The following is a 72089-nucleotide window of genomic DNA, read 5'->3' on the forward strand; positions in this document are numbered from 1 at the left end:
TAGTATAATATTAAGACATTTACATAATATACATATTAGGAATAAATAACATCTAATAATATTAATAATAATATTAAAATAATAATGAAATATATGAAAACAAATATGATATATACAATAATATTAAAATAAAGTAATTAAAATAGTACTATATAAATGTATGAATATATACATATATAATATACATATATTAATATTGATAATAATGCTAAAACTAGAAATAACAACCATTAGTAATAATAATACTTTTGAAAGAAAAAAATATATTAATAAAAGTAATAGTAACAATATTAGTAATGTGTAAAAAGGAAAATAAACGAAAAAGGATTAAATCGAAATAAGAACAGAATTTCAGGGCGAATTTAAAAAGGAATAAAGAAATAAAGGACGAAAATGGACACGCGTGAAAAAAACGAGGACCAAAAGTGCAATATTCTTTATTACCCAAAACGCAGCATGAGACGGAGGACTAAATTGATGAACAGGCAAAACTCGGGGCCAAATTAAAATATTAAAAACCTGATTGTAAAATAGCAAAAATGCGGAAGGGCCGATCGCGCAATTAGCCCCTCCGCTTCAAAAACACGCGGACCCTGGCCGGACGGGTCGGGTCGACCCGACCCGAAGCCCTAAACGGCGTCGTTTAGCTTCAAAGGGGGGGTCCAAAACGGTGCGTTTTGGACCCCTATATAAACCAAAATTTTTGTTTTTCATTTGAAACAGAAGAAAGAAAAAAAAAAGAAAGGAGGGAGAGAAAAGGGGAACAGGGAAAGAAGAGAGGGAGGGGAGCTCGGCCATGGAGGCCGGTCATCGGACGGCACGGGAGGTCCGCCAGCGCCGGCCACACCACCACGCACGCGATGGTCGGAGAGGTAAAAAAAATTATTTTTTTCTTTTTTCTTTTGTTATTTTATTATATTTTTTATATATATGTGTATGAAATCAGCCAAAAAACGAAAATAAAAGGAAAAAACAATCACCTTAGATCGATTCTGATTTTAGCTCTTGATTTGTTAATCTTGATTTTTTGTCTGAATGCTACCTCTATCTTTAAATACTGATTGAAATCCCTATATTGACTCGAAATGAAGTGTTTTTCTTCTTGTTTTTGTATATTTTTTTTACCGAATAAAAATAAAATCCCCTTTCTTGCAAATACCTCCCCTCTCGTTTGATTTTCTTTTCGACTTTATAGTCGGTTACAAAAGAAATATTTTTGATCTCTGCTATTGCTTGTCGCTTCGCTTTGTTTTTTTCTCTTTGCGTGCTTTCGCTCTCTGTTTGTTTTGCGGTGTTATGGGCGTGGTGGCCGAGGTCAGGCGTGCTAGTGGGGTTCGTCGTGGGGTCGACGGCATGGGGCGTGGTAAGTGAGTGGGGTTCGGCAAGTGGGCAAGTGGGGAGGGGTAGGTGGCTGAGTGCTTGGTTTAGGTTGTTGGGTGGGGTAGTTGGGCTTCGGGTTTAGTTGTTTAGGCTTAGTGGGCTTATTGGGTTAGGGGTTTTTGATTAGGGTAGGTTAGTTTAGGGTATTGGGTATGGGTTTGGCATTTTGGTAATTGGGTTTTGGGTATTTGTAAAAGGCCCAAAATTGGCCTACAACAGCTGCCCCTCTTTGCTCATTGTCGTGTAACGAGAATAGGGCAAAGATACAAAGAAAGGCTAATTTTGCCCAATACTGTCAAGTATTGACTTCTTTGGTGCTCTTCTTGTTCAGGTAGTCTCCTTTCAGTCCGTCGCATCTTGTTCCTTTGGTTCAATCCACAGTATCTTCTGACATATGCCTTGCAGCTTCGATCTTCTCTAATGTAACTTCACTTGTATGAGATTTTGGGGCTTCGATCTGCTTCACTTGTAGCTTCAGAAGAATAAGATCTACAGCTTCAAACTGCTCTTCTACTGCTTCAGTTGAGATGAGATTTGTGGTCTTCTCTTCTGTAACTTTAGAGAGGCAAGATCTGATATCCTCGATTAGTTCCACTGCAACTTCAGGGAGTCAAGACTTGCAACTTGGACCCGCTCCATTGCAACTTCAGGGAGGCCACATTTGGTGTTTTCCATCAGCTTCAATCTTTAGTCTTTGCTTGGCGTGTGATCTTGAGTTCAACTCATTTCTCGCAATATGAATTGATTCGTAAAAACTAGACATTTAAAAACAACAATTGAAAATACCTCAGCAGGTGAACTGAGGCTCAACTCATTTCTCGCCATATGGGTTGATTTTTGAAACATAGAAATTAAAAGAAGAAATTAGAAGGCTCAACTCACCTCTCGCAACATGAGTTAATACTTTGAAAAGTAGATTTTGAAAAACGAAATTAAAGGCTCAACTCACCTCTCGCAATATGAGTTGATCTTTGAAAAATTAAAAAAAACAAAAATTGAAAATAGAAATTAAAAAGACTCAACTCATCTCTCGCAATATGAATTGACTTTTGAAAATAGAATTTGAAAATACCTTAGCGTGCCGTAAGGCTCAACTCACCTCTCGCAATAAACAGGAATTGAAAATAGAAACTAAAAAGACTCAACTCACCTCTCGCAATATGAGTCGATTTTAGATTTAATAGGAATTGAAATTACCTCAGCGTGTCCCGAGGTTCAACTCACTTCTCGCAACATAAATTGAAATTACCTCAACATGTCTTGAGGCTCAACTCACCTCTCGCAATATGAGTTGATTTTTGAAACATAAATTCAAATTACCTCAACGTGTCTTGAGGCTCAACTCACCTCTCGCAATATGAGCTGATTTTCTTGGAAAACATGAATTAAAAAGCAGAAATTGAAAATACCTCAGCGTGCCCTGATGACAGAAGTTGAAAATCAAAAATATCAAAACCTGTCATTTGGTAGAACTCAAATGTCTTTTCATTTGATTCAATGCGACTCTCGTTCCAGATTTCTTGCTTTGCTAGAGTACCTGTATATGCCATGCACGATGTTATCATGATATGCACATGTTTGTCTTAAATGCTTTTATGCCTACATGATTATGCAGTGTTCCTTAAGCATGTTTGTCGTATATCCTTTTCGTCTCGATTCTTGTGATGGTCCGCATTCATTACTTCGGCTCTTTACTTCCTCTTTACGCCATGTACATGTCTTCAAGCTTCACGAGTAATCGACGTTCCTCAGATGTCACTCTTTAGTCCCCATCTGAACTTTGTTCCTACTTTGAGACTCTTGCGCTTATTAAATTTTCATCCAGGTAATGCTTAACCTTTCTTTTGTTTAGGGCATATCATTTCACCATTTATCATGTAAATAAACACATAATGATATGCATGAAAATGGTCAGGTAGGGACAAAAATGATATCTCATATTCCTTTATTTCAAATGTGGCAAACAAAGAAAGTTAACTAATGATAGTACAAATGTGCAAAGAAGAGATCGTATTCAATGGATACAAATGCTTTAGATATTTGACACATGAACTCTTCACGTTCCTCAATCAAGAATCTTTTAGAGTCTGGCTCCTTGCGTAGAAAATTTCAAGCTTTGAGAGATGCTTCAAATCTGCAGCCTCACTGCTTTGTCGTCTGATTTAGAACGCCTTGCCTTGTAAACCGAATATTTGTTCCATTAGAATGCCCTCTTGGTTTTCACTCTAATCTTTTATGTTTAACCGAGCGCCTTTTCGGTTTTCGCCTCGATCCCTTCCTTTTTTTTTTTTTTTAGATGCCCTTTTCGGGTTTTCATCTCAAGCATAATATTTCTTCACTGCATCTGAGTTCACTGGATTCGACAATTCTTTCCCATCCATCTCGGTAAGGATCAAAGCTCCTCCTGAGAATGCCTTCTTTACGACGTACGGTCCCTCCCAATTTGGTGCCCATTTTCCTCGCAGGTCTTTTTGTATTGGGAGAATCTTTCTCAGCACGAGTTCTCCTTCATGGAATTCTCTTGGTCGTACCTTCTTGTTATGGGCTGCGATCATTCTCTTTTGGTACATTTGCCCGTGACAAATTGCCCTTAGACGTTTTTCTTCAATGAGGTTCAACTGATCATATCGAGCTCGAACCCATTCCGCTTCTTCTAACTTTGATTCCATCAATACTCGCAGAAAAGGGATCTCGACCTCGATAGGTAGCACAGCTTCCATTCCATAGACTAGAGAGAAAGGAGTTGCTCCCGTAGATGTTCGTACAGATGTGCGATATGCAAACAAAGCAAATGGAAGTTTCTCGTGCCAATCTTTATATGTCTCAGTCATTTTCCCAATGATCCTCTTAATGTTCTTGTTAGTCGCTTCAATGACCCGTTCATCTTTAGGCGATAGGCGAGGAATTATGATGCTTTATTTGGGCGCTCGCACACTTCTTTCATCATTTTATTGTTCGATTTGTGGCATTATCTGAAATGATTCTTTCGAGCAAACCATACCGCAAATGATTTCCTTTTTCAAAACTTGCAAACTGCAGATCCTCGTCACATTGGCAAATGAAGCGACTTCTATCCATTTTGTGAAGTAATCGATAACCACAAAATGAATCGATGTCCATTGGATGCTTTTGGAGAAATTGGCCCTATAACATCCATGCCCCACATAGAAAAAGGCCAAGGAGAAGTCATGACGTGAAGGGCGAAGGGCTACATGAATTTTGTCGCCATAGATTTGACATTTGTGACATTTTCGGCAAAACTAATACGATCGCTTTCCATCGTCAACCAAGAGTAACCGAGTCTCATAATCTTTTCGCCATACTTGAAGCCGTTGGCATGTGTCCCATGATTCCTTCATGGACATCTTCAAGTATCTTTCGCTTCGACATTATCCACGCATCTCAAGAGTATTTGATCCTTTCCCCTTTTATATAGGATATCCCCATCAAGAACGAATCCTGCTGCCATTCTTCTGATCGTTCTTTTGTCGTTCTCATGTACTTGTTCGGGATAGCTTTGATTCTTGATATATTTTAAGATATCATAGAACCATGGTTGTCTGTCTGCCTCTTTCTCAATGCTACAACAAGGTGCGGGGGACCTCGATATGCTCATTTTGAGGGCATTATTTCGCTTCTTTACTTGCTTTGAACATTGAAGCCAGAGTGGCCAAGGCATCCGCCAGCTTGGTTCTCTTCTCGTGGGAAGTAATGAAAAGTTATTTCTTTGAATTCCTTGATTAATCCACCACTAAATTGTCAGACTTAATCAATTTTGAGTCCCTCACTTCCCATTCTCCACGGATTTGGTAAATCACTAGGGCTGAGTCTCCGTATACCTCCAAGATCTTGATGTTTCGCTCGATAGCTGCATGAAGCCCCATGATACAGGCCTCATATTCTGCGATATTATTGGTACAGAAGAAGTTCAGTCTTGCGGTGAACGGATAATGATTCCCGTCTAGTGATACCAGGATTACTCCAATTCCATGCCCTAACGCATTCGACGCACCATCAAAGCACATCTTCCATGACCTCTCTTTTGATGACTCGGATTCTATTTCTGAGATGCCCATTAAGTCTTCATCTGGGAAATCGAATCTTAAAGGCTCATATTCTTCTGTTGTTCGAGTTGCTAGAAAATCAGCTATTGCGCTACCTTTTATCGACTTCTGACTTACATAAGCAATGTCATATTCTGAGAGGAGAATCGCCATCGCTACCATTCTTCCCGATAGTGCCATGATTCCATCATGTATTTTATCGGGTCCAACTTTGAAATCAACCATATCGTATGGTACAACATGTATTGTCTAAGTCTCCGAGCTACCCAAACCGTATGCGCAACAATATTTCTCAATGGATCTAATACTTTGCCTCATAATCGGTGAACTTTTGGTTGAGGTAGTAGATCGCTTTTTCTTTCTTTCCGACTCGTCGTGTTGCCCCAAGATGCAACCCATTGAACTTTCGAACACAATCAAATACAATATCAAAGGTCTTCGGGGGTTGGCGGTACTAGCACGGAGGACTAGACAAATATTATTTTATCTTATCAAAGGCCACCGGCATTCCTCGTTCCATTCTCCCAAGTTATGTTTTCGAAGAAGCGAAAGATTGGGTCGCATTGGTTGGTAAGTTGAGCGATAAATCGGGCAATGTAGTTTAATCTCCCTAAAATCCTCTAACTTCCTTTTGCGCGCGGAGGTGGTAATTCTTGGATGGCTTTTATTTTATCCGGATTAACCTCAATACCTCTTTTCTTGACAATGAAGCCTAGCAACTTTCCCGAGGTAGCCCGAATGTACATTTGGTCGGATTAAGCTTTAGCTGAAACTTTCTCGACCTCTCGAACAACTTCTTGAGGTTCACCACATGCTCTTCTTCCCTCGGATTTAGCAATCATGTCGCCGACGAGACCTCTATTTCTTTGTGCATCATGTCATGGAATAACGTTACCATAGCCTCCGATATGTTGCCCCAGCATTCTTTAACCCGAATGGCATCACCTTGTAGCAGAACGTTCCCCACATTGTTATGAAGGTAGTTTTCTCCATATCCTCAGGGGCCATTTTGATCTGATTATACCCCGAGAATCCGTCCATGAAAGAAAACAATGAATGTTTTACTGTGTTGTCCACCAACGTGTCAATATGTGGCAAGGGAAAATTATCTTTTGGGTTTGCTCGATTCAGGTCGCGGTAATCCACGCACATTCGTACTTTTCCATCTTTCTTTGGTACCGGGACTATGTTAGCCACCCATTCTGGATATTTGGAGGATTGTAGGAAGCCGTCAAACTGCTTTTTGACTTCCTCTTTTATCTTCAACAACATTTGGTCTCATCCGTCTTAATTTTTGGCCGGATGGGCTTGCATTCGGCTTTAATGGGAGCTTATGGACCACTAAATCTTCATCTAGCCTGGCATGTCCTGGTATGACCATGCGAAAACATCTTTGTATTCATGAGTAAAGTGATCAAACTATGTCCGGTACTCTCTCAAATAGAAGTCCCAATCTTCACTTCTTGTTTCCTCTCTTGATTGCCCAAATTTATCGTTTCCACGATTCTTCATGAGGCGAATCATTTATCCTCTTGCTCCACCATTCTTAACAATTCAGAGACGAGACATAATCTTGACATTTTCTTGACTTCAAATTCTCCTAAGCAAACAAATTTCTCAAAATCGATTTCAAGATTCAGAATTCGCTTATTCATGTCGTCAATATCCGAGCACCGAAAGTTGAAATGGAAAAGGAAGCTATAGGGGACATCCAAGTATTGGAAACAACAAAAAAATGTTATGTCATGGTAATGAGGCAAATGTAAAGATAGGCTATGAAATGAGAAAATGATCATGAAATTAGTGATAACGCGAAAAATCGTGACAAAATGCATCTTCATCGATATTCATTTAAATGATAAAGAGCGAATGAAAGCTCTTACAAAAGAATTCTATTATATCTAAGGACACAATAGAAGGTTAATGTTTAGCATTACTCAAGACTTATAAACTACAAGAAGCTCCTCAAGAGTCCAATTGTTCAACATAAAACCGGGAGGGCAAAGGCGTATCCTCGAGACATCTTTACTTGCACCAGCTTCTTTGTCGATGACACTTATACTGACATTCTGAAAACCCCTTTCAATTAACCCCAGCATGTTTCGTAGATCATCTTGTCTAGGGTACAACATTCCCACAGATGTAAATGTTTTTGACAAATGAGGGTACTCTATCGGTTCCCATTCTGGTTCTCGGCCTAAAGTTCTTGCAATTCTTCTCTCTTGATCCTTCTTCCACTGTCTTCTTCTTTGACGCATGTCAGGCTGGAACCCCAAACCGTATCGGGCCTTGTGGTACACTGGCTTTAAAGCCCTAACTATTCCTTGTAGATGTCTCCCTAAACCTCTTCTCGCACGAGCTCCTCTTCCTACAGTCAACTTGACACCCATTCTGGTATTTTTCGACAGTTTTGGCATTGGAATTTTGTTTCCTTCAGCGATGAAAGTGGCATTGACGAATTCGAGGGATCGAAAGGAACATTCCACTGCGTCCTTGCTTACTTCCAGGTATGGCGATCAGCAGAGATAGATGCGACAATGTCTTCTTCACCTCGATCGTGACCAAACACCATCCATGATAAATTTCAACTTTTGATGGAGGGATGATGGAACTGCTCCAGCAGAATGGATCCAAGGTCTTCCCAAAAGGCAGTTATAAGAGGGTGTAATGTCCATGACTTGGAACTCGATCTCATAGATGTAAGAGCCTACTTCCAAAGGGATTTCGATCTTTCCCATGACTTCGCGCCTCATCCCGTCGAATGCCCTTACCATGGAATGACACGGCCTTAAGTAGGACAAATCCATCGGTATTCGGGAAAGCGTGGCCAATGGCATAACATTTAATGCTGACCTATTATCGATGAGTACGTTCGGTATTATGTAGCCCTTGCAGCGAGTCGTGATATGCAGCGCTTTCACCGAGCCTCTACCATTTGGCGGTATCTCGTCATCACTAAAAGAGATGAAATTGTCCGCATTCAGATTGTTTACCCATCTATCAAGCTTTTCGACAGATATGTTGTTGGCCACATAACCTTGATTTAACACCTTCAATAAAGCATTCCGATGTGGCTCTGAATTTAACAATGAGATAGAAATTGAGATTCGTCTTTGTCGCTTGCTCAATTGTTCCACCACACTATACTCACCATGTGCTTAATAAATTTCAAGAATTCTTGAGCTTCTTCCTTATTCACAAGCTTTTAGTTTCTTGCACGGTGGAATTTCTTGCTCGACCTCGACTTCGTGCATCAACGCTTTCCCTTTTTGTTTCAAGTCGCTACTTTTCTTTATCGGTTCAACTTCTTTAGAATAGCACCGTCCCACTGCGGTAAAATGACCTACTTCCCCAATGTCTTCGCCAGTGGCTTCAAGCTTTTCACCTTCGTGTAACGATGTTGACATCGTACTTCCACTGATCTTGTTTTATTGTCCTTATAGGGAAAGGAGATGGTACTTCAATTATCATTTTGGTTTCACGGCTCCTTCTTCGCGTCATAATAGATTATTAACTACCGGTTTGCGCTATATAGGAAACCCGATGATTGATTGTCGAGGCACATATTTCTCCACCGTCGGCCTCTTTGGCTTTACAAAAATCCCAATCTCCTTATTGTCCATCATACTTTGCAAGAAACTTCAATTCCTTACAGATCGAATGTTATGCTCCCCAATACCATGGAGCTTGCAAAAATCTGTGACCTTTTGTATCTTCTCCTTTGGATACTCCGTTAAAACGACAGAGCAACCCTTTCTCACTTAGTATCTCCTGATTCTCTCGCAGAGATGTTCGTACTTGAAACCCATCTTCTATTTTGTTGTTTATCTTCCTCTCCCATCTGCGCTCACATTCCCTTGGTGTGGTTTGGGAATAGATTCCGGTCTTCTTGCCAGATACCATCGAATCGCAAAATGCCCGCATCGATGAGCCCTTGAACTCTCCTTTTGAAAGCAAGACAATTCTCGAGAATGCCTCGGTTCCCCGCATGGTATGCGCAACTAGCATTTGGATCGTACCATTTTGGGTATGGAGGTTTAAGGGGGCCATGTAATGGGGAGATATCAATTGTTTTTCCGAAGTTTTGGGTACAGCCCCCATATGATCTGTGAATAGGGGTGAATTGTTGTCTCTCGTGATTAGGCCTTGTTGGTCTTGGTTCATTTCGGGTTGGCTTTGAGTGGGCGAGTGTTTTGTGGAAATGTGGTGACGGCCTTTGGTTATTCATGGCATATCTGAGGTAGGACGGATGTGATGCTTGGTAGTAAGGTGTTTGAGGAGGGTAATGGAAATTGAGGGTGGATAATTTCGAGGTCGGGGTTGGTTAGAATACAAATTGGGAACGTAATGACTCTCGGTTCCCACCATGTGGGCTTCGCTCTTTCTTCCTTACGGTGTCGCTTGAGCCTTGATCCTTCCATTCTGCCGCTTCTTGACGGCATTCTCTATGAGTTCACCAGATATTACGATATCCGAAAAATCCTTCAGTAGCACTTCCCACCAACTTGTCATAGAACGGTGCTTTCAGAGTATTGATGAAAAGGACTGTTATCTCAGTCTTAGTCAGTGGAGGCTCCACTTGGGCCGAGATATCTCTCCATCTTTGCGCATATTGTCTAAAGGATTCTGCTGGTTTCTTCTCCATCATTTGCAAGGTCATACGGTCTGGCACCATCTTCGATACATGCTTGTACTGATCGCAAAATGCTAACGCCAAGTCTTTCCAGATCGAATCTTTTCTCTACTAAGTTGATTGTACCAACGAGAGTCGACCTCGTTAGACTATCTTGGAAGCAATGTATGAGTAGTTTATCCTCGTTCACATAACCACCATTTTTCAACAAAACATGACCAAATGCGCCTTTGGACATCTTGTCCCATCATACTTCTCAAAATCGTACTTTAAACTTTGGGGCAAAATCGGATCGGTACCAGATCGAGTTCTTTGGCACCTAGTGCGGAGAAGACTTCAGTGCCTTCTATCGCTTTGAGTCATGGTTATCCGATTTCAACTTGGCTACCTCTGCTGGGTCATCCAGGTCTGGAACTAGTGGATCAGCAGGACTATCCCCTGGGCTTGACGCGAATATTCCTTGCCCCAAATTAGTGGGTGGAGCAGGTGGCATGGGTCGATGTTCCAAGCCAGTGGGTTCCCCTTGAGTGCACCCTCTTTGTGTTGTATATGCAAATGGTGGAGTGAATCCTGGGGGATAGAGTGGATCCTGATCGTGGTGAATTCTTGATCGAGATTCTTCAATGTCGTGGCTCGCATGGGTCCTTTCCCTTTAACTAGAGTGACATCATCTCCATCATTTTGGCCATTTGATCTCTTTGCTCGAGTGATTCCTCTCGAGATCTCATCATTAGGTCTCTAGTCTCTTGTTGTGATTTGGCCATTGCTCTTGTAATTCTTTTGAGTCCTTTCCATCCTTTCAATTCTCTCATTGAATTCACTTCCATCACTCTAGCTTGTCGCGTTTTATACTTGATGACGTGGTTCCGATCTTGTGGTATTACAACTGCGAATTATATATTTTGTCTTCAATGACCGAGTATGGGATATGCAATGTATGGATGAATGCATGAATGAATGTACGAATGTCAAAATGTTTAATTATGCAAGGAATGCAAAAAATTGGTGTTAATTTCAAGGTAGCCCCATATTTAGGCATTTCATTTATCAACATAGCCTATTACACAAAGTTTCCATTTTCAACTGTTACACAAATTTCCTAGCCACATTGCCTTGTTTCTTTACTTGCTCTAAAAACTCGATATGTTCGATCTTTGGCTCGGAGGAATTGGTAATCGAGAACTTGACTTCATCGATAATTGAACAATTTGCATAGTCGCTTATGAATTTCATTGATCAAGAAGTCGAGTTGCATTTCTCTTTCTTTGAGAGATCCTTCATACGCGTGAATGTACCTATCGTCGCTTCACTCTTTTCTTCTAGAGCCTTCGTGAGGCTATCTAGTTGTTGTTGATGAGATTGCAAGATATTTTCTAGATCTCGTGTTTTCCTTTTTAATTCTTGATGTTCGATCGACTTTTTGCCAATTCTGCAATGCTATTTCATACTCGGCGTTCTTCCTTCTTAACTCTATCAAAGCGCAGCAGCCTTTTCCTCCTCTTTCTTTGCTTTTCCTTCCAAAACTCCATTCCTCCCTTGATATTGCTAATTTCTTCCTTCCATTCTCATTGTCGACTTGCCCAACCCGCTATTCTTTATAGTGTTTCTTAATTTCTTGTTTTCCAAATGAAGGTCCCTTAAGTCGTTTCTCACAATCTCGGCTTCTCTTTGTACCTTTTCAGTTCTGGATCTTTCAACCTGAATTTCAATCTTCGATTGATAGTTTTCTTCTTGAAGGGCACTAAGGTCTCGAGACATCTTGGCCTTTTCTCGCTCAATTTTTGTCTTGTCATTTCTAGCTCAGACGGCATTTCCTTCGAGAAAGGATTCTGGATGGGGTGGTTTGTTGTTGAGATTTGCTGACTATTTACCCGTTGCTTTCTCCATACGTTGTAATCTTGGGTAAGGGTATCAGCATACAAGGCTAATTCCATGAAATGAATTTCCTTCCAAGACTTTGCAGTGTCTCGGACTTTCTTCATATATCCTTCACCCGTGAAAGCGAACTCGAACTGTGCTAATCCTCCAGTTGCGGGGAGGAATTGTCACGAAGAAAATTGCCTTTGAACCAATAGCGGAGCATATCCAACTCCTCCCCATAACCCAAGTAAAGGTACCCAATCTTGGCTTCCACATTTGTACAGCAGAACTAAAGGACGGATCCAGGGTGCTCTCCATGTTATATCCTCTGCGCGAAGGTTCTGAAAGACTGATACCCAATGTTGCTCAGTGACTTCCTTCGGCCATTCTTTCTTGAGGAAAGCTTCTAGCGGGGAGAATGTTTTAGAAAACATATGGAATGGAGTGCGCTCTACCTTCCAGAAGTGACTCAAAATCCAAACATTGAGTAACTGCGCGCATCCGATAAATCGTCCCTCCCCTTTTCTTCGACAACTACTCAGGGACCTGAAGGTCTCGGCTAGGATGGTTGGGACAGGGTTGATTCCTTGTTTTAACCTTTCGAAGAAATCAACTACTGCCACTTCGAGATGTCCAAGAACCTTTGGGAAAATAACCGCACCATAAATGGCCAAAGCGAATAGATTTACCCTTTTCAAAGATGTCGGGATGGTTCGAGTCAAATCTCGTAGGAGGACCATGGAATGCAAATGGTTTCGTTCTTCTTCTTCATCTGCTTTTCAGCCCATGCATCGGTCATGTCCGTCGGCCTCACTAACTTTTTCTTGAAGGTCATCGGCTTAGGCTCCTTCACATATATTTTGCCGAATTGTACATTGTCGATGCGAGTAAAGCAAAGATACTCTTCTATGGTCGAGTCATGTCTTCTTGATTGAAGGTGAAACACCGATAAGTTGGGTCCCGAACCGAACCATGGCTTGAATCAACTGCTCGCTCACACGGATGGTGATCGGTGAGCTATATCTCCATACCTCTCGGTGAAAATGTCTCTAGTGTCTCAATCCCACCGATTCCAAATTTGAACCAAATCTTCTAGGTTATTTTGGCGAACGTTCACAGCTTATTTGTTCGGGCAAATTGGCAGACACCTTTCCACAAGACTATCCCCTTGTCCCTCTCGAGTTTTTAGAGACCAGTCCACACCACGGCATTCTTCTCGGTGATTTGTGTAATTGACTCCTCCATCGAAACCCGCTTTTGGCAACCAACCTTTAATCAACACCTTCCTAATATGATGCCTATGATGCATGATAAAAATAAAACAAACAAACTTGGTTAGTAAACACAACAAATATAATTTGAAAAATAAACTAAACTACCCGATCCAATTATTTTGCATAAATAGTGTAAATGAAAGGCATTTTCCCGTGTACTTATTTTGGTGACTATTAGCGGACAGAGGTTCAAGCATAGCTCTAATTGGGTAGCTCAGATGGTTCATTATATGTAGTCTCGGTTCTAGACAGTACTCGAATTGCTCGTACTATCATCTCGCTAAGATTAGCACGAAGCCTCGGTCATAACCCATCACAGCTCACGAGTTCAATTCGAGGATTACATTTACTTATGCCTATGCGAGGACAAGTTAACTTACGAAAGCATAAGCCATATGTAACCCGAAAGTATTCACTAGCCTGTGCGGAGGGACGAGTTAACTCACAAAGGCGTAGCGTTTACTTTCACCCAAACGGACGGAGCCCCGGGTAGAGAGCTCATGTTATGCGAAAATACAAGTGCACGGTATGTGGGGAAAAACTTCATAAACCGTTGCGTTTTACTTAAAAACTAAACCGAAATTAAAACCATAAAAATTGAAAGCTAAAAAACAACCAAATAAGTAAACATGATACAAATGCATGAATTTTGAAAATGAGATTTTCGGATCACGACCAAATATTTACTTTGAACAAGGAAATTTGAAAGTTTTGACAAAACGTGTTTAATTCCAGACACGACTCTCAAAAAAGGATCCCCAGTGGAGTCGCCAGCTGTAGCGACGTAAAAATTTTGGTTTGGGGTCGCTAATTGTGGCGATTAAAAACTTGGAAATTGAAATTTGATTTAAAATAAACTCGGAAGTCGCCACCGATCTTTTTTATAGGTGTGATCGGACACCTTATAAATTTAATTTTGAAATGAAAAGGAATGAATTTAAGTCCACGTTAAAATCCGGAAAAAAAATAGGGTTCGAGTCGATTCTGTGCGAGGAAGGTATTAGCACCCTCGCGACGCCCAAAATTGGTATCTCATAAACAAGTGTTGTCTTGATTTTCAAAATACGAGTTCAAAGTAATATTCAATTGTGATCCAATTCAAAAGACGAAAATTTTCAATATTTTATTTTGAGAAGGATATACCGTGTTAACACGGGTCGATTGATGTTCACCCAACATAGCGATGAAATCGATGACTTAGTGTTAATTCGATATATTATCTTGATTATTGAAGTAAATAAGAAAACATGGATAATTTTTCAAAATAATGTGAAGCAAGCTGATATGAGATAAACATAAATAAACGGAAGAACTATAAACATATTTGAAACAAATAACAAATATTACGATGATATTGAAGGAAAATACTGATAATGCATACAAGATTAAATGTAACTATAGCATCAAATACGAGAAAATAATGAATATACATACATAAAAACATTAAGAACATGTACGTCAAAACACATCTATATAAGCAATGATAACGTTAGAAAGATATCGTATATATTATTTGAACTATACATGAAGTGACAAAACGTATATCTATCGATGTTAAAGTATATACATAATAATAGGAATAAGAGTATTTACACGATAGTATTATCGATATGTATATGGAAATGTATAAAATATACATAACAAGTAATATTATTGAAAATAGGTATATAACTTATAATCGAACATATATACTACGTATATACCTTTAGAAATGATAATAATAATAGGAAAGCTATTTTGTACGCTATACGTATACTAGTACACACACACACATATATATATATATATATATATAAATGATGGTATTAGGAATATACGATATAATATTAGAAGTATACATGTAATAGTATATAAAAGTATAACTAATAATATTAAAAATATGTATAAAATATAATATTAAAAACTTATACAAATAACATATATAAAAAAAATACATATAGTATAATATTAAGACATTTACATAATATACATATTAGGAATAAATAACATCTAATAATATTAATAATAATATTAAAAATAATAATGAAATATATGAAAACAAATATGATATATACAATAATATTAAAATAAAGTAATTAAAATAGTACTATATAAATGTATGAATATATACATATATAATATACATATATTAATATTGATAATAATGCTAAAACTAGAAATAACAACCATTAGTAATAATAATACTTTTGAAAGAAAAAAAAAATATATTAATAAAAGTAATAGTAACAATATTAGTAATGTGTAAAAAGGAAAATAAACGAAAAAGGATTAAATCGGAATAAGAATGAATTTCGTATGAATTTAAAATGAATAAAGAAATAAAGGACGAAAATGGACACGCGTGAAAAAAACGAGGACCAAAAGTGCAATATTCTCTATTACCCAAAACGCAGCGCAGCACGGAGGGACTAAATTGATGAACGGGCAAAACTCTGGGGCCAAATTAAAATATTAAAAACCTGATTGTAAAATAGCAAAAATGCGGAAGGGCCGATCGCGCAATTAGCCCCTCCGCTTCAAAAACACGCGACCTGGCCGGACGGGTCGGGTCGACCGACCAAGCCCTAAACAGCGTCGTTTAGCTTAGAAGGGGTCCAAAGCAGTGCGTTTGGACCCCTATATAAACTAAAATTTTTGTTTTTCATTTGAAATGAAGAAAGAAAAAAAAAAAAGGAGGGAGAGAAAAGGGGGCACGGGAAAGAAGAGAGGGAGGGGAGCTCGGCCATGGAGGCTTTGGCCACCGGACGGCCACGGAGGTCCGCCTTGGCAACCACCATGCATGCATGATGGTAGGAGAGGTAAAAAAATTATTTTTTTCTTTTTTATTTTGTTATTTTATTATATTTTTTTATATGTATATGTGTATGAAATCAGCCAAAAAACGAAAATAAAAGGAAAAATAATCACCTTAGATCGGTTCTGATTTTAGCTCTTGATTTGTTAATCTTGATTTTTTGTCTGAATGCTACCTCTATCTTTAAATACTGATTGAAATCCCTATATTGACTCTGGAAATGAAGTGTTTTTCTTCTTGTTTTTGTATATTTTTTTTTACTGCCGAATAAAAATAAAAATCCCCCTTTCTTGCAAATACCCTCCCCCTCTCGTTTGATTTTCTTTTCGACTTTATAGTCGGTTACAAAAGAAATATTTTTTGATCTCTGCTATTGCTTGCTGCTTCTGCTTTGTTTTTTTCTCTTTTGCGTGCTTTCTGCTCTCTGTTTGTTTTGCAGGTTATGGGGCGTGGTGGCCGAGGTCGGGCGTGCTAGTGGGGTTCGTCGCCGGTCAGACGGCATGGGGCGTGGTAAGTGAGTGGGGTTCGGCGCAAGTGGGCAAGTGGGGGAGGGGTAGGTGGCTGAGTGCTGGGTTTAGGTTGTTGGGCTGGGGTAGTTGGGCTTCGGGTTTAGTTGTTTAGGCTTAGTGGGCTTATTGGGTTAGGGGTTTTTGATTAGGGTAGGTTAGTTTAGAGTATTGGGTATGGGTTTGGCATTTTGGTAATTGGGTTTTGGGTATTTGTAAAAGGCCCAAAATTGGCCTACAACAAAAATAAAAACTTAAAACAACTTAATTAATATTTACTTATTGTGATTTAATATAAATAAACTTTCACAATGAAACACTAATTTTTTTAATTTAAAATTAATTGGGTTCAAGTTTTTCCAGCTAATAAGGAAATTTATAAAAATCTGGTAGGTCAATTGTCAAAAATTAAACAATTGCACTTATGTAAAGTTCTTTATTTATGTTAAAATTTTGCACTAGAATATATATTATATAATTTTTATAATTGTTGTTAAAATTATTTTTTTGAAAAGGGTCGACTTGGTTTTGAAAACGAAACAATGGGAGTCGCCACTAATCCTTTTTTGTTTAGATGTGATCGGATCACCTCGTAATTTGATTATTTTAATAAAATATTTTGTTTTACTAAAACAACGATTTTGGTCTACGAAATTCGAGAAAACGAGTTTGGGAGTCGGTTACGTACGAGGAAGGATTAGCACCCTCGTAACGCCCAAAATTAGTACCTAATTGATTAATTAATGTCTTAACGTTGGAAGTTGAAAACCCGAAAAAAATTAAAAATACGATCCTCTTTTTTAATGTTGATTTTTACGAAGAATTTGCTTGAGTAAATCGAAACAGATGATAAAGACCTTATTGTCCCGAATAATAAAATATCACATCCAGTATATTAGGACACAACATTTTAAACCCTCAATAAAAACCTTGTCTTTTGATTTTCAAAACTCATGCGTTTTAATTTTAAAAGGTTATTCGATTATTTAGATCAAACGAGAAAAATTGAAACCTAGAACGTTAGGGCACGATCTCTCGAATTTCTAAAAACAGAATATTGCCTTTATTAAAGAATTCTTTTTTATGAATTTTGGTGAAAATTAATGCAATATTTTAAGTGATATACAACATGCGATAAAATATTACAATAACAATGATGATATTATAAAGATGAATATAATATTAGTGGATTGGTCTCGATGAATAAGTAAAGCAATAAAACAGAAATTCATGATATAAAACAAGCAATCATAGCATAGAAATGTTTAAAATGCATGGAATAATAAATGAATGAGTAAGTAAAATAGATATATATTGTCAAGTTTAGATTTTTATGTAAAAATAATAATAATAATAAAATGTGTGAGTAAAGGGATAAATAAATAAATACAATAAATAAATATTAAGGAAAATAATTAAGAAATATCAAGAATATAAAGACTAAATTACGATATGAATGAAATTAGAAGTACAATTTATAATAAAGTACATAAATAATGATGACAATGAATAATAATAGTAATAATAATAATAAGTACAATATATGTAGTAAAGAAACACAAATAATTTAAATTTTAAAATATACATATATATATATATAAAAGGATAATAAATAAATAATAATAATAATAATAAATGTGCAAATAAATAAAAATAAAATGTAAGCGATTTAATTTTAAAAGTGTATAAAATTAAAAAGTAATAAATAGTTAGATAAACAGATGATAAAATGGTAATAATAATAAAGGCACAAGGAAGAAAAAAAGAAATAAATACTTGGTAAAAGGAAATGAAGAAAAATTTAAGTATTAAAAATGAAGGAATAACATACAAATGAATAAAAGAATAAAAAAAATGAATAGCATATGAATAAATAAGTAAATACGCAAGTAGATGGGTAAAATAAAAGGAGTAAAAATAAATATGAAAATAAAAAGAAACAGCATACAAAAAGGGTGAAAAATAGGCCTAAATCATAAATTAAGCGAAATTAAAGGATAAAACAGAAAAAATAAATAAGTAAAAGACCAAAATGAAAAGAGCGAAAACAAATGAGGGCTAAACGCGAAATAATCCCAACCCTTAGGACACCTGTCCTTTCTCCAGGAGCTCAGAGAATAGAGGACTAATTTGAAAAGATGATAAAATTTAATGGCAAAATTTCTAAAAAGAAAGAATAACGAAAGTAGGATTAAATTAAAACAACTCGAAAGGCGGAAGGATTAAAGTTGAAATATTCCCTTTAAACAAAAACACGTGGATCCTGCTAGGTCGGGTCGGATCGATTTGGGTTAAAGGTAAAACGACGCCATTTTAGCGTCTGTGCGCATTGGCCCAAAACGGCGCCATTTCATGTGCTTATTTAAGTTAAAATTTTTATAAAAAAAAAAAATTCACTTCACCCCTTTAAACAAAAGAAAATCTGAAAAAATTCCCTCCCCCTTCTCTCAAATGCCTCCCCACGTTCGGCCTAGGGGGTCGCTGGACCACCGTGGCGGCCGCCTGTCATCGGCGACAGCGTCGCCGTCCACGATGGCCCGGAAGTTAAAAAGACCTTCTTCTTTTTTACTTTTGCGAGTAAAATACCGATTTGGGGTTAAAAATGGCCAAAAAGCCTTCAAAATTTAAAAAGGAGCAAAGGAAGTCTTCGTCTCCACTTATTTCTCTGGCGACCGTTCGAGAACCCCCAAGGGCCCATCGGTCTTCCAATATGGAGGTCGAAACATCGGCAAAAGGTAAAGATTTTGTTTTTGCACTTTTATTTTATACTTTATATTTTCTAAAATATAAAAAAAACGAAAGTAAAAGGTCACCTTTTAGTTTTTGATTTCTCTTTTTCAAAATCTCTATTTTTTTTTATTTCTCTGTCCCCAAAATACATTGATTGTTGTGGCCTTTATAGCCAACATTACATATTATATTTTACTATTTTTTCTACTGTTGCTTGCACATGGTCTCTGTTATTGCGTGTTGGTTATTCTTTGCAGGTGACAGAGGGTGACGGTGGTAGAGACGAAAGCCAGCAGTGGTGGCAGAGAAGCTTGCGGCTAGGGTTTCTTCCTTTCTTTTTTTTGGCTAAAACTTAATTTAGTTTTGGGCCATTTTGCACTGCTAGAATTTTAATTTATTTCGGCTGTAATTGGATTTGCAATTTTGGTTTAAGTTTGTTGTAAATGGACTGGGACTTTATTTGTTTGGTTTAAATTTGTTTTATTTTTGTATTCTGGGTCCGGGCCAAAATTGGCCTATTACAATTACCATAAGTTATGTTAAAATTTTGCTATAGAGTATTTACTATATGATTTAGTATAATTACTATAAGTAAAATTTATTAAATGTAGTCCAATATTAATTGTAATCTCTTGGTACTTATTCTAAAGAAATTTGATGTAGAGTTTATCCAACAATTCAGACCAATTACCTTATGCAATATCTTGTACAAGGTGATTACAAAAACAATTAGCATCCATATTCGACAAGTGATGCAAACTCTGGTAAAGCAAAATCAATCAAGCTTCATACATTTACGTAATATTTCTGACAATATTATTATCGCACAGGAATAAATTTGTACTATGAAAACCATTAAGAGTAAGAAGGGATGGTTGGCAATTATGGTGGATTTAGAGAAAGCATATGATAGGATTTGATAATATTTCTTAGAAGACATATTGCAAGACACAAGTCTACCTATTACTCTTATCCATACAATAATGCACTGCGTAACTTCCTCATCCATGAAGTTACTTTGGAATGGAACACTCACCATAGTTTCAAATCGTCAAGGGAACCCTTTATCACTATATCTCCTTGTTCTAAGAATGGAGCGCCTTGGTCACTTGATTGAAGTTGCAATTGGGGATGGGAGTTGGGAGCCATTGTTTCTATCACGTCGAGGGCTAGGCATATCACACTTGTTCTTCAGCGATGACCTCATCCTTTTTTGTAAAGCTGATAGGAAAAATGTAGAGTGTCTTCAACATGTGCTCAACATGTGCAAGGCTTTATAGCCCACTTGGCTGAAGCCATTTCATCTTAGCCTGTTGAAGCTTTGAGCTTGGGTGGTTTAACTTTAAAGAACGGGCAACAAGAAAAGGGAGAATTCCCTAAACAATAAGGTTTTGGTGGTTATTATTATTTTTTGTTTTATATAGATTTAAATCTGACCATTTTTTTGTGGAATTGCCAAGGCTACGTTAGTAGCAAATTTATTCGTGTTTTTCGCAAATACAATATCGAATATGGCCCTGATATTGTGTGCTTGTTCGAGTCGAAAGTAAGTGGTAAAAATGTTAATTTTATCATTGATAAATTAGGATTTTTTTAATTTTCACAGTGTTGAAGCTGTTGGAGTTTCAAGAGGAATTTGGGTAGGTTGGAAGGAATCTATTTGGATTAGAATTATCCAAAATCACCCACAGTTAATTTTTCTTTGTGTATCTAGTAATGTTCAATCTAATTCTATTTTTATATCTTTTGTTTATGGTAGCCCGGACATAAGGAAACGTAAGGCACTTTAGGAAGCTTTGAAATCTGTTTTGCCTCATGATTCTTTTTCATGTTTAATTTTGGGTGACTTTAATGTTATTCTCTCACCTAACAAAAAAAAGTATTTACGCCCTAGAGAAGAGATGTAATATTTTAGGCAATTTTGTAGATTCTTGTAATTTGCAGGATTTGGGATTCATCGATCCATCATTTACTTAGCAAAGAACTGGCACGTCTGAGCGATTAGATAGAGCATTGGCTAATTATTCATGGATTTAAGCTTTTCCACAATGCCTTATTTCCCACTTGCCGAGGACTAAGTCTGATTATAGGCCCATTCTCTTGAGAACCAAACCGAATATTAATGTGGTTATAGGGAGACCTTTTAGGTTCTTAACAAGGTGGATGAAGCATGTTAACTTTCCCTCATTTGTGAAAGATTAGTAGAAGTTTTTGAGTAATATGGCCAGTTCTCTTTCTAAATTTACTTTGCATGTCAAAGAATGGAACATGTCAGTTTATAACTTTATAGGTTCTTGAAAAAGACATCTTATGAGGTCGCTTTCTAATATTTAAAAGGCTCTGGATTATTCTGCCTCTAATCAGTTACTTTAGTTGGAAAACTTTCTGAATTATGAGGAACTTCTGTGGAAGTAAAAAGCTAAATGTGTCTGGCTCTATTTTGGGCACCATAACACCAAATTCTTTCATAGTCAAACAATCCAAAAAAGGAAATTTAACCGTATCACGGCCCTACGCATTAATAATGATGAATGGTGTTCTGATCAGAACATCCTTAAAACTGGGGTAGTTGGTTTTTTCGAGAAGCTTTATGAGGAAATGCCAAAGCCCATGAAGGATCTCTTTTCTAAAATTTTCCCTCACCACAAGACTCAGGACATTGTTTTTGGAAAAATCGGTGTCTGATGAAGAAATTAATAAAGCTTATTTGACATGGATCCCTTGAAATCTTTGAGAAGTGATGGCTTTCATGCGCATATTTTCCAAAATCAGTGGGATATTGTAGGGAATACAATTTGTAAATGGGTTCGAGGAGTCTTCACTGGTTACAGTATTAACCTGGAGTTGAATAACTCACTGATATTGTTTATCTCAAAGAATAACAACCCAAAAGACTTCAGCCAATTCCGACCTATTAGTTTGTGTTCGATAATGTATAAATTGGTGATGAAAGTTATTGCTAATATATTTAAATTAGTTTTTCTTAAATTTATCTCACAATAGCAAGTTGGTTTCATTGGATGGCGTAATATTTTGAATAATGTTATTATAATACAAAAAGTCATATATTGTATACAGAAAAAAATAAGATGGTGAAAAATAGATGGCGGTCAAGTTGGATTTAGAGAAGGCTTATGAGAGAGTGAGTTGAGAATTTATCGGTGTTTATTTACAGGTTGTAGGGATCCTAATTTTTCTCAGTTCAGTAATCATAATGGCCATCTCTTCTTCGATTATGGAAATTCAAACCATCTAGAGGGATCAGACAATGTTGTCCATTACCACATTACCTTTTTGTGTTATGTATGGAATGGTTAGGGCACATTTTTCAAGCAAAAATTGACGAAGGTAAATGTTGTCCAATTCGTATTTCAATATCTGGGCCTACTTTATCTCATATTTTTTTCGCGAATGATTTAGTCATTTTTTGTAAAGTAGAGTTGGATCAAGCTCAATTATTAGTGTACATTTTAAATCACTTTTGTGCTTTCTCTAGGTACAAGTTCAGTACTCGAAAGAGCAATAATTATTTCTCCAAATGAGTTGAATGTGGTATTTGTTATCAGATCAATCAATTATTTCGCTTTTAAGTTGTTTAAAACCTTGACATTTATCTAGGTGTGCCTCTTTTTCATGATAGGGTCACTAAGAGTACCTTAAGTTTTGTTGTGGAAAAGGTGATGCATAAATTACAAAATTGGGAATTTAGAAAATTGTCCATTGCTGGAAAAGTCACTCTGGCCCAATCTATTCTCCTTGCTATTCCGAAGAGATCGAGAGAATCGTAAGATAGTTTATTTAGGGGTGTGCCAGTAGTCATCCAAAACTTACTTTGGTTTGGTGGGATTCCATTTGTCAGCCTATATCTCGAGGTGGGCTAGGATTTTGACATTTACATAACAAGAACAATTCTTTTCTTATGAAATTAGTTTTAACTTAGTCACTAAGGATAATACCTTATGGGTACAAGTTCACCGCACGAAATACGTACTGAAGGATCATCTTCAGAAACTTATTTCCAGAAGCCAATGTTCGCACCTGTAGCTGTCTCTTTTTAAAATATGCCCTCTTTTATGTGAAAACTTAGCTTGGTCAGTGGGGAATGATACAAGTATTTGATGTTTGAAGGATTCATAGATTCTGATAGTTGGCTGTTTACTTTCGCATATTCCTGCACATGCCAATTTAGACTTGGACTATATCTTTAGTGATTTAGTTACTTCCGATGGAACTTGGAATCTTAATCTATTCTATATGTTGCTGCTTAAAGAGGTGATCCAATGAATTGTAAGTATTCCTCCTCTACATCATTTATTGGGCTTGGATAGGGTAATTTGGGCAACATCGGCATCAAGTTGCTTTTTTATTCGTAACGCTTTCTAGTCCTTAGAACAAGATTTCTGGAATAGCACGAATATCTTTTGGAATAATATCTAGAAGTATCAATGACCTCAGCAAGTTCAAATTTTCCTTTGGTAATTCAGAAACAAAGATTACTAACTAATTCAGAACGTACCAAGAAAGGACTGGGTCATAACAACTCTTACTCTTTATGTGGCCATGAAATAGAAGACATTCTTCATGTATTTCAAGATTATTCAACTACAAAGGACGTATGGAAGCATACGGTCCCAATTAATCAATAGAACAAGTTCTTTTATAATTGTTTTCATACTTGGTTAGCTTCCAATATTTGTTGCCACATAATATTGCAGAAACATGGAGTTCTCTAGTCGTGTCTTTTTGGTCATATCACTTGGCAAAATTGGAAGAATATAAATCTATTCATTTTTCAGAATGTTACTTGGTCAACTGTTGAAATTGTTAAAGCTTATCTTAATTAGGCACAATAGTTCAAATCATGTTAGAACATTTATAAAGCTAATACCTTAAAATTGGGATACTAAAAGCATTCTGAAGGAACGTGGGTCCATCTTTTCTCTGATAGTGCAGTGGAGTGAGTCACTAGAACTGCTTCTACCGGAGGAGTGATACGCAATCAGGCTAGTAATTGGATCTTGAGATATAATTGATACTTGGGAAGTTGTACTCTTTTTGAGGCAGAACTCTGGGGTATTCTAGATAGGATACTCATTTTGTTAAACATAGGATACAAATGGGCCACAATTCAAACAGACAGTTCAAGTGTGGCTAATGCACTGTCCAATAAGGGGTTGGAAGATTCAGGCATCATAGTTCTTAGAAGGGTTCAAAGGATTATGCATTCTAAAGGAAAATGGCAGATAAGAGTTGTACCTAAGGAAACAAACTTAATTGCAAACTTTTTGGCTAAGGTCTGCTTTACATGGAAGTCAAGTTTACAAATTCTTTATGTGACTCCTTGTGAGGTGATGGGGCCCTTCAACAAGATAAAGCTTGTGGTGCTTTTGAACAATTGATATGATGTAATTTTGTTTTGTTTTTCACCATAAAATAATTTCAAATATGAAAATATTAATTGATTATATAAATACTCATCAATAAACTTCACAAAAATTTCATCATTTAACAAATCTAAAGTAAAAAAGGAAAACAAAAACATCTCACATATTAAACAACAAATTATTTTGAAAGAAATCTACAATAAGATTATCACATACTAAATATATAAAATGAAAGTTGAGCAAAAACATACATAAAATATTGTGTTCATCAAGCATTTAGAATTTTTTTCCTTTTAGTTTGATTATTATATAAATTATTTACTTTTTATTATTCGTTAATTTTCTATTTGAAAAATTTAAAATTTCCCTTTAACTTGGTTAAAGTTTAAATTTTAAAATTGATTAATAAAAATATTAAAGCTGGTTAAAAAAAGAAGAAGGTTATTTTATTTATTTTTTAACATTATTCATGCCCTGGCATGTGTGATCGGAATTGGCCAAAGCGAGTTAGTGCAATCAATACAGATCGAATTTTATACTAGTACGAAAAAGAGAAATAATTATTCTAGTTTGTTATTGAAATTGTGCACACCGACCGATACAATTAGAATCTATGTGGAATCGATTATATTTATTAAAAGACTTTAAAGAAATTACTTAAGTTTTACTTAAAACATTAAAGTAGTTGAAGGAAATTAAGTAATTCTTAAATCTTGCGTGAATTACTTAATTTATTAAATGTTACTTAAAACTTTAAAAGCTTTTAAGAAGTTATTTAAAACATTAAAGAGTTTTTTTTTAAAAAACTAAGTAATTACTAAATCTTCGGTAAATAACTTGGTTTATTAAAGGTTACTTTAAAATTAATGTGCTTTTAACAAATTAATTAGGTCTTAAATCATGAAAAAATTACTTAAGTAATCCTTAAATATTGGGTAAATAACTTAATTTCTTAAGAGTTACTTAAAACATTAACAATTTTAAGAAATTAAGTTATTAATAACTTATTAAAAACTAATTATTTTAAGAGTTACTTAAAATTACTTATTTCAACATTAAGGGTGTGTTCGGGTGAGAAATTTGTAAGAGAAATTTCATTTGTATCAAAGTTTTCAAAATTTTAAAATGAATTTACTTATTTAAGTAAATATATTAGAGAATTTCAAAATTTATAAATAATTCCAATATGAGATTTTAATAGCTTAATTTCCTTTTATTCTCCTTAAATAGGTGATTTTTCAAAATTTCTCATAATTTTATTTGATTTAATACATGTGATCCCACTATAAAATTTTAAAAAATAATTTTAAAACATTTTATTTAATTATAATATATATTTTAAAATTTATTTTACTAAAATAGTTATAAAATATTAAAAATATAATAATATCCATATTGAATATATTTTATATAAATATTATTTTTCTTTTAAATTTGAAAAATTCTAATAACTTAAGTTTTTAAATCAATTATCTATCCAAACAAAGCAATTATAAATTCTAAAATTTTAAAATGATAAATTCTAAAATATTAATATTTTAAAATTTATAAAATTATTTATCCAAAAACAAATTTTAAGAAATTTAATTTAACTAGTAACAAGTTGCAGCTCATATTAACATCATGAGAATAAATTTTTTGAAAAATTGACTATTTCAAAGAGATATGTCCAAATAATCATAACATCAAATTAAGCTAGTATAAATTACAATGATAAAGCTTTTAGCTCAAATTAGGGGTGGATACAAAGGGACGGATAGGGCTTAATTCATTAAAATTTATCATTTTAATTCTTTATAAATGATCAAATTTAATCCTCAAAATAAAATATTATATTTAATCTTTTAAAAAATAATAAAATACTAATTAAATCTATATTTAATATCTCAAAAATTTATAATTTAATTTTCATCCCTAAAAAGTATTTTGAATTTGAATCCTACTGAAATATTAAATTTTATGGAGGAGAAATAGACATCTTTTTCTTACAGTTTAAACAACACTTTGGGGGACCCACTTGGCTTAATAAAGTATTCATTTTGTGATTGTGACTATTTGGTTTTATTGAATAAGACTTGGAAAATGTAGAGGGTTCAATGCACTTTGGGAGAATCTCAATGCCCGTTGTTTTTGGCTTTTATATTAACGACTTTAACTAATCTTATCTTAAAGTAATACATATAATTTATTAATTATTAACCGCCCATGGTTGTGACCCCTCTAAATTAAAGTTCACTACCAACGGTGCGGATGGAATACAATTGATGTCGTTATCGTTTCCCTAATACATAGGTTATCGGTTCGAGTATATAGGGATGAGTGTAAATTGAATCGAGTTCAAAAGTTAATTTAATCGAGTTGAGTCTTATTTTATAATTTCAATTCAATTTGAATTTATTTTGTAAATGAGTGAAATTGCTCAGTTATAATTAATTTTATATTAGAATATATAAATTTAAAATAATATATTTTAAAAATTCTTAAAAAAGAGAATATTTTTAATAAGGATTTTTTAAAAGTTTTAAATTTTTTATATACTCCATTAGATTTTTTTAATTTTATAATTTTAAAATGATTAAATTTTATAAATATTTTAAATTTTAAAAATTATTTTTCATTTTTGAAAATTTTTGGAATTATTTTTTTAAAGAAATTAATTTGTTTATTTTCAAATTGATAGGGACCAAAATATTATTTACATCAATCTATCATTTGAATTATTCGAATTATTCAAATTGTAAAATTTAACTCGACCCAAACTAGAAAAACTAAATTACTTATTCAAGGTGACTCAAAAGAATCGAAAAACTCGATTCAATTAACTTGAAATTCAATTTTTCTTTTTCGAGTCAAATCAAATTTTACTCACCTCTATTCGAGTGTGCTTGAGCATATAGTGTATTTTAAATTAAAAGTTTGAGAAATTTATGAAGCATAAAAAAATCTACAAAGAATAGCTTTTTTTTAAAGAAATTACAACGAGTATAATGCAAATCACAAATAATATCTATGCGATCAACTAAAATTAAATATCAACTCAACAAACTCATAATCTGAATGTATTTGAACTTAGACTAAAATAAATTTATGTATGACCTACACATAATGGAACTTAAACCTATAATAATAAAAAAACAAATTGGCTTGAAATTATCTAAATATTACAATATTATAATTTCTTAATAATTTTAAAAGGGTAAACTATTAAAATAGTCACTTTTGTTTATCTTAGGTTATATTTGTTTGAAATATTATGTTTTAGTCACTTACTTTATCGTGTTATAATATTTTAGTCACTGAGCCGTTAATTGTGTAACAGTAAGCTGATGTGGCACATTAAATCATCATTTCAAACGAAAAATTTAGGTTAATTTATATAATCGGTCCCCATATTTTTTCATTTTGAGCAATTTTTCTTTTACTTTTTTAAACTTTCCTTTTTTTTTCTTTTTCTTTTTTCCATTCTCTTTTGATTCTCCTTCAGTTTTCTTCCATTCTCCATTTCTTTTAACATAGTTTTTTTATGTTTTCTATTTTTTAAAACTAGTCACTATACTTTTTATTTTTTGAACAATTTAATTTTTTCGAGTGAGGCGAGCTTGTGGACTAGTTTTAATAAATAGAAAAACAGAAAAATTACGTTAAAAGAAATGAAGAAATGAGGAAAACAAAGAGAGAATAAGAAGAGAATGAAAAATTAAAAGAAAAGGAAATTTAAAAGAACATAAAAAAATAAAATGCTCAAAAATGAAAAAAATATAGGAACTAATTGTAGAATTTAACTTAAAATTTTTGTTTGAAATGATGATTTAACGTGCCATATTAGCTTACCGTTACACCATTGACAGCGATTAACGGTTCAGTAAGTAAAATGTTACAACACAATAACGTAAGTGACTAAAACATAACATTTCAAACATAAATAACTAAAATATAACTTGAGACAAACAAAAATAACTATTTTAATAGTTTACCATCTTAAAACTCAAATTCACTCAATTAAAATTAAACTAAATAAAACCTATGCAACTAACTCAATGATAAGCTTTTTACCATTTTCTAGAAATAGAAACGAAGTCCAACAAACTTCAGACCTTAAGGCCCAATCTTTGTAATCACCTCTTCTAAACCCAATGGATATTCAAAGCTTTTTACCCTTTCCTTAAATTTTGCATTTCCTCCCAATTTTTCTTTTCTGCATACAATGAAAACCTTGATTGATTCTTTTAAAATATTTTTTCCGAGCATTTTGAATCATATATAAATAATATTAATTGTGTTTTTACGGCGACGGTGAGGCTGTTATAATTTACAAATTAAAATCTGAATCGCTAAAGAATTTGTGGATCAATCGAGAGTTTTGACCGGTGAGAACTGGAGTTTTATCAATCAAATGCTAATGAATTATTGAGCTTGTTTATCTATTGATTTGAAAGTTCTTGAGTGGTGCATTTGATTCCTTGTTAATTGTTTTATGTTGCTGAAATCTAATAAATTAGTACCAAAGGTGATTTTGGAACTGTAAAACATTTTTGGTTTCTTATGTTGCGAGCTGATACTAGTTTCATCTCAGTTTTAATTTTTTCTTTTTTTGGCCATCATCTCATTTTTAGTTGGAGTCTCTCGTTTTTAACAGAAACCGGGCCATTAGGGGATCTATCAGCGACAATGATGGTGTCTTCAGTAACAGAGTGAAAAGAATATCATAGAGGTACATTCTCTAAGTAAAATTAGATTCGACTCAGAAAAAATCGAAAAAGAAATTCAAATGTTAAATTATTCTAATTGAGTTGTTCAGTTTTTTAACCAATTCCAATTTGTAATTCGGTTTTTTGAATTGGAACGAGATCAAATATCCGGATTAAGCAAATCGAGGTAGTTTTGGATTAAAGCTATAATTTTAATTTTAATTCTGTTTTTTACACTTTTACACTTCAGTTTTCTGTTTCCCGATTAGGAAAAACCCATCCCCAATTTTGAAACCCCAACTTTCTCCTGACTCCCGATTTCTATTCCATTCTGTCCGTCTGTGTTCATTGGCACTCCGGTCGATTTTAGGTATCTTTCAACTTTCCTTTTTCGTTTTTCCTTGGTTTATCTCTTTTGGGGTTTTCTTTCTTGCTTTGCTTTACCTTTTATCGTAAAGGATTAATCCTAGATTAAATAACATAACTGGAATGAGCAGAAACATGAAAGTGCCCTTATTCTTTTATGTTTTTGAAACTGATAGCTGGTGTCTCTTTTGGCTTGTTCTTTCTGTCTTATAATTGTAATTTGTTTCTCTTCTCTGCTTCCTATCTATCAAGCACTCTGGGGTTAAATTGACTAATGATAGTTAGAAATGAGGTATTTAAAAGAGGCAAGAAGAGTGAGAGAATAGGTTAGCGACAAAGAGACCATCCATTGGTTATTAAGCATGAAGGAATAGGATCATGTTCTTATGAATGATGAAGTTCTGTGTAAGTGCTAATATATTTGGTTCTAAATACTCAATGCCACTATCTCCTTCATATTCTTTGTTTCCATAGTAAGATAAAAGTGCACGTTTTTAAAAGTTCTTTTTAAGTTACAAGATAGATTAATGATCCCTCAAATCCCAGTGTTATATTCTTCAGGGATGACATTAATGCATTTCTACGGTCCCAAGAACTTTAATCTTCACTTCTAAAAAGTCTATAGCTTTCATTTATTTTTTTAATTTGATCTTTTGTTTGAGTAATCATGGCTGCTTTGCATTTTCCTTTCATCTTTAGTTTGTTTTTTTTTTCTTTTCATGTTGGCAGCATAATTGCTGCCATGAATTTCCACCAAATATTACCATTGGAGGGTCAAAGATGGAAATTTAGTAACAAATGGAAATACTTGTTTGTTAGTTAGCTGATCTTATCAGCTTCTTCAATGGATAAATATTTGATTATCATTTTCAGTTAGATGAAAATTAAGGACGATTTAATTATCTATTTTTTAGTAAAGAGTTATTCAATTACTATTCTTTACTTATATCCTTTGGTTAATTGAACTATTATAAACTCAAACAAATATATTCGATTTAACTATAATTTCATATCATTCGACTAAATTTGAAAACTTTTCAAATTGAGTTTGGTTGATAAAATAGGACTCATCAACTCTACTCACTCCAACTTTTTTTACTTGATTCGACTTGACTCGATTGAACGCTCACCCCTAATTCTCATGTTACTTTTGATGTTTAATTAGCTTGGTTTCAAATTCAGCAATATCTTTGTTTCCTCTGTTACAGTACTGTTGTGTTTACCATTGATTTTTGATGTAGGTGGGAGGGATCAAAGGATGTGACTTCTTGAATGCCTATTTTTTTTCTTCATCTTAAAAGTTTATCTGCAATGGTTATTAATGAATAAATGATCTTTTGGAAGCATCAAAACAAGATAGCTGCTTTTCTTATTGTAATGTTTAGTGTGAACAGAATCTTGGAATATTTTTTTTGGTAATTATCATTATTGATGCAAAACTGCTGGAATAAGTACAAATGTTTTGTAGTTAAAACAAAAAAGAGAAAAAAGAAAAAAAAAAGAAAAAGAAATTGAGTGAAAGCTGGATGAGTTAGGATTTATTTGTAGGGGGTTCAACTAAAGCACTGCCCGTTTAACATATTTCTCTCTGTATTGCTTTTAATTTTGCATTAGGATTTGGGATAACTGGAAATGATTTTCTAGTTAAGCTATTGTCAACAATGGTAAGAAGAAACCTGAAAAAGATAGGTATGAGAGGAGAATTACAAGCTGGAGAAGGCAATGCAAAAGAAAGTGGTATTTTGGATATGTCAGCTGAGAATACGAATGATGTTTCCAATTGATCAATAGAGCTGGCTGGTATGAATAAGAGAAAAGGAGGATAACAATGAAAAGAAGAAGGACCGAATAAAAAGAGGAAATCAGAGTTTTATATAGATGAAAAGGAAGCTGAGAAGGATCAGAAGAATTATAAGAAAAGTAAAGATGCATTTGGTGAAGTTAGAGAGATTTCAATGGATGCTTATTTGGGTGGAAAAGAGAGCATGGGACAAGAAAGTAACGAGGTAACATTTCTGGAGAACAACTTTGGTTACAAAGCAAAAAGGATGCGAAACAAAAAAAGCTTGAAAGGTTGTAAGAGAATATCTGTTGGACCAGTTTTGGTGATAACCTGCAAAAAAATGATATGGAAGCTTAGCATATTCTATGGTAGCAGAAGGCACATGGGCAGATGCTGATAACATGCTGGATTCTCTATCAAGCTTGGATGCTTTCTTCATGGAAGATGTGGACTGGCACAATCTTATTGAGAATAGGTCTGGAGATTCATGTCAAAAACATTAGAACTGGATGGGCCATCACTGTGGCCCGCATAGGGACAAGTCTTTTGCTGAACAAGTTGAAATTCTTGCTAATTGATATCTCCCATACATGCTTGATGCAAAGGAGTCCTATAGTAGCAATGCCCAGTTGGTCTGCCATAGCTGCGGTGCTGTTTTTATCTACTGGAAATGGCTTCTTGATTACAAATTAATTTGGAGTTGCATGCATTATATTAGCTTATTGGTTGATTATCTAAGAACTCTTAGAGCAATTTCCTATTAGATCCCTTGCTATATGTTTAGATCTCCTCTTAATGGTGCTGATAGCTTTAATATATGGATCTTAAGGTCTCTTAACTTGTTTGTGCGTAATCCACTCAATAGGCTTGGTATTGAATAATCCTGGAGGATTAAACTACAGTGTAGTGGGCAGATTATTTCTCAGTTTTGCTAATAGCCAAAAAAATACGTTTTCTATAAGATTTTATTCCTAAAGTTTGATTGTGGTTTGTAACAAAAATTATAAATCTAATCTGTGTTTGCTTCTGCTCCTATATCCTTTATTTCTTATAAGAATGTAATTGAATTCCGAGTTCTGAATTTTGCTTGGTGCCAGGAGATGGATCTGATACTGGTTTATTCTGCTATAAATTTCCTCATTTGTTTGCTTTTATGAAAAAGATGACACTTTTTGGGAAACAGAAAGAAAAGGGGAGAAAGAAACCTCTTAGTTGAGGATGATAAGTTTGTTTTGATCTATAATAGCATCTAACTTTTACACTTAACCTTCTTAAAAACTTGCCTAGAATAACATTTGATGACTGTTTTTGTTCACCAAAGTTTTGATTTGGCCGTGGTGGTCTATGGTGATTAGATGTACTATATATGAGGAAGATAGGTTTGCTTGAAGTTTTACATAGGTTTATGTTTTTGATTCAACTTCCCTTTTCAATCGTGCACTTCCAAAGTAAAATGTTTTTCCTGCATTTTGCATAAACCATTTGTGTATAGTTGCACCTCCAAAGCATTACCAATAACTATTTGCTGATCATCTCCAATGAAAAAAAAACCACTGATGTGTTTCTTTCCCTGCCTTTTTTCTTTTTTCAAGTCATTTGGTGTCCTATAAGCTGCTTCTTACTGCATAAATAGTTAAATGCTCCTTACAAATGGCAGAATTTGCTAATATGGCTGCATAAACTATTACTTGTCTTTTTTGCAATATTAATATTTGCTAGAATAAATCTGTATTTTGATTTGTATTTATTAGGAACAGAGCTTATTTCCATTTAAATAACATTCAGTTTCTGTGCTTCCATTCCCCATTCCCAACTTGCTCTGCTGCATTCTCTCTGTGCAACTATAAAACAGGTGGCTCTTGCATGCTAGGTATTGGGGATCATTTCCAGCTGTTGTTGTTTAGATTACACCATTTTCATCACTCTTATCTACTGCTTGTTTTTCTCATGTTTTTATAACAAAGAATATCTTACTATTATTGTTGCAGGTGATTGCCTTCATGGCTGACCTGAAGCACAAGATTCTTATGGTTTCTGATTTTTTCTATCCCAACTTCGGTGGTGTCGAGAATCACATCTATTATCTGTCACAATGCCTACTAAAACTTGGTCACAAGGTCAGAAAATTTTTGTAAGTTTGTAGGTTCTAATTCTTGTTTGTGAGCACTTTTTTCTATTTGACCAAGAGCAAAGAAACTGGAAAAGAGGAATGATGTTTTTTCTTTTTCCCCAGAAAAGAAGGGGGAATGATTTTAGGTCCACTACTATAAAGAGGAAATCTTTTTTTCAAAAGAAGGTTTTAGATATGCCGTTGCTTAGGTAGAAGAATACTATAATGTCCCTCTCTGGAAGGGTTCTCTCTCTATTTCTTTCTCCTTTTCTCTGCTCTGCATTTTTTTACTAGACCTGATATCCTTTTGTTTTTCTTCTTTGGTCGATAAGAGACATCATCTTTTAAAATTCCTTGGTCCTTTTTTCTGTCCAACTCCGTTTTACGTTCCTTTCCTGCAAATTAATGTTTCCTTTTTTCTTCGAACTCTCAATGCAATAGGTACCAAATTTCAGTCTTTTTATTTCCCTGAAATGGATGATATATTTACTCTATTATTGCAGGTGGTTGTTTTGACTCATGCTTATGGAAATCGATCTGGGGTGAGATACATGACAGGTGGTCTGAAGGTTTATTATGTACCGTGGCGGCCGTTTCTTATGCAGAATACATTCCCGACTATCTATGGAACATTCCCAATAATTAGGACTATACTTCTTCGGGAAAAGATATCACTTGTGCATGGTCATCAAGCCTTCTCAACTCTATGCCATGAGACTTTGATGCACGCACGTACTATGGGATACAAGGTTGTATTTACTGATCATTCATTGTATGGTTTTGCTGATGTGGGAAGCATCCACATGAACAAGGTTCTGCAATTTACTTTGGCAGATGTAACCCGGGCCATATGTGTTTCGCATACAAGCAAGGAAAATACAGTGCTACGGTCAGGTTTGCCGCCTGAAAAGGTTTTTGTGATACCTAATGCTGTGGACACAGCTATGTTCAAACCTGCTCAACAGCGCCTTGGCCGTGATGAAATAGTTATTGTTGTGATAAGTAGGTTGGTTTATCGGAAGGGTGCAGATTTACTTGTGGAAGTCATTCCGGAAGTTTGTCGTTTGTATCCCAATGTGAGTTGCTCAGAGCATGTTGTTGCTGAAAAGATTTTGATTTATTGGCTTGTTCTGTTACTAGTCAGTTGTCATGGTATTAGTTAGAAATGAGCAGTTCACCCAGTTCTTATGTTGCTTCACCAGCTACTGGCAAGAGTATGAGATGGTTGAATGTTTTTATTACCTATGTCCTTTGGTTTGATATTCTGCAATGATGGTTAGTGTTGTTGCTACTGGCTAGACTAAGCATAAAATGGCCCCCATTATATATCCATATGAACTGTTGGCCATTTTTACGTAAATTTGGTGTATAGTCCCTATTTACATACAAAAGATATGTTTATGTAGAATAAATATCCTGCCTTTTCAGCAGTGTCTTCCTATTTGATGAATGTAATTGCTTTTTTATGGTTCAATTTATGTTAGTCTTGGAAAATATTTCAGTAGCCATTCTTTTGGTTTGCTTTCTGCAGTTAGCATGAGAGGAGTTAGTTGCAAAAGGGTTTATTACGGCTTTCTAAATTATGATGGTTCATCAGTTATATGCCCAAAAATTAGTATGTTTAGCCAACTGCCATATTGCACCTGCTCTCTCTCACATACACAAGCCTCTTACATCTAGACATCTGAATTTCTGCTACACTTACACATTGCTGATCCATTGTCATGTTTTAAATTTTAGTTAAATCTTTCAGTGTGTTGGTTATAGTTCCTCATTTGGATGAAGACTTGGTATTTAGTAGAAAGTGTGTTGGTTATAACATTGTCATGTTAGTCTGCACTGTTATTTTGAGTTATTTTCTCATTTTTAAACACCTGCGAAGGTACGTTTCATTGTTGGTGGAGATGGACCTAAAAGAGTGCGGTTGGAAGAGATGAGAGAAAAGCATTCTCTCCAAGATCGAGTTGAGATGTTGGGGGCTGTACCACATGCTTCTGTAAGGTCTGTGCTGATTTCTGGCCACATATTTTTAAACAGGTAAATTTTTGGTTCCTACAGACCACCCTTTTTTAGTTTATTTCTTTTTTATGTAACCAGAAGCCAAGAAGAAAAAAAAAGGAACAGAAGAAGAAGAAGAAGAAGAAACACAAAGAAGACAAATTAACATTCATTGATCATTTGATAATCAAGTGTAAAGGCGGATGAACTTAATTGCTTTTCCTTTTGACAGTTCTTTAACTGAAGCTTTTTGTATAGCCATATTGGAGGCTGCAAGTTGTGGACTATTAACTGTCAGCACACGTGTAGGAGGTGTCCCAGAGGCATGTACTTCAAACTGTCATTAACCTAGACATACCAAACTGGTTTATGCTTTTGCACCTAAAAGGATTGAAATTTATTTAAGATATCCTCTAATTTTCCATTTATTTGTTTTAGGTTTTACCCGATGACATGATAGTACTTGCTGAACCGGATCCTAGTGACATGGTACATGCAATTAGGAAGGCAATATCTATCCTTCCTAATATTGATCCACAGGTTATGCATGATCGAGTAAGTAATTTTCATTGACTTCATATAGTAATTTTGAACTGCGTGAGGTGGACAAATGCATATTTCTCTTTTTGTGGCAAGATGAAGAGACTTTATAATTGGAACGATGTTGCTGAAAGGACTGAGATTGTATATAATCGTGCCTTGAAATGTTCTGATCAGAGTCTTCTAGAACGACTTTCCAGGTATGCCATTGAATGTTTTCCCCGAAGATGATGCTCACAAATTTGTTTTAGCCAATAAGATGGTGTCATGCTTTTCAAGCACCTCTGATTTCATTGAAAGGTTTTTGGTATAATGTTGAGTGTATGGCATGGATATTTTCTTATGTGCTTTTAGTATGGAAGGCAGGAAGATTAAAAGTTCGCTTATTAAGTAATTAAATAAAAACTTACATACAACCTTGCAATCATCAACCGTATATACACTCAAGCTCGCATTATCTAGTTGTGAACAGGACTTGGAGATGAGTATTGAACATAATTATGTGTTTGTTTATGGGTATACCAATCTTTTAAAGCTTTTCTTTATATTTTAAAGTTGATACCCTCTTGTTTATGTTGTGTCGGACATGGGTACTTCAGGGACAATGGAGAATCCAAGTAATATACGAAGTGGTAGCTTGTAACTTTCAAATATTTGATAAAGTCAGTAGATTATTTTTGAGTTATTACCAAGGATGCTAATGAGGTCATGTTTTGTTAGGTATCTTTCATGTGGAGCTTGGGCAGGCAAGCTGTTTTGCTTGGTTATGATAATCGACTTTTTGATATGGCGTCTGTTAGAACTATTGCAGGTACATGGTGTTTTTTTTTCTTTTTGGTATGATCCCGGAAAATTAAATCAGTAAATTGGGTGAATCAGTTTGGTTTTTAATCGGCTCAATTTGGATTCAATTCAAGTTTTAAAATTTTTTGGTCATTTAGGGTCATTTTCGGTTATTCCAGTTCGGGGTTGTTTTCGGTTTGAGGCTATGGTTTTTCGGGTCAGTCATTATCGGTTTGGACCATGTCGAGTTTTGTTCATTTTGATTTTGAGTCATTTCGGGTTTGGGTGGCTTTGTAGGTTTTGGTCATTTTATGTTAAGACTAGACGGGTTGGATGGTTGGACCAGGTTTTGAGTTTTGGGTCAGAACTTAACATTTATACATGAAGTGATGGTTTGTTTTTGTTACCAGCCTGCAGAGGATATCGAGGAGGTGCCTGATGTGGCTCTACGCTGCCATCAACACGGAGAAAGGATTGAAGAAATATATCGTTGCAAGTCAGAATAATAGTATAGCAATAGTTTTCGAGTTTATAACAATATTATTAGCTTCAAATATTTGACGTTTCGTCTTCAAGCATTGTACCTTATTCTATTCTTTATGCATTTTAAGTAAAAATCTTATTGCTGCAATCCACTTCTGAATGTGCTTTCTTGAAATCCCATGTTTTTCACTTCATTTTAATTATTATTCACAACGAGGCCTTGGCATAGTTAAGAGGTCTTGGGCATGCACAATTAAATGCGTGGACTTTCAGTTTCACCATACATTATCGCCAAACCTGAATTTTAGTTCAGTTAATAGTGGTTATTTGGACGTGGTTATTTGGACATGTACTTGTATTTTGATATTTTAATTATAATTGTTAACGTTTAAAAAATTATTATTTACAAATATAATTTTACAATTAATGAGTCTTTAAAAAAAAAATTGAAACACATTTTAAGTAATTTTTTTTCAAAAAGAGATGATGTGCAGCTTATTGGTTTATATATTCAATGTTTTTCTTATGAAAGACTAATGTGCCTTATTTTGGTTTTCACGTGGGATTTAATGTACCTATGCAATCTGTAACAGCAATTTTTTTTTTTTTTCTGGGGCGGGGGGTGTTTTTATCTGCCTAACTTTAGAGGTACAGCGCCTAATTTCACTTGGATTGGGCTTTGTGGAGATTAGCAACTGGGAAATACAATTCCAGTCAGAAAGAAGAGCAGTACCCTACAAAATACTGCTACAGGCTACAAGTGAAGAAGAATGAAGACGCCGTAGCCGTCACTTAACGTTGACTGTTAGTCTCCACCACTATCACCTGACGGAAGCAAAGTAATAGTACCATTAGTACAATACCACGTGAACTGACCCTCCTTCCTGTAATTATTATTACTTTTTTTTTTTTTTTTTTTGCATTTTTTCCCTTCCATTTTAAAGTATTCCCCACCTCATTCCCCACTCATCTCGTCTCTGCGGCGTATCGACCCCGCATTTTATTTTGTTTTATTTTATTTTTCTCAATGGGTTTTTCTGATATTATTTTCATGGATAAATTATCTTAATTAGTTTCCTTCTAATATCATTCAGCTAATCTGGTATGTTGAGAAGTTCTCATTTCTTTTTTAATGAATGTGTTTGCTACTTTTCTTGTATTCTTAATTCTTTCTAATTTTCTATAATGCCATTGTTTAAGGGACAATTTGGGTTTTCTAATCTGAGCAATTTGTTGTTAATTCATTGTTTAGTTTGATATTGTTGGGGGGGGGGGGTCTATTTGACCATTTTTGGCTGCAAATCTATTAGTTAAAGCTCAAACCTTTACATAAAGTAGAAGTATTTAAGCTATAATAAAATCTGGGTATTGCAATTTGTTGCTAAATAACTAAACTTTATTATCATATATATATTTTGTCTATGTTCATCACTGCAGGAAGCAGATTTTGGGGGTTAAGAGATTTTATCTACAGAGAGGATGGTGACATCTGAGCAAGAACACGATTTTGTTAAGTGGGGTTTGCAACTATTCAATAGTGATCCCTATGCTAATTGTGGATATTGTGGTGTGTTAACTCAAGAAAATGGAGAGTATTACACTGGAAATAGTTTCAAGGAGGATGATCATTACGACGCAGGAGAATGTTGTAATGTGGAAAATGATGAGGCTATTGCTCATACTCTTCAACTTCAAGAACTGTCAAAACTTGCAGTGGTGGGATCTCCAAGCCAAGGGGACGAAGAAGAATTGCAGTTGCAAGTGTCTGGTTACACTCGAGATTGTATCAATCAGTCTGTTGGGGACTTTGGTTCTGGTATAAGGAAGTTTCTGAATTTTCGAGTTCAATGGTTTGAAGTTGCTGATATGTCTTTAATGTATTGCATTTATATGTTTCTGTTTTGTGATTTGTAGGGCAAGGTTGTGGTGAGGAAGAGCAAGATGAAATAACAACTTCTAGTTCATGTTCTAGCCCTGAAGAGAAGTTGTTATGTGAAGAGGATAGGTCATATTCATTGGAGCTAACCGATGAGTTTGCTCTTGATGGTGAAGTTGGGAAAAGGCTAAATCAGATGGTTCCTGTTCCTGTAAGTGTGACTATAAGGTTTAAGTTCTTGATTATGACATCTATAAAGTAGTGTCGTAGTTATGCATTTAGATTTATCTCTGGTTGTGTGTAGCATATTCCAAGAATCAATGGTGAGATACCCTCTGTTGATGAAGCAACTTTAGATCATCAAAGACTACTAGAGAGGTTTGCATTTTTTTTTTTTTGTTTTGTTTCCTGGAACTTGGAATTGGACCTTTCTTTGAATTCTTTATCTTTATATTTTCTAGCTATTTTCTAATTCTATTACCATTTTTTCCCCTTTGGTTGGCCTATTTGTTGAATATATGGTTCTGCTAATTCTTTTACTGTAACAGATTGCAAGTCTATAATTTAGTGGAGCTTAAAGTTGAAGGAGACGGTAACTGTCAGGTTAGCTTAAAAGCTGAAAGCATGGATATTAACATCAATAGAGCTAGATAGCATCAATATGGTTGAAGTTGTTTTGTGTCTAAACTGTCATTATGCATAGGTTTCATGCATCCATATAAAAGCATGGGTGCCTTTTGATATTGGTTCCCTTCTAACATTAATTTCCAAGGTCTTGACTCCATTGTTGGTAAAACTTTCGAATGTTGTTACCGACATAAAATCTCATCCCCTATGACATTCTTCCCAGTGATCATGGAAGCTCACTAATTGTTACTGCAGTGCTTCATGTAAATTATATGCCTGATGTCTCATTAGCTTCATGATGTTGCCAGTTCCGTGCTCTATCTGATCAAGTTTATCGAACTCCTGAGCATCATGAGTTTGTGAGGCGGCAAGTTGTAGACCAGGTTGGCCTTTAACATACAATAGCAAAGTTTGGCGTTTTTGTTTGTTGGGCTTGTGTATAGTCGTTCATTGAAATCATTGTGCATTGCAAATAAAGTTTGATGTTAACTTTTCTTTCTTGCTATATCTTGCACAATCAGCTTAAGTCTTGTCCAGATATATATGAGGGGTATGTTCCCATGGCATACAGTGACTACCTGGAGAAGATGTCCGAGTATTTTTCTGTTCCTCCATGACTTAACTATTCTTCCTTTTCTAGTTTTCTTGACCTTGCTTCATCATATTGATGCTTATAGGAGTGGTGAATGGGGTGATCATGTCACTTTGCAGGCTGCTGCAGATTCGGTATGCTCCACCTGTCTTTTCTTTTTGGCTTTATTCATAATTTGGACGTTGAATTATATCTGCTTTCCCACTTTGGTACCTAAAATTTTTTTGGTCCCACCTTGGTACTTGAAATATCATTTTCACCCCATTTTACCCCCAGAAATTACCAGCGTCCAATAAGAATGTGTCATGTTTTTATTGGCAATTTTTTTTGGGTAAATTGGGATGGAAATTTCAGGTACCAAAATGGAAAAAAAAGTTTAGGTATGAAGTGGAAAAATGAGTATAATTTAGAGGCCAAATTGTGAATTACGTCTTTCTTTTACCCTCTTGTTTGTGATAGATTTCACATTCCCCCTCCCTTAAATTTTTGTTATATTTTTCAATTTGCCTAACCTGCATATCAATTTTCCGTTGTCAGTCCTCCAGTTTCTCTATGATTCAGTAGACATCCAAAAGATTAGTTTATGCCAATTTCAGTTTGCTGCTTTATCGTGCACAATATGGGAAGAAAAACTGTATTGGTTATTGTGATTTTGTTAAAATATGCCAACAGTGGCTGTCTAATGCATGCTAATTGCTTGTTGCAGTATGGTGTTAAAATATTTGTCATAACATCTTTCAAGGACACTTGCTACATTGAGATTCTTCCAAATGTCCAAAAGTCAAAACGAGGTATAGTCTATAGTATTAGCTTCTATTAGTAAGTTATTTTTCTTGTTTATCGTCATGATTCTGATTGCAATTAATACATTGAATGTCATGTTAAAATTTCTTCCTAGCATTTGAGCATCTCTTGTTATATCTCAATAGTTAGAGGTGCAAGCTGCCGTCTGACCATTTAGTTTATGATGATGGTTGATCGAAAAATATCTACTTCGTAGATTTTCTATCCTTCGTTTTTATCTAGTGGTTTTCTAGAGAAGAAAGATGCACACTACGGCTCAAACATTGTGCTATTCGGTGGGAATTTATATCACAAAATAATCAATTTGGTCTGGTTTCTGCAGTTATTTTTTTGAGCTTTTGGGCAGAGGTACACTACAACTCAATATATCCATTTGGAGGTAAATACCACCCTGGGAAATTACTTCTACATGCATTCTAGCCAGTGAATATTAGAAATACACCAGTTTATTGTATTGAATGCAGCTGAGCCTGCTCTCTAAATTCTAAAGCTGCTTCAATTATAGATCAAGTTGACCTTTTTTATTTTGGGTTTTAGTTGACCAGTCGCTTTTCATCCTCTAGAAGATTTTCAGTCAGTATTAGATAGATGGAAAGATGACCTAGCATATGCCTTAAACACCCAAGTTTTGCAAAATCAATAAACTCACTAAGAAAACATCGAGTCAGAGATATTCTGGTTTGAGGGAATGGTAGTCGCATGAGTTGGTTTGCCGGAGGCACTTCAGGTTAATAGTACCTTTTGACCGTGGTTTTATATATGTATATATATACATATTTTGTTATTTATTACTTGTTTTGTTTATAATTATTAGATGTAAAGATTAATAACTAGGATTATTAGATATCGTTACGGTTTAGATCACTTTATTTGCCAGAAAGCGAACTTTACTTTCAAGAAAGCCTGATATACATAAGCTTTATAGCCAACATTATTATTATCATCATCATCTTCAAATCAATAGGAAAAAGAAAAGAGTTATGTTATAACCCTACGTTCTCAAGAGTCCCAAACCATGGGTTCTAGAAAGGATGATGCATTTAAGAAATGAAAAAAAAAAAAGAAAAAAAAGAAGAAGATGCCAAACTAGTAATATGAAATTATGAATCTTTCATTTCTTAAATCCATGTATAGTTTGAGCATATTGATAATGTGCGGATTATATTACAATCTTTATATTCAGATGTGCCTGCATTCGGGATGAAGAAGAAGAAAAGGTGGCGAATGTTGCGGAACAAGCATTTGGAGTCAACTGATGGATATCAATGAATCAATCAAGCTTTGCTGCTTCAGCGAGAAAGCTAATGTGCCTCGCCGTTAATTTTCTACCAATGCAATGTTAGATTCAATGTTTGTTTTAAGGATGGAAAAGCAAAAGCAAAGCAAGGTAGAAGACATCATCTTGCTTGCTTCAATGCTCCATTTAGATTGTATATTTCTTGGATTCAATCTATCCTCATTTATTTTCCAAATAAAGATATAGTACCATATGTGTGTACAACCTGAGAATGAGTATCCTAATTCGAAAAAACTTGATCCGATAAATTCAAATTTAGTCAAATCTGATTTGATTATAAGTTAACAATCCGAATATAAAATTAATTCAAACTAGAAATGACTTGAATCCGAAATGATTTGAAGCTAAAATGATCAAATAAGTGACCCAAAAATAATCTAACCTTAAAGTGACTTAAGACTAAGCATAATATGACATAAAAACTTGAACTTTAAAATTTAAACGCCTCAAACTGAAAAAGGCTCGAGCCCACAATGACAATCAAATTGATCTGAACCAATATGATCTAAAATTTTAAGAGAAGAGAAAATAATCCCTCAAAGGAAGGGAATTGCAATAGGGAGACGCCTGCATTCTTTTAAATATACACTATTAACTACCATGAGGGTGAGACAGATTCAAAAGAACCATTGAAAGAGGAATACATTGAAAGAGGGTGATGTGTTGACTCAAACCAGAGATGGAATACCTTCTATAAAATTTTTTGAGAGAGTTCATTCTCTAATGGAACAAAGTATTTCAAGTTGCTTAGAAGGAAGATTGGGGTTAATGCTTTGCTGAATAAGATTTACTCCATTGAGAAACCGTCAACATCGATCCAACTCACGGAACTAAACTAGAAAACGATTCCTACATGGTTAAGTTCCAGACAAGTGAGGACGGTATTATCTTAGGGTTTTTGGGTTATTTTTGGTTAATATCTTACAATCTGACCATAGACTCTATTATTTTCGACTACATATCTGTAGCGACGTAAAAATTTTGCTTTGGTTGCTAGTTGAGGCGATTATTTGAAAATTTGAAAATGAAATTTCAGTTTTAAAAAGAAAAGGAGTTGCCACCGGCCATTTTTCTAGGTGTGATCGGACACCTAATAAACATTCGTTTTTAGAAAAGAAAATTTATTCTTGAACAAAATAAAGGCCGAATTTGGGTCTACGCGAAAATCTAGAGGAAAATAGGGTTCGGGAGTCGGTTACGCGTGAGGAAGTTATTAGCACCCTCGCGACGCCCAAAATTGGTATCTTGTTAAATACGCGTTGTCTTAATTCTCAAAAATACAAGTTTAATTTGATATTTAATCGCGATCTGATTGAACTACGAGAATTTGAAATTTTGGTTTTTTAGAAGGACGTCTCGTTTTTAACACGAGCCAATGATATTCACCCAACATAGCGATGAAATCAGTGACTTAGTGTTGAAATCGGTACGTTGCCTTATTTATTAAAATTAATTAAAACATAGAAAATAATATTATTCGCAATAGGAATTTGTAAATAATGCAAACGATAATACAATTAATGAAAAATATTAAAATACAATATTATAATAAATAAATAAAAACAATAATATTAATATATACACGAATAATAATGAAATAATAATAATAATAATGACAAGACAAGTCAAAGTATATATTATTAATAGTAACAATCATAGATTAATAAAATGATGACATGTTAACAAGGACAATAATAATTAATAATTAATAATGCCAAATTAATTAATAATAAAACAATAACTAAATAAACGCAAAAAGGAGGACATATAATATAATAATAATATTAAAATAGAGTAATTAAAATAATACTATATAAATATATATACACATATAATAAAACATACACTAATATTAATAATAATAATAATAATAATAATAATAATAATAATAATAAATAGTAATAATACTACATTAATAATAATAATATTTTAATAACAATAAATTAATGAATTAATAACAAAACAAGAAGTAAATAAACACATGAGTAAGTGAACAAATTTGTAATTTAAAAAAATGATAAAAATAATAATAAAAAATTTCAAAGTTTGAAATTATATAAAAGTATAAACGAATAAATAATAAAATCAATGTATTATATAAAACATAAATGTATAAAAGAAAAACCATAATAATAATAGTAGTAGCTATAATGAAAGTAAAAGTAATACTAAATATAACAATAGTGATATTAGTAATAAAAATAATAGCTATAAAAATAAAAATAATAACCATGACAACAAAGGATAATAGTAGTAATAATAATAATGAAAATAAGAGTAATATTAATAGTACATTAAAATACAATAGTAAAGTAATAATAATAATAATAATAATAATAATAATAATAATAATAATAATAATAATAATAATAATAATAATAATAGTATTGAAATACAAAAAGCAAATGTAGTATAAAAATATTAAAATAAAGTAATAAAAAATAATATTATGTATAAAAATATATATATATACATATATAATAATAATAATAATAATAATAATAATAATAATAATAATAATAATAAATTTAGCAAATGATAATGATAATATTAAATAAATAATAATGGTAAAATAGGAAAAATAACTAAAAGGACTAAATTGAATTTAAAATAGGAGTCCGGGGTGAATCCAAAATAAAATGAAAAGGGAAGGTCCATATTGCAATGCGCGAAAGAAGTGGGGGACCAAAAGTGCAATATTCCCTCCCTTCTGAAACAAGCAGCATAAGGGAGGACCAAAATGAAAACCCAAAGTAAATTACAGGGCACATTTAAAAACCAAAAGAACTTGATTTTAAAACAATGAAAAGGCAGAAGGGCTAAAAATGGAATTAGCCCTTCTGTTGAAAACACGCGGATCCTAGGCCTGGAGCGGGTCTGGTCGTGGGTTAAGGCTCAAAACGATGCCTTAAGCCGGTCGGAGCCTGGCGAAACCGCCGTCGTGACCACCGCCGTCGCCAGCCACCGCGGAATTCCAAAAGGTATTCTTTTTTTTCCCTTTTTTGTATTTTTTTTATGTTTTTTAATATTCGTATATATAAATGGTAAAAGAAAATAAATGGATCTTTATATGTATATATAGTTACGAAAAGTAAATAAATAAAAATGAAAATAGACCGAAAATAACACCTTATCCCGAATCTAACTCCTCTGTTTTAGCATTTCTTGCTATGATCGAATGCTTCTATTGGTCTTGAGTCTCTTTTTGTTCTATTTTTTTGTATTAAAAAAATGTCCAGAGAGCAAAATACAAAATATTGCAAGGCTTCTATAGCCATTTACAAAGTATTTTTTATTGTTTATGTCTTTTCTTCATTTGCAGGTGCAAGTTGGACAGTGACAAGGCCGATGGCGTGTTGCAGGCGTGGCCAGTGGAGTTGGTGGTGGCAGAGGCTAGGAGCGGCGGCTTGGTGAGCTAGGGTTTTCTAATTTTGTTTTGTTTTTTTTGTTTTAGGTATTGGGCTGGTTTAGTGGGCTTAGGGTTTTTAATTATTTGGGTACTTTAGTTTGGGTTAGGGTAGGTTAGTTGGCTGATGGGTTTCATTTTGTTTTGTTTCTGATTTGGGCTGCACTGTTTTGGGCTTAGTGGGTTTAACAATTGGGTTTTGGGTTGTATTGGGTGGGTAGTTGGTTTATTGCTTTGGCCAAAATTGGGCCTCAACAATATCCATATCCACTTAATGTGATATCCTGCATCTATTTCCTGGGTCTTTTGAGAGCTTATAAGAAAAGTATTTTGTGCAACACCCTTCACTCAGTTTTGGTACATTTAAAATTTCAATCTTAAAATATTTTTATAAAATCATAAATCAAATATGAATTGTTTTGGGACTTTAAAATCAATTTTAAATCATTTAGAAAATATTCAAAAGCGATTAAGGTTATTTGGGACCCAAAACGTGTCTCAGGAAGTCAAACTAAGCCAAAACAATGTAGTGTTTGAGGCTTAGGGGAGTTGTGTCGGTACAATTGCTCTAATATGTCTATTTTTACTCTCTAACTAAGTTGTTTTAAATAATAGAGTCAAAATTCAATAATTGAACTCTGAAATTAAAAATTGATCCTAAAAACTCTAAAATATTTCTAAATAGTACCAAAACATATAATTAAGTTTCAAATTATTGTAAATAAATTTTAAACTCAAAAAATATATTTATTTGAATTAAATAATAGAATAAAGTTCCTTTAAAAATACCAAAGGAATTAAATTACAAATCAATTATCAATATAAAATATTATCTATGCCTTTATGTACATATGAAGATAATTATGGTTGAATACTTATCTCATTATGTAATTCACACATATGGCTCCTAAGGACAAGTACACAATTATTATCATCACTACACATGAATTTCTGTTATAGCTCTTTTGTCTCATACAATTAGACAGATTCCATGTTTATATTCACTTCTTATTTAGGGCATTAAAATTCAAATCTTTATTTTATGACCATATGTATATATAGTGGTTCATGGTTCTCTTTATTCTCATTTATAGTACAAATATAAGAACATTATATCACAACTTATTTCATGTTTAGCATGCTTTTTTATTCACTTATTTGGTTCATATTCCTTAATATATACCACTTAGATCAGATATAACAATTTACGTTTATAAAAAAGTCTCAATGTTAATATTTTAACTCGTTTCACTCATAGTAAATCTTAGCATAACAGAATTTAGATATGTGAGATTTCAACTGATCACCTTGAAACACAACGCTAGAAGTGCATTAATCTGAGCACCCTAGAAATAGATCCATAATGCACATAAGTGATGCGCTCAAAGGCATCTTCTAACCATAATCTTCAAACACACGCTCTAACTAATCCATTTAGCATGCTAATTGTATCATCACAAATCACTAAGTTTACTAGGGCATTTCACAATATAATCACATTACACTTATAACATGATTTCCATATTTTCATACAAATAAAGATATATCATATTTCATGATGCTATTGAGATCTAGTGTCCTAAGTGTAGTATATTCATACATTTATACTTGTAATTTTTCGAACATATTGGTTTATCTAAAATTCCATTATACACTAATATCATATGTATTTGTCCTCAACGATTTTTGCACACAAAGCAAAATGTAAGCAAATATTGACTCATTACTTATTTAATGTTTAACTAATATTAAGTAGTATTATATGGTTGGATCATAATGCAAAAAGATAACTTATATTAGTAGATAATCTAAACAGATTGTAGTCTAATCAAAACTAAGAAAATTAATTGAAAAACTATTTATGCCATCTATCAAGTTCAATTGGGGGGATGCTGTCTAGGGCATTAGATCGACTCCCAGAAGACAGAGACATAGATGCCATTGTCTGAATTGACAATACATCGAACATGACCCAAGTTGAATTTATCCTAAACCCATTTATGGATTTATTTACTTGTGATTTTCATAGTATGACATAACTTAATCTTGAGTGGATAATGGGCTATGTATGTGTGACTTGTATACTTTGATGTAAATGAAAGCCTAAGTTCAAATAGATTAGGAACTGAAGTATACGACTTCTACATGATGTAGTATCATTCCATAATAGTGGAATCATAATCCTATAAGGGTAACTAATATCATTTCATTGACATTACATGAATGATGAAAAAGGAATGTGGCCACAGGTCATTTTTCATAAGACAAATAATTTAATTACTATGTGTTAGTAATTGACTTTTTTATATTGGAAGATTTAATGGAAACCATGATATAAAATAAGATTATATTGAGAGAATGGATTTTATCCCAAAGAGATTAAATATATCCTATGAGGGTAACATGCTTATAATAAGACCATTGGACAAACAATTAATAAAGTAGAGTTTGTAATGATATATGATAAAGGAGAGTTCAAATATGGTACTATAGTGAAATGACTCCATGGTTAAATAAGTTGTAATTAATAGACGAAGATTCAGAACTTAATTTCAAATTATTTGAACCCTAATTAGATATGTCCAATTAGTCCCTCTACTAGCTTAAGACAACCCAAAACAAATTGCATATAGAACCGATAAATTGTGAAATGAATGAAAATGATAAGTAAGAGAAATAGAGCACATGTATTATTATCCGTAGTGAATGTGTTTTCTTACTTAGTACAAAAGATGATTTAGAAATTAATTTAATTTCTTGAATTATTATTTAATTGCTTGTAATTAAATAATTGAAAGTTTGAAGTGAGAATTAAATTAATTAGTCATCATAGATTTGTTGAATAAGGTAATTAAATTGGTTTCCTTATGAATTCTAATACATAAAGTTGTCATGACTTTAACGGAATTAAAATTAGGTTGAGAAAATAATTTAATTGGATAATTAATTTAAATAATTAATAATTTTGAAAATAGAAAATAAATATTATTGGATTGGGTAAATTATAAGTGTTGGAAAAAATCCAAATAACAAATATAATTGCAACCAATACACAAAAAGCCTTTTAGCCACAGTTAAAAGAGAGGGACGGCAAACCCTAATATTCCCTAGGGTGTGTCGTGCTGCCCTTTGTGTTCCAATTCTAATAGAACATCATGTTTTATATTAAAATATTATTATTTAATTAGACCTTATTTGAATAAAACTCCTATACGTTTCTTTATAAATAAGAACTATGAGTTAACCTATTGACATAACTTTGAAAACATCGATATTCTGTCGAAAAATAGTGGCAATTTATTTTAAAGAATAAATTCTATTTTTAGGGAAAATACTCATAGTTTTTGGTTTTTTCTCATTGAAAGTTAAGAAAAGTTTTCATTCTATGCACTTGGTTAGATTTGTTTGAGCCCACACTCAAAGCAATTCGAGGTTCAAGGATAGCAAAGAAGATTGATCGGTTGAAAGCTGGGAAACAACCTAGACTGCCTTTGTGCAAAAGACATGTATAATTTCAGTTAAAAGTTTATTACTATAAATGTCACAATGCTTAATTTTAAGAAAAAAAATTTAAACTTCAGTTGTGCCAAAAAACACTGTTTGCTAAACCGATTTTTCCATTAGATACAAGGCACATTTTCGAGTCACATCATTAAAGCTCTTTGTAACCATTCAATACCTCATATTTTAAATTCAAGTCACACATTCACTTATTAAAGTATTTGAGCACTTAGTGCTCCCAACATGATTTTCACACACACACGCATGCCCAAGCACACACACATTGTGCTTTTTATGCTTTCCATCAAGTTACCATTTACCATTCACAAATTTTAGCTTGTTTTAGAAATAATTCACATTTCACCACTTTAATTCCATGTTTCATAAATTTCTCATATTAATATTAAATTATTAACCATTTTATAGAAACCAATTTCCATAACACATTATTAGTCAATAAGGTTTTTTTCATAACCACGTATTTTAACACTTTTAACCCATGGAACACATGATAATCTCCTAAGAAATCAAATGAGAATCTTCAATCTTGACAAAAATATGCTTTAGAATCAACTTCAATAGTATTTTTCGAAATGTTTTCTTGAATATTCTATGACGACTCTCTCCTATCTTCTTATTTTTGTAATATATACGTCTTAAAATGCCTGAAAAACCTAAAAATTATATTTTTCAACTATTCAGTGTGCAAATCCGCACAATCAACATGATCTACCACATGGCCATGTGGAATAGGTCAGATCGTGTGGCTCTTATAGCTTACTCCAATTTTCTGGTTTTCACTCGTTTTTCTCTCCTTTTGCTCTAAAGTACTTTATTAAATATCAAAACATGAATTTAAAGGATTAAGAGCATAAAATTCACAATTATCAATAAATAATCACCCAGAAATGCATTAAGAATGAGGTTAAAGCATGTTACTTTCAGCACTTATCAAGAGTTCATCGAGACAGTAAACTCGGGGTAATCCGCCAGGACGTAAAAATTTAAGGTTACACTGGGAAGTTCGCAGATTAGTATACTAGTGGAGTCGCCGAGGTTTAAAGTAGAGTTTGTGAGGTAACTGGTGCAACAAGTCACAAGAATGAATGAACTTGGTGCGTCTAAAGAACACAGACCACTGGAATAATGAGAGAATTCACCAAAAGCAATGATAAATAGGTCCAACAAAACGTCTCAACCCAGTTAGGGTGAAAAAAGAATAAGGCTCCTATGATGAGGTATATGTAATGTACATTAAAATGAGTCCGCCTAGGAAGCTGCTGGTCCTACATGGTATAAAATAGTATACAGTCATAAATGGTAAGCCGATAAGAGTTAATCGAAAGATTGGGTAGGTCAATAAAAGTCTCGTGGGAGGAAATGCTTGCTTAAGGTTGAACGATCAATAAAGTCAGCTAGAAAATAGAGGAAAGCGAAGGTCTATCAAAACCATAAAAAATAGTGAAATCCTTGAGGAACTACTAAAGGTAGGAACCGCCTATCTAATGAAGTTGCTGTAAGGAAGGGATTGGAAGAGCAGGTACTAAAAGAATTATATTGTAGGCGTTAGTTCTCCAAAGACAAATGAGGTACTATGAAGAGGTCGTATTCTTTAAGGACCCACAGGTTCAGTAATTATTTACGAAAAACACTAAGCTTTGACAGTTAAAAGTGACAAATACAAGTATCAAGGTTTATGTCCGTCAATAAACGACGTAGGTTGAATAAGATATCGGCCTTGCCAACTGAGTTTGCAAATTCTCCTATGGAAAATTACCGAGTTAAACTCTAAGCTTGAAACTTAAATTTCCTAAGATTTATTTTGCAGTTTCAAATGAACTATGTACATATACAGATCTCACTAAATTCTTCAGAACTTACAAAATTTCTACTTGAAATACAGGGTAGATAAAGATTTGGAAATTAAAAGGGACCAAGTCAGGCTCTGCCAAGGTTAAGTGGTGCGCGATAGCAGTTTAGGATATAGAGAGGCTCACATTATCCTATCAGTAATTCAGTAGACTTTTGCTCATTTTAATTCCGGTTATGTGGCATGTACATAAGTGTTTATATGTGTTAACTTGGTATGTTAACTTGTTAAACCCTACCTAATGCTTAGTTTTGAAAAAGTTAATGCTAATGTGGATATGTGTTCTTAGTAATATGGTGTAATGTATGAATGAAATTTATGGGAATGAATCAGAATGGGAAAAATGTTGATTTGAATGGTTACAAGAAATGATTGTATAGAATGAGATTGATTAGGTTAAATTGGCATGTTTTGGAACCAAATATGGTATGATGAATTGATTAGTGTGACTTGGTTTAAAAATGATGTTTTGGCACATCTTAGAATGGTTTTGTACAGGTAAATGTTGTGCAAAATGCACCAACTGGTTGTGTTGAAAGGTTAACTTGCAATAGGTATCAAAAGGCCTAATTTTTACCAATAACAGAGTCCTCGTCATAATGTTAGTCGGAAGTGAGTGACATCGCAACATCGAGTGGTCTGATGTCGTGACATGACAAACTATTTGGCGACGTCACGACATGGAGGAAGTGACGTCATGACGTCGGGCCCAAATTTTCAAAACTTTGGAATTTGGTCTTATTTCATGCTCAAGTCAATAAAAGGGCTTTCCTAAGCTCGTTAAGACTCGAATTTAATTGTATCTCATAATATCTAAGTGTTTATGTCATGATTGAATATTTGAAGGATTTATTTATGATATGATTGATCTGAAATTTCGAAAATGTTGCAAATTAGTCATTGTTGAATTTTGAGTTGATTTTAAAGCATACATAAGCTTGTATAAGACCCGAAAAAGGTCGTGTTTGGTGATTATGAACTGAATTATCTATGATTGTATGGTTTATATTTAATTTGAATGTTAGTTGTCCGTATTTTCTTCGACAACGACTGTAACATCCCATAACTAGGACCCGATGATTGGGTCGAGTGGGGGGTGTTACATATGATGTAGAATTGTCTTTATGTCATGAAAATACGACATATTTGTTCAATCCAAATGCTTGAATTTTCATAAAAATTAATTATACTTGTTTTATTAAACTATTGGAAAAATGTAATAGAAATTAATTTTTAAAATTAGTAAAGATATTATCAAACATGTTTAGAAAATATTAATATTATTATAAGATAAATACTTTTTTATTTTTATGTATATTTTAGAAAAATTAAGAAAAGTTGGCAGTCTAATCTAGCTTACATTTATATTATATATTTCATATTATTATTTTCTTATTTCAACATTAAGCTTACATAAGATATGCTAGTAGAAACCAATATTCATCTTATTTCAAATTTTTCCTTCAAAGCCTAACATGAAACCTTATTAAACTATGGATCAAGTGTCATTCACAGAGAGAAGAACATCTAGATAAAGCCCCAATGCCCATATAACTGCATTCATGTACCACCTTAGCAGTTGTGCTTCTTCTTCTAATGGAAATTTTTATTGTTTGCTTGCATCTTGATCGCTCATTATACCATCTTAATGATAATAACACCACATGTTCAAAGTTACTATGATGTTTTCTATCGCATGTTGATGGAGGACTCTTATTCAAATCTTTGTATGTTAAACAATATTTTGCCATAAGAATGACTTGTGGGAAGTAGTTGTATGTTGGATATGTTTAGTTGTTACAAATCAGTAAACCTAAAGGCATGCAAAATGGAAGGAAATGTGGAGATAATCTTATTAGTGGTGGAGGTGGAGATGAGTTTATTAGAGGCAAAGGTGAATTTCTTGAAGATGGAGGTGATGGTGGAGGTATGCATCTTAGAGGTGGTAGTGAAGGTGATGTTGAGGGTAAGGTGAATTTGTTGGAAATGGTGGCAAGTTTATTGGCATTGGAAATGGTTGTTGGTTCTTTAGAGGTGAAGGTGGTGGAGGTGATGTTAATGGAAGTGAGTTCATAGGAGGAAAAGTTGAGTTTCTTGGAGGAGGATATGGAGATGTTGGTAGAGATGGTACTTTTAATGGAGATGTTGGAGGATGTAAGTTTGTTAACAGTGGAAGAAGCAGGATTCTTGGCGGTGGAGGTGATTGTTGGCTTGTTGAAGTGGAGCTGGAGATAGTGGATATGGTGACTTTATGGACGAAGATGTTAGTGGAGGTGAGTTTGTTAGTAGTGGAGAATGTGAGTTTCTTATAGGTGGAGGTGATTGCAAATTCCTTGAGGTGGAAATGGTATCATAGATGATGCTAAAGGTGTACATATTGGTGGAGATATGTTTGTTGGAGATGGATGTGAATTTCTTGATGGTAAAGGTGGTGGTGAGGGTAATGTTACTAGAGGTGAGTTTCTTGGTTGTGAATGTGACGTTATCGATGGAAATGTTGTTAGAGGTGAGGGTAATGTTACTAGAGGTGAGTTTCTTGGTTGTGAATGTGATGTTATCGGTGGAAATGTTGTTAGAGGTGAGTTTGTTAGCAGCAAAAGAAATGAGTTTCTTGGTTGTGAAGGTGACGTTATCGGTGGAAATGTTGTTAGAGGTGAGGGTGATGTTACTAGAGGTGAGTTTCTTGGAGGTGGAAGTGTCACGAGTCCTTTAGAGGTGGAAATGGTGATGTAGGTGATATTAAGGGTGGAGGTGAGTTTTTTGGACATTGAGAAGAGTTTCTTATGGTGAAGGTGGTCGTTGGTCTTTTCGAGGTGGAGGTGGAGGTGGAGGTGGGGATGAAATAACGACTAAAGATGTTGGTGGAGGTGAGTTTGTTAATAGTGGAGGAGGCAAGTTATTTAGAGGTGGTCATAGAAATGCCCAATTGCTACAAGAAAATAGTCATCTAAAAGATGGAAATTCTAGGTTGACAAGCAAATAGAAGATAAAAAATCTTGGCTCATTGAGAACTTGAGAACCTAATGAAGATACAAAAGGAGCTTGTAACAACCAAGCTTATGCTTCCGAAGTTAAATACCAATAGTAGTAAGCTAAATGAAATCCTCATTGCAGGAAAGAGAGATCCAGGCAAATGAGACATTGGCTGTTGACAAAGGAAAGACAATCAGATTAACAAGCTTATGTTAATTAAAACTTCCAAAAAGGTAATGACTCCTTATAGAATGATTTTCCATTATTGTAGTTTCCTAGACATATCAAACCACGATGTTTCAAGATGTTGCATGATCTGAGATGGAACTTCTCATGGCACATTTCATGTGAAGAAACAAAAGCATGTTTGAGGAAATGAGTCAAAGTGTTTGCTTGTTGCAGATCGCTCACTGAAGTCAACCATGGATGATGTTTGGTATTTCAATAGTGACTGCTCATGGCACATGACAAGTAATCAAACCTACTTATTAAGTTTGAAGATTGTCAGTATGGAAAAGTTATTTTTGGAGATGGCAAAAAGGGACAAATTCTTGGAAAATGTAATTTCAATGTTCTTGAGATGCCTAGACTAAAGAATGTGCTACGTCTAAAAGCTAACTTGACAAGTATAGTCAATTGGGTAACTAAGGGATCCTTGTCAACTTTACCAAAGATAGGTGTATAGTATCATTGAAGTCAACGGAGAATATCATGGAAGGGGCTTGTACATTTGACAATTGTTACATGGTGGTCCAATCTGTCAAATGCAATAGTGAAAGTGTTTCAAATTTAGAATTATGGCACGAGAAGTTTGGCCACATTCACTATAAAACTATTAGAGGGATTCTTAAGCTTAGTAACACCATCCCTAAGGTGTGTGGTAAATACTTAAACGGCAAACAATAGGAGAAGCATCGGAGACTGCCCACATCCAAACCTTAGGGAAAAGTTTAATAAAGTGGATTGGAAACTTTTTTAAGCAAGTAAATAAGTTTCTTTTAGGCTAATTAACTTTTTCCTGTTCAGCCTAACTTATATTAGCCATTGCTTTACAATTAACTATTCTCACCTAACCGTCTCTGTCTCAAAATGATTAACTTTTTCTTTACAATTCTATGTACGTAAACAATATAAAGCTTCATGCATGGGCCAAATGATATCATTTGCAACTACAGGTCTACTTACTAGCCATTTTAACCCATTCCTTCAATAACAGAATGTGCAAATATAAAATTATTAACTAAGGTATGTAAAATGAAACATCAAGATAGATGATTTCTGGGTAGCAGGGGATCCTCAAAACATAGGAATATTGCAGTTTAATTTCTCTATAAATTACAAAAATATATGGTGAAATTTTACATTATCCTGCAAAATTTATTATTTAATTAAAAGCTTAAATATATATAGCCACATTTCAAGCCTGTCCAGTATTTTTCTTTTTCCGAAAGGCCTAAATCCGACCAGATAGTAAGAATTTAATAAATGTTACACTTTTCGGCCATTATCATTTACTATTTTGGGTCCAACAACACAGTAAGTAACACATTCAGAAACTCTTAATTATTCTTACATGATTTTTTATCATTAAAGGACATGATGATAAGCATTGGATCTCTCATTGTATTTTTCCTACTTTTAGTTGATTTTAATAAGTCAAATAGGGTTAACTTTTTTAAACAGGATAGAATTATTTCCATTAACAAAATTCAAACTCAAAATTTTACTTAAAAAACATCAATTTTTTTACGGAATTTCCATTAGGAGCACATCATGATTCTTCAGTTAGCTAAACCTTGAATTATGATGATGATGATGATATCCCTATTTAAGCTCACGCTTGACAGCCCAACCCCTTTCCCTCATCGCATGACCCACAACCCACCACCTTCATAATTTTGTCACCCCATTAATAAGTATCTTACCCGTGGGGTAGCTTAGCTACCCTTTCATTTCATTTGGAGGGTGTGCAACACTGCAAATCCATTTGCCTTTGATTATATTGTTGAGAATAAATGATATGAGTCCCTCAATTCGATTCAAATATTGAAAAATCGACTTAACTCATAATGTCTATATATTAATCAATTAATTGATTGATCTAATTAAACTAATTTAATATAAGTCAGTTTAGTTGGTTATGTTAGTTAAATTGACTTTTTTAAGTTTTTTTTTTTCCTTTTACCAATTTGTATGAGAAATAAAATAATAATAAAATCGATTTAGGTTTTAATTAAAAATTAAAAACATTTCTATACCTATACTTTATAAGTTAACCTCATTTACATGTAACTTTGCAAGTAGAGATATTTGAGAGCCTAATATTTCATGAGCCCAATCCACCAAGACCGCTTACTTGATATGAACACATCTATTATTCACATATCACATATATTTATTCCTAAACATGACAACATAAACATTAAGATGTGCTTAGGAAATCTACTATTAGATTAAGTTGCAAAAAGTCAATGGAGGGATTTTTACTATAATAATCTAAAAAAAAAAAAACAAAAATAGGATGCCTTGAAAATTATATATAAAAATAGGCTATTCCAAGTGGTGGAGGGTGGTGCATAGGCGGCACCACCCTCAAATTTCTACCATTTTTTGACATTTTGCAGGTAAAAAAAAAACTATAGGTTGAAAAAAAAAAATAAAATATAGGTTGAGGGTACCCCATAGGCGGCATCGGTATTGCTACCATGGAAGAAGAAGAAGAAGAAGAAAAAGAGAAGAAGAAGAAGAGGGCGGCGGGAAAGGAAAGAAAGAAAGAAAAAAAGAAAGAAGAGAAAGGAAAAGACAGAGAAAAATAAGGAAAAAAAATTAAATGAAAGGAAAGTTTAGGGAAAAGGAAAAATAGTTAAAGTTTTTAAAAGGTAATTTTTTTATAAAATTTAATTTGTATATACAAACAATAAAGAAATATTATTATAGAAATATTATAATTTATAAACTTAAATATTTACATATACAAATAATATAGAAATATTATTATCTGTAAATATTTAAGTTTATAAATTTGTAATATTATTTTATTTTCTCTTAGTTATTCAATAGAAATATTATATGTATAATTGTATGTATTGTTATTTTAAAAATAAATTATAAATCAATAAAATATAAAATAAATGCAAATATACCTTAATAACTCTTTTAACTAAATAATACACAATAAAAATAAATTTAAAAATTAAATTCCAATTAAATCAACAATAATAATAAAATTAAATTAAATTTTATAACAAAAAATTATATTTTAACACTTTAATTATTCTTGTAAAAACCGAGAAAGGAAAAGAAATAATAATTACAACAATTAAAGCAGGTTAAATTATTCTTTCCTAAACCCTAAACTTTCCTTTCATTTAATTTTTTTTCTTATTTTTCTCTTTCCTTCCCTCTCTCTTCTTTCTTTTTTTATTCTTTTTTCCTTTCCCGCCGCCCTCTACTTCTTCTTTTCTTTTTCTTCCATGGCAACAGCACTGGTGCCGCATATGGGGTACTCGCAACCTATATTTTATTTTTTTTTCTGACCTATAGTTTTTTTTTTACCTACAAAATGTTAGAAATAGCAGAAATTTGAGGGTGGTGCCGCCTATGCACCATCCTCCACCATTTGGAATAGCCTATTTTCGTATATAATTTTCAAGACATCCTATTTTAATTTTTTTTTTATATTATTATAGAAAAAATCCCGTCAATTAAAGGACAACAAGTAACATTTTATGAAATATCAAAGATAACCCCTTAAAGTCTTTTCAACTTTAGGAAATGAGGCTAAAACCTCTCTCCTAATTAAATCACTCAACTCTCTCCTACTTTCATCCTCTCTTTTTCTCTCAACATTTATATTTTGATGTTTTAATTCACTTACGACTCTTTACTCTTTAGATGAACCATTATAAATTATTATAATTCTTTTACTGTATTAATAAATATATATTAAAAGTCATTTGAGTCGCTGTTATAAAAATTTATGAATAATGAGTAGTTTAACCTATTTTAATTATTTGTAAAATTAAATTAATCATCACCGAGTTATTGAAAATTAATGATTATATTAATTAAATTAGTTTCAACCTTTGCTCAAGCCTACTAGACAACATTGTTCCCCAGTCTTTTAATTGACTCTCAAATGTGGGCATTTCTCTCTCAAAACTCCACACAATCACCCTTGGTCCCCCTTTATTGCTCTTGGATTTATATGATGAGTAGCTGAATAAGTGTGTGGTTGTCAATGTTGATATGTTAGGCAAATTTTAAATATATATCCAAAGAATTGGACCCATCATTTTATTTTTATTATTTGATGCTTTCATATCATCAAGCATATGAATGGTCAATCTTACTTGTGAAATTTTATTTGAACACACATGCTTTTATTGCTCTCTTTTTCATTTTCTGGAAGTTTCAAAAATGCTACATATAGTGGCCTTTGAATCACCTAATAATTGTAAGTGAACTTACATTTTAATAGTACATTCTTTCATATATAGGTAAAACTTTGATATAGGTCCAATTTAATAGCATAATTAGTTGTTGTCAAGGTCAACTGAAAATTCAGTTAACTATATTTGAATATTAATAAATTTACATTCAGCGAAATGTCTAATAACAATTTGAATCAAACTAATAAGGGTTAAATGCTAAATTTCAACCTGTACAGGGACTAAAACTAGAATTATGATTAGAATTAGAACTTCAATTCACTTCTGTAGTTAGCACATCTAATCATGTGGTTATGGAAAAGTTGGTTTACACAGTTAAGACTAAAATGCCTTGAATCACATAGAATAGTATTTGATTCCAAAACCCCAAACCCTAGTAGCAAGCTTCATGATAAAGCATGGAAGATGCCCCCTTAGGGACATTATAATTGTTCATGGTTATTACAATCATCACAATTTATCCCAATTCATATCAAAATCAACTTAATTATCATTAAATCAATACCAAGAAAAAAAAATCTCTTTCTTTCACATAATAAATGGAAAATTATGTCTTCTCAACTCAATGAATTGATTACTACTATATATAATAAGTACAAAAATTAGATCTACAGTGAAAATAAATACAAATAGATTTGATTAAATAAAAATTTATTACGAATAAATTAATTGAATCGATTTTTAAGTGAGTGGTTTAAAATTAAAAAAAAAAAACTACAATAAAACTGAAAACTTGAAAGCTTTCGCTTCCATTTTACTTGTATAGTGTTTCCCTGCAACGATATTTTGCTTCTTACAACTGGAAATTTTGCACTGAATTTTCGGCAGCTACATTGGACTTATTACAGCTGTTAGAAGTGAAACTTCATATCAAGTTAAAACAAATTATCGAAATATGAAATTCATCTTTTTATTTTTTTAAAAATAAAACTGTCTTAACCTAAAAATGTTTTTCCATCAATTAAGAACATTTGGCTTTTTTTTATTGTAATTAAAAGTGTTTTTTACCCACATGCATAAGTTGAGATTTAAGTATTTTTAATTTACTCGTTTGTAAGTAAAAATAATTAAAATACTCTTATTTATATTAATTATTTAAAACATATATAAAAATAAATTAATTTATATTTTATATATCATTAAATTAAATTATATAAATACTTTATGCATTATTATATTAAATTATTTAAATACAATTTATCAATATATTAAAATTTTAAATTTTAAATCTTATATATTATATTTATTTTAAAAATTATTTTATATATCATCAATTTTACAAATAAATTATATTAATTTACATTTATTTAAAATTATATTTTATTTATAATTATATTAAATTATTTAAATATCATATGACTTCACTAATTTTTTACTTTATGCTATTATATCTCAAAAAGGATATTAACTTTCATCCGTAATTTTTATAATAATTAAAAACACAAAAATTAATAAATATATTTTTCACAATATTTTTATCATATTTTTAAAAATATTTTATAACCGCAACAACAATAATAGAGAACGTGCTGATTTTATTTCAGATTTCTAAATTCCAATGTTGTAAATAGATGAAACAAAATTTAATAAAAAAAAAAACACTTATCTCCTTTTAAAAATTTGATCTAAATCCTAAACTGTTTAATGTAATTATAGAATATTTTATGTGTATAAAAATGAGCAGGCAGGAGATAGTGAAGTGGCTCGGTTTCCATGACAGGGTAGCTACGTCATTTCCCCAAAAAATGAAAATAAAGTTGTAGGGCATCAGAAAGATGTGACGTACCCCATAAATGAATTTCTTTTCTAAAGAAAAAGAGAAAATTAAAAACCTAGGGACCTTAAAAGAAAAACCCAGTTTTTTCTAGGTACAACTAAAGTAGGGTAGGTTGATGTCACAGTTGTAGGGTTATTTGATTGTTCCTTTTGCATAGTAGCTTCTTACCTTACCTTTATTATTTTTAACTATATATTTATTCATCAAAAGATGAGCTCCTTAACTCATAATTTGCCGTCTTTGGGAAAATAAATAATTTGAATGGTTAATTCTACGTTTTAGTCCCTCAATTATACAACTGTTTAAGATTTAATTTTCCTATTTTAGTTTTATATATTTGGTCTCTCAATTTTTTAATTTTATCAATAAATTATTATAAATATAAATGATATATTGCGGAACAAATTATAATTGAAATTAATCAATATAGAGTACAACAAACTAATGATCCAATATCTTTGGTCTTTGACCAAAAGAAATTCGAGCATGGTACACATATAATGAAATTTAAAATTTTATAAATTGAGAGAGAGTTAATCCATAATTTACGTTAAGAGAGACTTAAATTTGCACACTCAAGAACTTAAACATTTCCAACACAATTGATCAGAGTTAAATAATAAAAGTATAATATTATATAGACTCAACTTGTGCGGTATAGTCCATACGAGACTCCGCCTCTTACCTCCAATTGTAAACCCAATCTCGTCCCCTACATATCCTCATTTTATCATTGTATTTATTTTATTAATAAATGATAAAATTTAGGTCTATAATTTTAATAAATTTAAATGTACTAATAAATTTATAAAAATAAAAATTAAGATATATCAATTTAAAACATGTTTTAATTTAAATGTGTTATCTCATGTTTACCTTTAATATTTATTGCTATTAGGTGCAAATATCAGACAAAAGAGGAGCAGATTGATTGGTATTTAATTAATAATCAAATCACTCTAGTATTGAGAAATATATTAATTATTTATGAATTCTATATGTCCTTTTGGTCTTCTGTTGTTTGAAAGACTTACATCACCTCATATGCAGTAATTTTTGGTTCAAAATGCAGTAAATTTTTAGTAAATTGAGATATTTGATTTTTCAGAAAAATAACAAAATAAAATTTCAAATAACTTTAATTATAATATGGTAGAATTTTGTTTCTTCCCATCCTTAAATTCTACGTGAAAGTAATTTTGAGCTCAGCTCGTTTTAATTGTTTTAATAATAACAATATTAATTAAATTAATGTTTAATCCATTAATGATATTTTATTTTCAATCGAAGCGAGTAAGATTTCGAGTGTTTAATTTTAATATTTGATTTAATAATTTTTTATGTGGAAATGCTTTTGTCGTAACAGTTTATGGGCTCGCTGGACGAATTTTCAGAAAATATGAAATTTTTTTGTGATTGATGACCTAAAATATATTCTTTTAATAAAATTTCAAAATTAATTAAAGTTTATTTAAAAGACAGTTTTGATTTATACAAAATATGGTTACATCTGACGAAGGTATTTGAATCCTCACAATATCAGCTAAAAAAACAGTACCATATTATTCTTAAATTTGAAATGATAAATTTAAATTTGATACCTAAAAATAGATTATCATAAAAAGCAATTTATTATGAATGAAACAACTTTTTTAAAAATAAAAAGAATTAGCGGTTCTGATCCAAAACTTTTGTAAGGTCTCATTTAGTTAAAAAAATATTTTATTACGATAAATAATTATTATCATCGTACTTTCAAAATTATATTTTTTATTTTTTATTGAAAATTAAAATCAAATAAAAACTTGATAAATATAATAATACGAATCAATACATACCTATAAACTGCAAAGAGAAACGTAGTAATACATAATGGAACAAAATAAAATTTTACATCACAAATTTAGTAATGGTATGAAACTGTAATTTCATATTATTCTTTATTTCTTTTAATAGGAGAATGATAAATCAATTTTTTTCTTTATTTTTAATTTTTTTGTGAAAAATTTAAATTCAAATAAAAATACTAAAAATCAAGATAAAAATCTAGTTTCTCGTCCTCGTATCGAAAAAAATAATGATGATGTGAAATTACAAATTCATACCATCCTTTCTATGAATACATAATATGAAATGCCAAAACATTTGTACTCGTATATTGACACATCACACAATATAAACTCATAACATGAAATCAATTGTATATATTTACATCCTAAATGTTTTTTTACCATATTGTATATAAACATGAAGTCCAGGGACTAGCATGATAATTTGTCCCAACAACCCAATAAAGTAAAAAAAGAAGACAAAGGATTAATTTCAAAGAAGTCACATTATTTATGCAATTTAACCCTAAATCAATAGACAAACAAAACAAATATAACATAAAAGATGAAGAAAGGAAAGAAGTTTAAATCATGAAAACAAAATCTTGTAAAAGAAAAGACTCAAACAGTGTTAAAAGAAAACCTTTAAATAGAAAATCTGGCAATGGAGACTGAATATTGTTATTTACTTAATATTCCACGCTGTAGTGAGTATTATTTGAATAGATGTGGCTTGGGGTGGTTAGCCGATGATGGCCAATCATTGCCCCTCTTTTGCTTTTCCTTTGGTTCATCTTGTTGTGAAAGAAATAGTTTCTTAGGTTTTAAGGATGAATTTGATGGGGTTAGTAATCTACCGCTAGGATAATGTTTGCATCTTCAACTCGTCAAGATGGGATAATGTTTGAAATAAAATAATATTAAAGAACGGAATCAAACTTGAGTAACAAGTATCGAATCTGAATAAAAACTGAACACTATTCGCACGGTTCCTCTTTGCTCTCTTCCACTCTAACAGGGACTGCCTGCCTCATATGCCATCACCCATTAATCTCTTTGATTGGACCCCTTTTACTGGCGGTGGTGGGGGCATCAACTTCGATACAACTATGTCATCTATCATCACCGTCCAACTCATGTATTAATATCAAATAGCCAGGATAAGACCTGCACTGTATGAGTTAAAATTATGATACGTGCAATGTGTGTGAGAGGGGAGTGATTTTGCCGTACAAGAAAGGGGAGTTGCGGTGGCCGGCTTTTAAATCTATTGGGAATATGACTGAGATATTTATTGGGAATGGGTAGGAGAGGGAAGTTTGAAAGCAAAGGTGAGGCGTTCGGCTTTGAATGCGGGGGAACAAAGGCGTTGGTTTCTAGGAAAAAACCGGTTGCTGCTGATGATCTACAGATGCCCATACAGTTTGGGGAACTCTGTTCAATGAATTCGTATCCTATCAATAGCCTGCCTTCCGTTTCAGACCATAATCTTTGTTTTTTCTCCTTAGCTTAGAGAAATTTTGAGAATGATCTGAGAAAATATATATACATATCAATATCAAATTTTTCAAATAAAAATGTTCTCGAAAATTTTAAAATTATCATGAATAATTTTTAAATAAAAATATTTTTAAAAATTTTAAAATTAAAAAAACAAATATAAATTCTAAACACGAACTATAAAATAAACAATTTTGTAACAATTCATATTAAAAGAAATGATAAAATTATCCTAAATTAAATATTTTTATTTTACAAATTATTCATGATAATTTCATTCAGCTCAATTCTCATTTTTATATTGATTTGGGTTTTAGACATATTTTGATAGAATGATGTGTTTTCTGGGTTTTGGTTTTGGTTATTTGAAAGATTTTTAATTTATATGTATATAAAATAAATAATTACTGTATAATATATTTAAAAGATATTTTTATATAAAATTGTTAAATTATTTTCACTAATTAAAATGTAAAATATTTATTTTTATATCATAGAAATTAAAATAAATTATGAATTAAATAAAAACAAGATTCGATAATATTCAGATAATTGTAATTTTTAATTTATATTTTAAAATAAATCCAAACAGCTGAGCTGATATTTAAATTTTTTTCTTGCCCTACTATTAAAAAAAGTTGCATTTAAGATAAAAAGCCTTAGTCCTAAAAGAAAACGATTACTTTTGTGATTAACCTGATTAAGGCTCCTGTTTCATCTAAACCAACACCCACGTATTGTGGGGGGTAAATTTACATTACAAGTTACTTAATTTAGCATCATTTTTTATTTTAGTCATAAATTTTTAATTTATCAAATTATATCACTAAACTTTAATTTTTAATAAATCAAATCACTGCATTAATAATTTTAATAGAAAATTTGACTCAGACAATTTAATATCCTTAATTTGGTTATGTTTAAAACTCAAGTGACAACCAGGTAGGTTGTTATCTTTTTTTGTTTTGCTTGCCAGCTTCGGGTTAGTTATTATCGCCTTTTTCTTCTCTCATCAACCTTTTTTTTTATCTTTCTTATTCTTATTCACTACACACGTCTTTTCTCTTTTTAATTTGCAGATCTATTTTGTAGGTATATTTGTTGTCTTTATAAGTTGTAATGGACAGATGACGATGCCAGTTGTTCGTTAAAACTCCATTGGCCACTAGTTGTTTTCTTGGAAAGTGGATAGCTCTTTGTCAACCTCTTAATTTGTTTCTGGTATAAGAGTATTTCAGAATAACAAATGATTTAACATGTCGATTTGGACCTGTATTGTCTTAAGTTTTATATATTTTTTATTTGTTTTTTCATTATTTAATAAGTTTCAGTTTTAGAAGTTTTTGTCTACCATTGTAGCACGTTTTTTAGTTTTGCTTATACATGTAATTTTAGTTTTATAAGTGATTTTAGGAATGATTTTGTTATCGTCTTCTCTAGTTTGGTAAATGTTCAATTCTTTTGTCGATTTTTGCTCGTTGCTTTGGACCATCCGAGGCTAATTTCATTATCGTATTAAGTGCTCGCAATCACTCCAGATATGTCGTGTTTGAGTTGTAACAAAGCTAATTGTCAACGTGTAATAATATTCTATTGATACTGAAGTTAAAGCTTTTATTGTGTTGATGGAACTTGCCATTCACTATTTACGACGAATGTTTGCTTTTTTTTTCTCTTTGAAATATATAGTTCCATTTATTGAATGAATAGATTAATAAATTTACCTTTAAAAATTTTTTAAGTCACTTATGCATATTAAAATTATTAAATAAAATTAAAATAAGTGAATTAATTTATTAATAATAAAAATTCAGTGATATCAATAAATAAATATTAAGTATAATAATATTTTTATAAAAAATAAAATTTATAGATCTTAAAATAGATATAAAAAAATTTTAACTTCCATAAAATTGATGTTAAGTTTAGTGAACTAAAATGTAAATTACTCAGCATTTTAACTTTAACTTTTAGCATGAAAAATTAGGTTCAAACGGGACCCTACGAGGAACATAAGAATTTAAATCCAAAAACACACTCCTTTTTCACCTTAAACGTCAATGGTGACGTCCATTTATTTTATTATTATTATTATTATTATTCTCAAAGTTTTCTTTATCTTTCTATCCAATCAAATATTTTCTTGCTGGAAAATTCGCCAGCCCTTATGAAAAAGAAAATTTACTTTCATATATTTGAGATCTAACATCTTAACGCCGCACACAAAATATATCTTTAAAGAGGTAACTTATTTTATGAAAAGAAATTATATTATTCGTTGCATTATTTTTTTGAAAATTTAATTATTATTACTCCATTATTATGAAGTTAAGCAAGCTGTTGGGGATCTTTTTCTTGGTTGGTGGATGTTGAGTTGAATCTTTATTCTTCTTTTTTTAGTCTTTGGGTCTTCATTGCATCATGACAACTTAGAAAATTTTAGCACCATGTATTTTTTTCATAAAAATAGTTTTCTTCGGAAAGGAAAAAAAAATATACAAGAGATTTTCTAAACTTGATTTTATTTTATTAGATCTAAGCTTTAAAAAGGTTTGGGTGTTTTCAGTAGCTTGCAACTGAAAGGAAAACCGGGGTGTTTTTCTTTTTTTCAGCTTTGTGAAATTAGGGTTTATTCCACAGGTTGACGTGAAGCTTATGATTGCCATTTTCATGTACTTTTTGCAGTGTATATGCTTTTGCTGATTTATTTTATTTATATACATATATATATTATATTTGTTTAAAGTACCATGGTTTCTGCTTAGATAAATTATTTAATATGTTTATATTTTTGTTATTTTATCCCCAGATCGTTGAATCCTCTTGAAAGCTAGCTTTGCATGAGTTTTTTGGGTATGGATATGAGCAAGTCTAAACTTGAATCGCATGTAGCACAGCAAAGCCGGCGAGATAAGTTGAGGGTTCATCATTTGGGACTAAACCCAGATCTTGTTCAAGTTCGTAGTGTTAGAAATGCCAATTTGCTTTACGACCCAACATTTGTTTCACCCCATCAAGAGTTAACAGAAGATGAAGAAAGCTGCAGCAGGGAAATGCCTGCAAATGGTTCGTGTAAAATACCAGGTGACCCACAAAGTTGTGGTGATTGGGTGATGGGTTATGGGATCAACCAAAACCCTATGTTTGATGCTGCTATGGGGTATCCGAAGCCTAATTACAGTGAAATTTGTAGCCAGGATAGCAAAAGGCATTGTGGGGAATTGCATTTTGTTTCATCTTCTCTTTATGATGTTGTTACTACAGCTTCTCTGGGTACTCAGGGACTAGAAATGGCTTCTATGACACATCAAGCAAGTGCTTTGCAGTGTGGCAACGGTGGTGGTGCTTGGACGAACATTAGGCCTGTATTAGAGGATGGCCAACAGTGGGCTAATGCTGCTACTAATACGACCCAAGGGCTATCTCTAACTCTTTCGTCGAATACCACATGCGGTGCAGCCCAGTTCACAGACGACCAGTTTTGTTCCCATCGCTTTAAGGAATCTCAAGATTCAAAAGCTTTAGACACTGCCCATTTATATTCGATGCAGAAGCCATCTATAATCAGTAAAGATAGTGGGAATTCAACATGTGTTCCCCTTGGTCCATTTACGGGATATGCAACTATTCTTAAGAATTCAAAGTTTCTGAAACCAGCACAACAATTATTGGATCAATACTGCCATATAGCCAACTCGAAGCTTGCTAAAGTTTGCGAGACATCCGATGCGGTCATAGGCGACATCGGTGACTTAGCCTCGGCTGATGATGCCAATGCAGTTGATATGGGGGATAGAGCTATTAAGGGAAACAACTCAGGGGCTTCCATCTCGAGTTTTTGCAGTTCTAATGAAATTAGTGTTGCTGTTGGCATTGGGAGCAGCAGCTCTTGTAGGCCTGAATACCAACAAAAGAAGGCAAAGCTTTTATATCTGCAAGAAGAGGTTGGTTGCCATTTTTTTTCCCCTTTTTTATTGTCTTCCATTGAGTCTTTATCTTCATTAATTCAATGAAAATTAATGAAGATTAACTATCAGATATGTTTATTTTAAAATCATATAGCATTAATTGAAGCCTTGCATCTTTGTATTTATACATATTGATTGTAATGCCTGTACATTATGCCATTGAAAAATTTCATCCTGTGTGCTTGGATGACTAACAGAATCGAATTTTAAACTAAATGGTCACTGATTGTAATGATAAGGATTGGTATAGTTAAGGCTTAAGAACAGAGAATTTCAATGGATGGAATTTTTATAACCGTAATTTGGGTGAAGTGTTAATTTGATTTCCATTGATGGATCTTGAAAATTATTAATACTGCATATACCATCTTTCACTATGTCATAATAATTTCTTTGATGGGTGATCAAGATCTGCCCTACTAGCATTAAGGTTCCTTTACTTATGATATATACAACCAGACCGAAAAAGAAACCGAACCATCAAATATTGTTCCGTTTGTATTATATAAGCATCTGCATACGATATATAGTTAATTTTTGTTAATTCAAACTTGAACAAATACAGTTGTTTCCTCTTAATTGTATTGCATTCACATTTTGCTTAGATTTGATCATGGAAATTTTGTTTTTTTCTTTCTTTCTTACCAGTTCGAGCAAGTTGCATGTTTGGACCGGGTATAAACCTTGTTTAGCTCGGCATGGTCTATTTTGCTGTCATGGTGTAGCCTATCCATCTAATGCTATTTTCTTTTTCTACTTTTTTACATTGATAGAGGATGTTTTCTTACAATTAAGTGCTGATAATGGATGAAATTTATCTACTTCCCAACAGTTTAATGAACTTTATTTCATCATAAGACGGTAATTAGTTTCTGGTATCAATCACTTTTCGTCTCTGTATACCTTCAAATCAAATTACATTTCAATTAACAGTGCGGACAACACTTTCAAAACTACTTTATTTGTAAGTTTCGACCTTGATAAGTTGTCGTCGTGTCTTGGCTCAAGGCCCCATTGTGGGTTGAAATCATGGGTTATTCATATCTGTATACTATTGATTTCTCCTAATATGGACAAGAAGTTTGATCTCCTACAGTGAAATTGCTGTTCTTCCATCATGTTTTCCCTGTTGTGAACCATAAGTGTTTTTAGGCCATCGATTTTTTCAAGATAGATTGATTGGTGTTCTTTGTTTTATCGTTTTACCGTTAAGAAATGCTAGCTCAAGTTTGCTCTAATAAAAAGCTGTCTTTGCCGTGCCATTGAAAGGTTTGCAGACGATACAAGCTATATTATCAGCAGATGCAAATGGTGGTTTCGTCTTTTGAATCCGTAGCTGGTCTTAGTTCTGCCACTCCCTACGTTTCCTTGGCTCTCAAGACGGTAGAAAAGAACTTTCGGTGCATAAAGAACGCAATCTCGGACCGCGTCAGGCATATATGTAGAGCCCTGGGGGAGGATTTATTGTCCTCAACTACCGGTGCTAGCAGTAGCAAAGGTGATATAAATATGTCTAGGCTAAAATATGAGGTCCAGAAATCCGGGGGAGTTAACGTGGGCTTCCTTGAACCCCAACAACAAGGCTGGAGGCCCCAGAGAGGCCTACCAGAACGTGCTGTGGCAATTCTTAGAGCTTGGCTCTTTGAGCATTTTCTTCATCCGTAAGTCTTTTCATTTTCGTATGTCAACTCGAGCATATAATCTGATGTGAATTGTTTTGTCTGTTTTTTCTTATAGGTACCCTTCAGACACGGATAAGCATATGTTGGCCACTCAAACCGGACTTTCTCGGAACCAGGTGGGCTCATGGCTTCTTGTTTGTGGTATTAAGTGTTTAATCTAACAGTTCTGTGTGATTGAATTAGAATGTAGCGAGTTAAGCGTTTGATTTCCGAAGGCAGGTGTCAAACTGGTTCATAAACGCACGAGTTCGAGTTTGGAAACCGATGGTTGAAGAAATACACATGCTCGAAAGCAAAGGCTTGGCAGAAAACAATCCGAACTCGAGCAAAACAACTGAAGCAAAATCTCCTAGTACCAATCGGCCTAATGAAGACCAACCTATCGACAGGCCATGTATAAACGCAACTTCCATGGAGCAATTGATTTGCTCAGGAACGGCTGTTGCGGGGACAACGGGAGATGCCCATGATACCGAACGCTGGTTTCATGATAAACCTTTGAGGATGGATTTTCGTATCCCAACAAGCATGGAAGGTTCGTTGTTGAGTTTCGCACCGTATGAGCAAAGCAGGCTTGAGATGGGAGGGCTCGGAGCTGTGTCACTTACCTTGGGACTCAGGCATGGTGTAGAAACCGCACAAGCACACCAGCACCAGCACCGGCACCGGCAGCAACAATATCAGTCACAGGAGGACCAACTGCAGCGGCCATTCGGAGGTCAAATGGTCCACGACTTTGTTGGCTGAAATTGTATGATCAATCAACTAGCCTAGCCATTCCTTATGATAGTTTTTCCAAAATGTGGCAAAGACTGCTAATACAAATGTTGCAGGCCAACTTGACCGTATTTGTTTGTCACACTAATACAGGGTTGAATGAAAGAGATAGCACCATGCAGTGCAATCATCATGATGTGGTAATGGTGCTTTAATAAATTTGTTTAGATTTGTCGGTTGTGTTGGTAGGGATTTTGGTTCTGTCGGTAATTGGTGTATACAAACATGTAATGTCTTTTACGGTAAGAATGATTGACACCCTTATATCCACTGTAAAAATTTCTGAGTATGAATTTGGATCAATTTAGGTTAGGTTTGTTTCAGGTTATTTTGAGTTTATCTGGGTTTTTAAGTTGGGTGTTTCGAGTTTTGGATATTTTGCGTTTTACGAAGTTATTTTGAGTTTGAATTATTATAGGTTTGCATTAAAATTAAAATTTGAAAAATAATTATTAAAAATATCAAAATATCAAAATATCAAAATAGAAAATATAATTATTAAAATGAATTTAGTTACTGTTTAGTGGGGAATGAAGATTTAAAACTCGAAAATTATAAAAACTTTAAAATTAATCATAATGACCTTGCTTTTTATGATAAGATGTACCTTGACTGCCGGATATGATTAAACGTGTTGTCATCCCAAAGCATTCAAGTGGCTGTGAAGCCAGCCATAATTTCTTGGGTAGATGACTAAACTTTCTTAAATTTTCATTTTGGATATTGAAAATAAAATTTTTTATTTTAGGTACAAACTATTGGAAGTCATTCTTATTATATACACAATTGTTAAAAGTTATTTTTATTTTTGCCACTCGTCGATTAATTTAATATTATTGTATATTTATTTTAGTTACTTAACTTTAATTAAATTTTATTTTGATCACTCAAATTTTTCATAAAAATAAAAAAAATTGAATTTATACAGGAAATGGAATTATTTGAATGCGTAGATAAAACTATGTTTTTTTTCCAATAACTCAATTCTTTATAAAAAGTCATGTTTTAGCTTATGAAAACTTCATTTTACTCGTTTGTGAAAAAAACTAAAATTAATTTTAAAAGATGGGGAAAGGAAATTAAAAATGATAAAATAGTTTTTCTATAAAAGCCCAGATAATTTTTTTATAAAACTCTAAGATTATCTCTTTTACAGGAAATAATTAAAATTAATTTTAGAGAAAAGAAAAAATAAAGGAAATTAAAGAGATAAAATGATTTTTCCTGTAAAGATACAAATATTTCCTTTAAAAACTCAGTTAATTCCTATAGAATTCAAAATTTTTCCTTTTACTGAAAAAACTAAAATTAATTCTAAAAAGAAAAAAATTAAAAAGTTAAAACAATTTTTATGGAAAAATCAGGTAAACCCTTTTATTGAAAAAATTAGTAAAAATAAAACAAATTAAAAGATAAAATAAGTGACCAAAATAAAACTTATTAAAGTTGAGTGACTAAAATGAGTATAAACTGACATTGAATTAACGACAGATGACTAAAATAAAAATGGTTTTTAGTGACAGTGCCTAAAATAATAACTTATAAAAGTTGTGTGACCAACCACGTAATTTACCCTAATTTCATTGATGGTTTTTATTTCCTGTAAACTTGTCAATTTGTCAAGTCAACTTAATTTTGATTTTGGTTGATTTAAATTAGATTAATTCTGGTTTTTAAAGTTTGAAATAATTTTGAATATATTCGTATTATTCGATTTTGGTTCAATTTCTGATTCAGGAAATTTTAAAGCTCAATTTTTTGAGTTAAATTCATTTCAAAATTC

At 32.9% G+C, this 72089-nt stretch overlaps 3 protein-coding genes across 23 annotated transcripts; all 3 read left to right on the plus strand.

Annotated features, from left to right (window-relative positions):
• Nucleotides 1-28753: 28753 nt before the first annotated feature.
• Nucleotides 28754-37551, plus strand: LOC108482955 (phosphatidylinositol N-acetylglucosaminyltransferase subunit A). 15 transcript variants are annotated; one of them, XM_053026588.1, is made up of 11 exons: nucleotides 28754-28992; nucleotides 29262-29336; nucleotides 29583-29683; nucleotides 33451-33593; nucleotides 34076-34648; nucleotides 35455-35609; nucleotides 35803-35893; nucleotides 36009-36125; nucleotides 36207-36310; nucleotides 36831-36921; nucleotides 37304-37551. In XM_053026588.1, the coding sequence occupies exons 4-11, from the start codon at nucleotides 33555-33557 to the stop codon at nucleotides 37397-37399; spliced, it is 1266 nt and encodes a 421-aa protein (XP_052882548.1). In that variant the 5' UTR covers nucleotides 28754-28992; nucleotides 29262-29336; nucleotides 29583-29683; nucleotides 33451-33554; the 3' UTR covers nucleotides 37400-37551. The 15 variants fall into 15 exon arrangements, with proteins under 15 accessions (XP_052882548.1, XP_052882546.1, XP_052882553.1 ...); XM_053026580.1 differs by having other exon boundaries at nucleotides 28755-28992; nucleotides 29239-29336; nucleotides 33451-33579; XM_053026581.1 differs by lacking the exon at nucleotides 29583-29683 and adding an exon at nucleotides 33315-33332 and having other exon boundaries at nucleotides 28755-28992; nucleotides 29239-29336; nucleotides 33451-33579.
• A 433-nt stretch (nucleotides 37552-37984) lies between these two features.
• Nucleotides 37985-42776, plus strand: LOC108482956 (OVARIAN TUMOR DOMAIN-containing deubiquitinating enzyme 12-like). Of its 3 annotated transcripts, none has more exons than XM_017786080.2 (11): nucleotides 37985-38215; nucleotides 38814-39192; nucleotides 39291-39463; nucleotides 39557-39630; nucleotides 39801-39855; nucleotides 40188-40262; nucleotides 40401-40474; nucleotides 40557-40605; nucleotides 41178-41262; nucleotides 41598-41654; nucleotides 42459-42776. In XM_017786080.2, exons 2-11 carry the CDS (start codon nucleotides 38856-38858, stop codon nucleotides 42542-42544), a joined length of 1065 nt encoding a protein of 354 aa, XP_017641569.1. In that variant the 5' UTR covers nucleotides 37985-38215; nucleotides 38814-38855; the 3' UTR covers nucleotides 42545-42776. The 3 variants fall into 3 exon arrangements, with proteins under 3 accessions (XP_017641569.1, XP_017641568.1, XP_017641567.1); XM_017786079.2 differs by having other exon boundaries at nucleotides 37986-38262; XM_017786078.2 differs by lacking the exon at nucleotides 37985-38215 and adding an exon at nucleotides 38269-38478.
• A 23220-nt stretch (nucleotides 42777-65996) lies between these two features.
• Nucleotides 65997-70585, plus strand: LOC108482399 (BEL1-like homeodomain protein 8). Of its 5 annotated transcripts, none has more exons than XM_017785525.2 (5): nucleotides 65997-66122; nucleotides 66689-67823; nucleotides 69117-69508; nucleotides 69585-69645; nucleotides 69749-70585. In XM_017785525.2, exons 2-5 carry the CDS (start codon nucleotides 66720-66722, stop codon nucleotides 70274-70276), a joined length of 2085 nt encoding a protein of 694 aa, XP_017641014.1. In that variant the 5' UTR covers nucleotides 65997-66122; nucleotides 66689-66719; the 3' UTR covers nucleotides 70277-70585. The 5 variants fall into 5 exon arrangements, with proteins under 5 accessions (XP_017641014.1, XP_052882575.1, XP_052882572.1 ...); XM_053026615.1 differs by having other exon boundaries at nucleotides 66122-66237; XM_053026612.1 differs by lacking the exon at nucleotides 65997-66122 and adding an exon at nucleotides 66247-66565.
• Nucleotides 70586-72089: the final 1504 nt, after the last annotated feature.

Source organism: Gossypium arboreum, chromosome 1, assembly GCF_025698485.1.
Source record: "Gossypium arboreum isolate Shixiya-1 chromosome 1, ASM2569848v2, whole genome shotgun sequence".
Lineage (NCBI taxonomy): Eukaryota > Viridiplantae > Streptophyta > Magnoliopsida > Malvales > Malvaceae > Gossypium > Gossypium arboreum.

Coding starts and splice junctions, on each gene's coding strand:
- LOC108482955 (XM_017786072.2), top strand. CDS start 33,463: ATGGCTGACCTGAAGCACAAGATTCTTATGGTTTCTGATTTTTTCTAT. Junction 33,580..34,075: donor TACTAAAACTTGGTCACAAG/GTCAGAAAATTT, acceptor CTATTATTGCAG/GTGGTTGTTTTGACTCATGC. Junction 35,610..35,802: donor GGCCACATATTTTTAAACAG/GTAAATTTTTGG, acceptor TCCTTTTGACAG/TTCTTTAACTGAAGCTTTTT.
- LOC108482956 (XM_017786080.2), top strand. CDS start 38,856: ATGGTGACATCTGAGCAAGAACACGATTTTGTTAAGTGGGGTTTGCAA. Junction 39,856..40,187: donor AAGGAGACGGTAACTGTCAG/GTTAGCTTAAAA, acceptor TGATGTTGCCAG/TTCCGTGCTCTATCTGATCA. Junction 40,263..40,400: donor GGCGGCAAGTTGTAGACCAG/GTTGGCCTTTAA, acceptor TTGCACAATCAG/CTTAAGTCTTGTCCAGATAT.
- LOC108482399 (XM_017785525.2), top strand. CDS start 66,720: ATGAGTTTTTTGGGTATGGATATGAGCAAGTCTAAACTTGAATCGCAT. Junction 67,824..69,116: donor TTTTATATCTGCAAGAAGAG/GTTGGTTGCCAT, acceptor TGCCATTGAAAG/GTTTGCAGACGATACAAGCT. Junction 69,646..69,748: donor CCGGACTTTCTCGGAACCAG/GTGGGCTCATGG, acceptor TTCCGAAGGCAG/GTGTCAAACTGGTTCATAAA.